General features: G+C 40.2%; 2 protein-coding genes and 2 long non-coding RNA genes across 6 annotated transcripts; 1 reads left to right on the forward strand and 3 right to left on the reverse strand.

Annotated features, from left to right (window-relative positions):
- Nucleotides 1-5,186: 5,186 nt before the first annotated feature.
- On the forward strand, nucleotides 5,187-23,583 carry LOC109422943 (pterin-4-alpha-carbinolamine dehydratase). 2 transcript variants are annotated; one of them, XM_062845342.1, is made up of 4 exons: nucleotides 5,187-5,345; nucleotides 5,415-5,592; nucleotides 5,839-6,003; nucleotides 23,175-23,583. In XM_062845342.1, exons 1-4 carry the CDS (start codon nucleotides 5,305-5,307, stop codon nucleotides 23,472-23,474), a joined length of 684 nt encoding a protein of 227 aa, XP_062701326.1. In that variant the 5' UTR covers nucleotides 5,187-5,304; the 3' UTR covers nucleotides 23,475-23,583. The 2 variants fall into 2 exon arrangements, with proteins under 2 accessions (XP_062701326.1, XP_062701327.1); XM_062845343.1 differs by having other exon boundaries at nucleotides 5,415-5,538.
- Nucleotides 23,503-24,502, reverse strand: LOC109422944 (N-alpha-acetyltransferase 40). Its single transcript, XM_019697840.3, has 2 exons — nucleotides 23,800-24,502; nucleotides 23,503-23,682 (listed from the first exon to the last, which is right to left on the reverse strand). The coding sequence occupies exons 1-2, from the start codon at nucleotides 24,351-24,353 to the stop codon at nucleotides 23,607-23,609; spliced, it is 630 nt and encodes a 209-aa protein (XP_019553385.3). The 5' UTR covers nucleotides 24,354-24,502; the 3' UTR covers nucleotides 23,503-23,606.
- A 14,496-nt stretch (nucleotides 24,503-38,998) lies between these two features.
- LOC134285155 (uncharacterized) lies at nucleotides 38,999-40,091 on the reverse strand. The gene is made up of 2 exons (XR_009996179.1): nucleotides 39,625-40,091; nucleotides 38,999-39,486 (listed from the first exon to the last, which is right to left on the reverse strand). It is a non-coding gene; the product is annotated as an uncharacterized LOC134285155 (long non-coding RNA).
- Nucleotides 40,092-52,566: 12,475 nt separating this feature from the next.
- On the reverse strand, nucleotides 52,567-54,341 carry LOC109419849 (uncharacterized). 2 transcript variants are annotated; one of them, XR_002132448.3, is made up of 3 exons: nucleotides 53,448-54,341; nucleotides 53,269-53,381; nucleotides 52,567-53,204 (listed from the first exon to the last, which is right to left on the reverse strand). It is a non-coding gene; the product is annotated as an uncharacterized LOC109419849 (long non-coding RNA). The 2 variants fall into 2 exon arrangements; XR_009996509.1 differs by having other exon boundaries at nucleotides 52,567-53,381.
- Between the last annotated feature and the right edge of the window lie 17,748 nt (nucleotides 54,342-72,089).

Genomic DNA, 72,089 nt, shown 5'->3' on the forward strand with positions numbered 1-72,089 from the left:
CAAAACTCTGCAAACAGTTCTCCGTTTTCGCTCATTTCTCCGAGACCATGGCGTCCCATGACGTGCTCATAGTCCGAGTTGCCGGAACCAACCTTCGCGTTGAAGTCGCCCATGAGGATCTTGATAGAACCTTTCGGAATCTTGTCCACGACAGCATTCAGTTGACTGTAAAAGTTCTCTTTGTCTTGCAATTCAGCAGCATCGGTTGGCGCGTAACATTGGGTCATGGTAAGGCTTCGAACCCGTGTTCCGAATCTGGCTACAATTATTATCTGATTAATAGATTCCCACTTCATGAGCCCTACGTGGGCGTGGCGTGAGCGCTGAGCAGAAAACCAACTCCACGGTGACGAGGAGCGTGTTCACCTGGTAGGCCAAAGTGTAGCAGAATTTGACCTGACGCCAACCTGTGTTCTGCGAAGTTCGGCCAACGGACTTCACTCAGTCCTAGGATCTCAAGCTTCTTACGGCATGTCTCATTGGATAGTTTTGCCAGTTTATACCCTGCTGGGCTAGGGTTAATACATGGCGCGTAACATTGGGTCATGGTAAGGCTTCGAACCCGTGTTCCGAATCTGGCTACAATTATTATCTGATTAATAGATTCCCACTTCATGAGCCCTACGTGGGCGTGGCGTGAGCGCTGAGCAGGAAACCTGAGACGAGACTCGCGAAGACGGTCTTCTTTTTCTCCACTCTGTTATTTTTTTCTTCTTCCTATCTGTGTTGACATTATGTTTTGGGCTGGTGGTTCAAACACGTACGTGACCGCATCACCTCACATGCAGTGTGACTGAATCCTATTCACGCACAAAATCATGTTGAGGTGAAATTTTGCATGGCCAACAATCGCCAAGCAAAGAAATCATTGGAATATTTTATTTTCAATTTATTTTTGACTGTACAGAAGAAGAAAATGCAGCTTGGAGTGAATTTTGTCTTCAGAATTTATCTCGGATAGCAATACTTTCCTCGTTTTAAGTAACGTAATCAAACGAGCTACAACTGACAGCTCAGTTGAGCTACACTTGACGTTGCTTTTTTTCCTCTTCGCGAGTCTCGTCTCAGCAGGAAACCAACTCCACGGTGACGAGGAGCGTGTTCACCTGGTAGGCCAAAGTGTAGCAGAATTTGACCTGACGCCAACCTGTGTTCTCCGAAGTTCGGCCAACGGACTTCACTCAGTCCTAGGATCTCAAGCTTCTTACGGCATACCTCATTGGATAGTTTTGCCAGTTTATACCCTGCTGGGCTAGGGTCAATACATTCCAAGTTCCAATTCTTGTCCGTTGTTTCGCGCAAAAAGTCGTTACCGTTGAATCAATTCGTAATCTTTCCTTTTTGGTTTCCCAAGTAACTATTTCATTGCTGATTGGTTTTGTTTGTTATTTTATTAGGGTTTTATTACAGCAATAATGAAAACTTACAGTTTTATGATTACTTTTATGAAAACCATTGATGAAATGTTTTATAGTATCCACTTATCCGCGAGCGGTAATGGCGGCGGCGAGTGCAAATAACCGATTCGAGTTTTGACGTTTCTTGGGGATCGCAATCGGTTGCGCACCACCAAACGGTGGGTGCGGGGGCGAGGAGGAGAATGAAACTGTTTTGACTTTCCCCCAAGAAACGTCAAAATCCGAACCGGTTGATTATGCCCGCCGCCGCCATTACCGATCGCGGATAAGTGGATACTTGAAGATATCCATAAAGCCAGATTTCAAGAGTAAACAAAACTGTCCGATATGTAAACCTTCTGGCATTCATTATTACCACAATAAAACTGTTCACACTCTCAACAGATGGCGATCCGTTCGATTAGTAGGTAACGATATCTGTTGGCGGAAAAGCAGAAACTTCGACACTGCTTGGTTTATTGCGGTTATCATAAAAGTAAACTTGCTTTCGTTTTATTTTCGCTAATTATGGTCGTCGCCATTTTAAAGAATTAGCTAACGTGAATGAAAAATAGTTCATTTTGCTCAAATTAGCAATGAACTGATAGTTTGCCGCCATTTCTATAACATGTTCACATAAATGAACTCACTAGGCTGAGTTTTCTTGTGATTCGAGGTAGTTTTACTAAATTAAAATATTGATTTATTTCATTCCAAGATAAACATATTCACCATTTTCGAAACGCATCAATTATATGATTCTGCAACACCAATATTCACGGTAAAATTGAATGCGCATAAGCCTATCAACACAATAACTACTAAAATGTTACTTTGAAATGATCCCTTTCTACTTACGAATGTATCCTCCTGAACTTTACGTGCCATCGAAAAAGTTTCTCTGCATCTTGAGCTGTCATAGTTTTTATTGAGAAAAAAAACAACAACAATCTTCATAACCTCATTTCAAGAATGGAATATTTTTCAACTAGGTTTGAAAACGGTTTTATTGCTACTCTTAATGCGGTTTGCAAAACTTCTCCGAGAGTGGTCCACTTAGCCGGAAGATGCTCTTAAAGAGGTTATCAAGAGGTTTTGATGTGTAAATCAGTTTTATTGCATGTTTTATAAAATTGCTCAGGAAGATCTCTTATAGATCCGAACAAAACTTAAAATGTTACTTGGGTTCTGTAACAGTTTTTGGGTTTCGGAAACAGTAGGTTGTTGGCCAAAGGCCCCCTATCCACCATGATGGAGCTGCCACCTTAGGTATAGCTTCCGGTTGCTTTGCTTGCTTTGCTTGCTTTGCTTGCTTTGCTTTGCTTTGCTTTGCTTTGCTTTGCTTTGCTTTGCTTTGCTTTGCTTTGCTTTGCTTTGCTTTGCTTTGCTTTGCTTTGCTTTGCTTTGCTTTGCTTTGCTTTGCTTTGCTTTGCTTTGCTTTGCTTTGCTTTGCTTTGCTTTGCTTTGCTTTGCTTTGCTTTGCTTTGCTTTGCTTTGCTTTGCTTTGCTTTGCTTTGCTTTGCTTTGCTTTGCTTTGCTTTGCTTTGCTTTGCTTTGCTTTGCTTTGCTTTGCTTTGCTTTGCTTTGCTTTGCTTTGCTTTGCTTTGCTTTGCTTTGCTTTGCTTTGCTTTGCTTTGCTTTGCTTTGCTTTGCTTTGCTTTGCTTTGCTTTGCTTTGCTTTGCTTTGCTTTGCTTTGCTTTGCTTTGCTTTGCTTTGCTTTGCTTTGCTTTGCTTTGCTTTGCTTTGCTTTGCTTTGCTTTGCTTTGCTTTGCTTTGCTTTGCTTTGCTTTGCTTTGCTTTGCTTTGCTTTGCTTTGCTTTGCTTTGCTTTGCTTTGCTTTGCTTTGCTTTGCTTTGCTTTGCTTTGCTTTGCTTTGCTTTGCTTTGCTTTGCTTTGCTTTGCTTTGCTTTGCTTTGCTTTGCTTTGCTTTGCTTTGCTTTGCTTTGCTTTGCTTTGCTTTGCTTTGCTTTGCTTTGCTTTGCTTTGCTTTGCTTTGCTTTGCTTTGCTTTGCTTTGCTTTGCTTTGCTTTGCTTTGCTTTGCTTTGCTTTGCTTTGCTTTGCTTTGCTTTGCTTTGCTTTGCTTTGCTTTGCTTTGCTTTGCTTTGCTTTGCTTTGCTTTGCTTTGCTTTGCTTTGCTTTGCTTTGCTTTGCTTTGCTTTGCTTTGCTTTGCTTTGCTTTGCTTTGCTTTGCTTTGCTTTGCTTTGCTTTGCTTTGCTTTGCTTTGCTTTGCTTTGCTTTGCTTTGCTTTGCTTTGCTTTGCTTTGCTTTGCTTTGCTTTGCTTTGCTTTGCTTTGCTTTGCTTTGCTTTGCTTTGCTTTGCTTTGCTTTGCTTTGCTTTGCTTTGCTTTGCTTTGCTTTGCTTTGCTTTGCTTTGCTTTGCTTTGCTTTGCTTTGCTTTGCTTTGCTTTGCTTTGCTTTGCTTTGCTTTGCTTTGCTTTGCTTTGCTTTGCTTTGCTTTGCTTTGCTTTGCTTTGCTTTGCTTTGCTTTGCTTTGCTTTGCTTTGCTTTGCTTTGCTTTGCTTTGCTTTGCTTTGCTTTGCTTTGCTTTGCTTTGCTTTGCTTTGCTTTGCTTTGCTTTGCTTTGCTTTGCTTTGCTTTGCTTTGCTTTGCTTTGCTTTGCTTTGCTTTGCTTTGCTTTGCTTTGCTTTGCTTTGCTTTGCTTTGCTTTGCTTTGCTTTGCTTTGCTTTGCTTTGCTTTGCTTTGCTTTGCTTTGCTTTGCTTGCTTTGCTTGCTTTGCTTGCTTTGCTTGCTTTGCTTGCTTTGCTTGCTGTGCTTGCTGTGCTTGCTGTGCTTGTTTTGCTTGCTTTGCTAATCACTCTCATTCAAATAGCAAAAAAAAAACAATCAAAAAAGTTGAAATCTCTAGAGGATTCGTTCAAATAATACGTAACGCTAAGGGGGGGGAATATAGCGCTCTGTTACGCTTCATACAAAATTTCAAAATCTTCTATACAACAGTTGTTATTGAATGAACCTTAATGAAAAGGCATGTTGGATTTACTCCGTTAGATGACAGGCTTACCCCATGAGGCCATTTTTTTATACCTCATGGGGGTAACTCAAGGAATTGGCATCCCTATCCCGCCAAATCAATGTTTTCGTAGCCAGCATAACAGCGGCTCAAGCGTAGGGCTCAAGCTGACAACCTATCTTTCAACACATCAGCATAATTTTAATGCGGGGTAAGAAAACAAGAAGACCATAACAGTCCCCTGGGGTAACTGTCTAACCTGCACTGCATTGATTAGGAGCTTCAATATTTTCAATGTTTATGTTATGTACATATGTTGTTCGTCAGAATAAACATATTGTCGAACAAATCTTATAAAAAAAACACAAACAATGATTCTACGTAGTGAAAATATAAATTTAGGTCTTGCATTAATTTAAAACTATCCTAATGCCTATAACCCTTACGCCGCTGATGCCGTAACCTCGCTGGTCTCGAACAAATTTGTTATGCTCGGTTTTGTAAGCCTCGGAGTGTGGATTCGATTCCCGCTTCAGTCGGTGAAAACTTTTCTTCAAATGGAAAATTCTCCACTGGACCACTAGGTGTTTCATTTGTTGTCCGTTGTCTTATGTTTGTGATCAGACTGAACGTTGAATTTATATGCAGATGCAATTTCGCTTATCATTTTCCATTTTTTGTTCTCTTTAAAACATATTCAATAACACACCAATTTTTCTAAAAGTTTCCTCAATTTGGGGTTTGAGCTGATAAATTTTATTTTAGAAACATTTAGTTTTTTTTTTTTAATAAAAGTCCGGTAGGCTCACCGTGTGAAATGCAGCGATGCAAAAATATAAACTGTGGTAATTGATTTGTTTTGGTTCGGCACTTGCCGCATCGATGCATTTAAACCGATTTCTCTTGAAATTAGTCTCATTATTAAAACAATAATGTTACTTTCAAGCATTGTAACATCTCAGATTTGTTCAAGGTAGGTTTTTGTTTTACAAATGTATGAAACAAAATGAATTTAGCAATAAGATGCCATACTTCGCTTCAGATGCACTCGTCTAGCAAAGACAACAACCAGATACCTCTCCAGTCAACTGTGGTCCGATGCTCCATCGCCGCTGCGGCATCGATGGTGGGTTGCTGAGGGGAGCTCGCAACAGTCGCCGCATCAGGTAAGTACGTCGTGTCGTGGTGGAGCTGTGGCGGGTGGCACTTGGAAACGGATTGTAAGCGCAACACTTACACCATCAAATGAACTTTCAGAAGAATAATAAAATCACCGCATTATCTCTTGCTCTCAGGTTTTGCTAGAGTCCCTATAATTAGAGTCTGGCGGACTGTCACTTTCTTCCGGAGCCAATCGAGCATGACGTCATAGTGTCCTCACCGATAAATGCTACACCGTGACGTCATGCTCGATTGGCTCCGATCGAAAGTGACAGTCCGCCAGACTCTAACTAGACTGACTCTAGGTTTTGCCTCAGTTGTGCTTCAATAGCAATCTCCAGCAACGATCGTACGCGGCGGCGATCTTGGAAACACGTCGTCAACCACTGCACAGTAGTAGTGCCAGTGCCATTGGATCGCCACAATCAGTTTCACCGGTTCCGCCAGCATCAGCCAAGAAGCGAAAAATGGTAAGCGCAACAAGTGGTTTGGGGGCAGGCGATTATTGATTTTCATATCATTTTGTGATGTGCATAGTGTACATATAAGGATATGGGATGCTGTGATATGAACTTAAGGCCAACATAATACAAACCTATGGTATCTAGTCTTGTCGATTTTAAACTAAAATGGAACCAATTTGATTTAGAAAGTTGTTTCGTGTTCCAGACAGCCTTGAATTGAATACGTTGAGCGAAAACTGCCTAAGACAATGTCTTTTGTACATTGGTTCTCATTCAGTATAATATACATGTAGGTACCTACAACCTGCACAATGTCTATTCTATCATGTTTCAAATTTTCCTAACAGGTCAATGATAGTATTTTATAGCCGTTTCTTCAATCTTCTTATCGCTTGAAGCTAGGTTTACGAATATTTCTATTCGTCATAATTTTCATATTACATACAACATCAGTCCTGGTAGTGAGTCATTTTTAGTGACTTGATTACTACAAAGACCATATCTTCAACGCCCATCCAAAAGTAAAGTGATAGGACGTCCTGGATTATGCGCATAGTTTCGTTTTCGAGCGCATTACTTATGTTTTGTTCATATTGATTTCGTTGGGTGACCAGTATGCATATTTTAAGTTGAGTTCACTGGAAAACTATTCAGTCTCATTAACCCTCCTAAGTCTGGGGTCTCCAGTTAGCCTAGTGGTCAAAGCTATTAGATCACCAACCCGGAGACGGCGGGTTCGATTACCGTTCCGGTTGGAAAAAGTTTCTTGACTCCCTTGGGCATAGTATATCATTGTACTTGTCACACAATGTACAAATTCATTCAATGGCAGCCAAAGAAAGCCCTTCAATTAATAACTGTGGAAGTGCTCAAAGATCACTAAATTGGAGCGAGGCAGGCTGAGTTCCAGTGGGGACGTCGAGCCATAAAAAAGAATAAGGAAAAGAACGAACTAACACGAATTTAAAATCTGAACCCACTAATGGAAAGCTGAAGATTTCATGGCACCACAAATCATATCGTTTATCTAGCGTTTGATGGTTGAGCCACAGACAAACAGACGTAACACCTTGAACGATTTTCATGGAAATTCATCGCCCAGTTCACACTACCACCACCTGGTAGAAAAGTTGCACGAATCACTGTGTTGTGCAATATCGCCAACAAAAGGCGCTAGTGTGAAACGTCAAACGCATAGAAAAACTATGTGTGCGCCTCTGGTTGTGAAAGCCACAACTATGAAAATTTAAAATGTTCGTTGAAAGCGTAGTCGATGGAAATTTCGCAAGTGTTACGTCTGTTTGTCTGTGGTTGAGCCTAGCACTCTCAAAAAAAGGCGCAATCTTGAATTTTGAGCTTTGAACGGAATAAGATGGTTATGATGCAATAGCTAGAATATGATTGTAATTTCATTAGGTAAACCCAACTGCCAACTACTTGATTCAATAGTGAAACTATGGATAATCAAATACTATTGATTTACAACTAAATTTGTTTTAATTGATTTCGAAAAATTTGGCCAATTTGCAATACTTGCTGTTCCAGCACGTTTTTCGTAACGCCTTCTTGGCATAGAAATCGTCGTTCAAAGCCGTGGGAAGGAAAGGGTTACCGTCGTGCGGGGCTTCTTTTTACACTTTTTCATGGTTTTTCAACTTCATGACATTATAACTCCCAGAGTAGTGAATGGATTTCCACAACTTTTACACATAATAATCGTGAGTATGTATGTAGGATGTATGCAAAATTTGAACTAAATCCACAGACAAACAGACGTAACACTTGCGAAATTTCCATCGACTACGCTTTCAACGAACATTTTAAATTTTCATAGTTGTGGCTTTCACAACCAGAGGCGCACACATAGTTTTTCTATGCGTTTGACGTTTCACACTAGCGCCTTTTGTTGGCGATATTGCACAACACAGTGATTCGTGCAACTTTTCTACCAGCAACTTTTCTACCAGGTGGTGGTAGTGTGAACTGGGCGATGGATTTCCATGAAAATTGTTCAAGGTGTTACGTCTGTTTGTCTGTGCTAAATCTATCAATAAACAAAAAAGTTTTTCATACACCAATCGGACACATGCCATATAGATCCGGATGGGGGCTATATTGGACATTTTCAACTATAACAAAACTTCATTTAAAATTCCAGGGTTATTATGAAAACTACTTTATACCAATACTGTAGTATGTATTGACCGTCCAGTTCCAAACTGTTCACGACCGTTCGAAACAGTCGGCGTTTCAAACGGTCGGTGAAACAGTCGGTGACGGATTTGACAGCAGAAATGAGCGAGAAAGATTTCGCGCGCAAACGCGTTTTCAAAAACATTCAAGTGGTGGAACAAGGACAGCTAACCGGTCGTCCTGATCAGCTGTTGCCGGCAGCCAAGCCGCCAGCTTTTTGGCGCGGAAGTCGGGGGGTGTTCAGATGCAATGTTTATCACTCAACAAACTTATGGAAATATTTTTTTCGCAATAAACGTTTTAAATGTTTTAAAGTGAGGTTTCATAAATGCAATTTATATTATTTCCAGGATAATTGCCCATGTTTGTTATTCTGAAGACCTATACGTTTGAAATAATGATGTACTTGAACAAAGTTGCTGATTAATTGGTTTCTGTTGAATACATCGAGAATCCCCTCGATATTCGACGACTGTTCTGAACAGTTTCACAAACAGTCGGGATAATCCAACCTTGAACTGAATACACAATATCACGGAGAAAAAATCCGTTTAAAACAACAAAAATGTTTGTTGTTCCATTTGACAGCTCTGAAAACGATCACCAATATTAGTTGTTTCAAACCAAAAATGTGTCGGTTGAAATTACTGGAATACAGTTCAAATTAAACGGAGTTTATTTATTTATATCTCACTGGGAACGATCACAAACAATACCACAAATTAGGGAAGATTCATTTATTACGTCCATCGTTTTTCGGGATTTCTAGATCCCCCTCCCCCCTCTGTCACGCTATTTTCCTATACCTAATACACGTACTGTCACACTTTCATAGACCCCCCCCTCCCCCCAAATTGTTGGACGTAATTTTTGAACGTTCCCTTACCGGAGATGAGATTCCGAATTCTATGACAGTGCCTGCAGGGTTCCGATGGAAGTCGAACAAGAAGATTCGGAAGTAGTAGCGGGACCGATGCCACTATGCATCCGGTCGAAACATTAATGTTACTAGATTTCGCCTTACGAATTCCGGGACCGATAAAACGTCCTTCTTCTCGTGAAACGAGAAATTCTTCGTTGTGGGAAAGACATCAACGCTCACCTCCGCCATGATGTTTTTTTATGCTGGTGGGAAGAAAACTACCCAGGTAACCACTAAGGGAAGATTCAAATATTACGTCCATCAATTTTTGGGATTTCTAGACCCCCCCTCTCCCCTCTGTCACGCATTTTCCCTATACCTAATACACGTAGTGTCACACTTTTGTAGACCCCCCCCCTCCCCCAAATGTTGGACGTAATTTTTGAACGTTCCCTAAGCACTGTTCTGAGCATTATAACGGCCATTAAACAGCTTTTCAGTGCTAAGTAGCTCTATATAAGCATTCCTAATGCTTATAGGCACTATAACCAGTAAGAACTAAATTAAGCCCTGTAAGCCTATATAAAGCCTACAAGCTGTAAAGAAGTTTGTCAGTGCTGTCACGGGGCTTGGAGCACATGACGTTTATATCAATCAAAATAGATTTCGACCAAAACAGACTCGAGTCGGTCATGATCAATACATTTTAAACATCCATGTCGGACGGGATTGACGAAACGGGATTATTTTTGTTGTTGATGTTGCAATGTTGGCACACCCCTCGATTCTACTACTACACACATACGCTTGAGACGAGACTGAGTGAATTCAGAATGGAGTAGTCCGTCGCGTGGTTAAGTTCGCTTCGAATAAATCTCTTTTATAAATGTTTAATCGAGTGTTTTATTAGTATCGATAATAAGAGAACATGGTGTCAGAAGTGCGCGAAAACGGACATCACGTTATTTCGGCGTCATTTATCTGAAATCGCAAAAAACGGGAGTGAAAAAGACTTTTTAACGCGTGTTGTGCGGGCATCGGAAGCCATTTTGTTTTACCGCGTTCGGTGGAGCAAATGTTTCGTGGCGATCGGCGGATCGACGATCGGAAGCCATATTGAATTGGTAGTGCTCAGCGAAAATATCGGGATCCTCATCGATATGGATCAATCACAGTTTCAGCAGCTCCTGGAACACCAGACTCATCTATTCGCGAGGCTGATGAAGGAAGTAACAGCCAAACAAGCACCGTCGGGAGCCCCAGCAATCCCCGTTCCGCAGCCGTCTCCCTTGGTGGTGGAGGGGGACATGGAAGAAAATCTGAATTTCTTCGAAAGATGCTGGAACGAGTATTCGAGTGCTACTGGAATGGACCAGTGGCCGATTTCTGAGAACGCGAAGAAGGTGAGCATTCTTCTTTCGGTGATCGGAGAAGCAGCCAGAAGAAAATATTTCAACTTTGAGCTGACGCCGGCCCAGCAAACTGATCCGGTTACGACGCTGGCGGCCATCAGAGCAAAAATTGTGGCGAAACGGAACGTCATTATTGATCGGCTCGATTTCTTTTCGGCTGGTCAATTTTCGCATGAATCCGTGGACGATTATGTGACACGTCTCAAGACTCTTGCCAAAGTAGCAAAGCTTGGCAATCTTGAGGACGAACTAGTCACCTTCAAGGTCGTGACGGCCAATCGATGGCCACAGATGAGGACGAAAATGTTATCCATTGCTGACATCACTCTTGCGAAGGCCGTGGATATGTGCCGAGCTGAAGAAATCGCAGCAAAGCGGTCGCTGGATTTATCGATTCCACCCTCGAAACCAGCTGATGTCAACAAAGTGAGTAAAGGTAAGGCGGCGGCAAGAGCACTACGTTGCAAATTCTGCGGAGATCGTCACGAGTTTTCCAAAGGAAGCTGTCCTGCTTTGGGGAAACGCTGCCATAAATGCAACGGAAAGAACCACTTTGGAATAGTATGCAAGGCCAAGACAAAATCGAAGCAACACAGATCTCGTCGAGTAAAGGAGGTGAAGGACAACACGAGCGAGTCCGGCGACGAAACAACATCGAACGACAGTTCATCGGAGACATCGGAAGAAGAATACGAGATCGGGAAAATCTTTGACAACTCGAATGACGGCGGAAGTGTCCTGGCTGTATTGGATCTCAAATTCGGCGAAGTTTGGAAACCAGTTACTTGTGAAGTGGATACAGGAGCGAATACGAGCCTAATTGGGATATCCAGTCTGGTGAAGCTGTGTGGAGTCGATCCTCCTCTGCTACCCTCCAAACTGCGCCTCCAAAGTTTCGGAGGCAATCCGATCAAAGTATTGGGACAGATCAAGGTTCCATGTCGTCGCCGAGGAAAGAAATACCGCCTTGTGCTCCAGGTAGTGGACGTAGACCACCGTCCACTCCTCTCCGCCAAAGCTTCTCGAGAACTTGGTTTCGTGAAGTTTTGCAAAGCGGTAGTGTTTGGAAAACCGAATGCTCAAGACGCACCAGAGAATTTGCTGAACATATACCGGATCAAGGCGCAGGAGATCATCAACAAACATCACGATCTGTTCACCGGATATGGGAAGTTTGCCGGCACAGTATCGCTGGAAATCGACGACAGCATCGTACCGTCAAATCAACCTCCCAGGCGGGTTCCGATAGCGATGAGAGAAAAGTTGAAGAAGGAACTCGAACAGCTTGAAAGGGACGGCTTGATTGTGAAGGAGGCATCGCACACAGACTGGGTAAGTAATTTAGTCATCGTGCAGCGGCCAGGGTCGGATGGTATTCGAGTCTGCTTGGATCCCGTTCCACTGAACAAAGCCCTGAAACGTCCAAACCTGCAATTCGTCACACTTGATGAAATTCTGCCGGAGCTCGGAAAGGCCAGGGTATTTTCAACTGTCGACGCTAAGAAGGGATTCTGGCACGTGGTACTAGATGAAGCCAGTAGCAAATTGACCACATTCTGGACACCTTTCGGGCGCTTTCGTTGGACACGCTTGCCTTTCGGTATAGCTTCTGCTCCAGAAATTTTCCAGCTGAAATTGCAGGAAGCCATCGAAGGTCTGGAAGGCGTCGAATGCATAGCAGACGACGTGTTGGTGTATGGAATCGGTGACACGTTCCACGAGGCGTTGGTGAACCACAACAAGTGCTTGGAGGCACTCTTGGTAAGGCTGGAAGAGAAGAACGTGAAGCTGAATTTAGCAAAACTCAAACTTTGCCAAACTTCAGTGAAGTTTTACGGACATGTACTCACCGATCATGGTCTGAAGCCTGACGAGACAAAAGTAGCAGCTATTCGGGACTTTCCAACTCCAACTAACCGAAAAGAGGTACATCGTTTCGTGGGAATGGTGAATTATTTGAGCCGTTTCATCAGGAACCTTAGCGTAAACCTCACCAATCTGCGAAGGTTGATCTCCGAAGAAGTTCCGTGGCAGTGGACGAGTATCGAAGAGGATGAGTTCAGCAAGGTGAAATCGCTGTTTTCCAACATCGGGACGCTGCGTTACTACGATCCCAACCTTCCATTGACAATAGAGTGTGATGCAAGCTGCTACGGATTAGGCGCTGCAGTCTTTCAGGAGGACGGAGTTGTTGGTTTTGCATCTAGGACGCTAACAGCAGCAGAAAAGAACTACGCGCAGATTGAGAAGGAGTTATTGGCGATCCTGTTTGCTTGTGTAAGATTTGACCAGCTCATTGTTGGGAACCCGAAGGCAGTTGTCAAGACCGACCATAGACCGCTCATCAACATCTTTCAGAAACCGCTTTTGTCGGCACCCCGCCGGCTGCAACACATGCTACTGAACCTGCAGCGGTACTCTTTGTCAATCGTTTTTGTAACCGGGAAGGACAACGTAGTCGCTGACACTCTTTCTCGAGCGCCGGTGATCATCAGCGAACCAGAGGACGAATATAGGAAGTTGAGTATCTTCAAGGTGCTCAAAGAAGTCGAGGATTGCAAGCCCACCAGCTATTTGAGCATCTCTGACCAGCGTTTGAGTGAGATTATACAGGAAACGAAGAAGGATTCATCGATGCAGCTTATTGTCGACTACATCCGTCATGGCTGGCCAACGACCATCGACAAGGTACCCGATAGCGTTAGAATTTACTACAACTACAGAAACGAATTGAGCACCGTTGACGGTTTGGTCCTGCGAAACGACCAGATCGTGGTTCCATATGCACTGCGACGAAAGCTGATCAAATGCTGCCACGCTAACCATGGCGGTATGGAGTCTACTTTGAAACTAGCAAGGGCCAATCTCTTTTGGCCCGGCATGAGTTCCCAGATAAAGGACGTCGTGAAGGAGTGTGCTGTCTGTGCCAAGTACGCTGCTTCTCAACCAAACCCTCCAATGATGAGCCACAACATTCCGGTATTTCCCTTTCAAATGGTAAGCATGGATGTGTTTCTCGCAGAATATCGTGGTCGTAAGAGGAACTTCCTGATTTCGGTCGACCACTACTCCGACTTTTTCGAGGTCGATCTTCTGGAGGACATGACGCCGGATTCCGTCATTCGCATATGCAAGAAAAATTTCGCCCGTCACGGAGTCCCTCAAACAGTGCTAACGGACAACGGCACTAATTTTGTTAATCGCAAAATGGTTGTGTTCGCAAGGGACTGGGATTTTGAACACATCACGTCGGCACCACATCACCAGCAGGCAAACGGGAAAGCGGAGGCTGCTGTTAAAATCGCCAAGCGGATGATGAAAAAATGTGAGGAGACAGGTGAAGATTTTTGGTTCGCTCTACTCCATTGGCGTAATGTGCCCAACAAAATTGGGTCCAGTCCAGTGGCTCGCCTCTTCTCGCGATCGACGAGGTGCAGCGTTCCATCATCTGTAACGAATTTGCTTCCCAAAGTGGTGGAGGATGTACCTGAAACAATTGAAAAGCAACGTAAACGTTCCAAATTCCACTACGATGCCAAGTCTCGCAACTTACCTGACTTACAGGTGGGTTCCCCCGTGTACGCTCAGTTGAATCCGCAAGAAACCAAAATATGGACACCGGGGGTAGTAACGAACCAGCTAAGTGACCGATCGTACATGGTGAATGTTAATGGCAGTGAATACCGACGAAGCCTGGTCCACTTGAAGCCACGGTATGGAAATGGGGGAGCCGATGCCAGCTGCGAATCAGCACCACATTTGGGCCAGCCGATCGCATCGGATCCAGCTCCGATTATTTGTGCACCTTCTTCAACGCCGACAATGTTTTCTGCGACTCCACAACCAAACGAAAATCTTCGAGCCAGCTGCCGTGTTGATGAAAATATTACGCCTCCTGCGATCCAGTCGTTTTCGTCGTCCACAACACCAGTGACAGCACCGAAAGGCACAACGACAGCGCGTGATGATGAGGTGCAGCAACGCGTCGAGAAGCAAACCACACAACAAGTGACTCACGGTTCAACATGCACCCGGCCCAGACGTGAAACGCGCATGCCGCGCAAGTTCAAAGATTATGATTTGAGTTTTGATTAAATGTTTCTTTCTTTTAATGTGGGGAGGATGTTGCAATGTTGGCACACCCCTCGATTCTACTACTACACACATACGCTTGAGACGAGACTGAGTGAATTCAGAATGGAGTAGTCCGTCGCGTGGTTAAGTTCGCTTCGAATAAATCTCTTTTATAAATGTTTAATCGAGTGTTTTATTAGTATCGATAATAAGAGAACAGTTGGCATGTTTATCGGAATGGTGTTGTTGAATAGATAATGGAATTTGATTATCTTGATTATTCCATTTTTTTTTCAATCAAGACAAACTCCAGCTCGTTTCCCTCTTCTTGTGAAACGTTTCCCGACCATTTATATAAACATTGCTTCTCCTGCATCAATTCCTGCGTTCATCACTGTACGATCGGTTATTACTATACGCATATGATGATATAATCAAGATATTTGTAGAATCATACATCGCAGTAGCCCTGAAATATACGGTCTCTTGTTTTGGTTTCAATTCGCATAAACACACGTGTTTTCTGTCTGTACTCCGATACTACATTTTTGGCAACGAGGTGTAAATTGAAATTTTTTTTTGCGTGCAGTGAAAAGTGAGTTACAATTTCGTTTTTACAGTTGGTGGAAGAATAAAGGTGTTGACCTAGGTGTTGACGATCTTATTGAAAAAGTGGTATTTAGTGTTCTTGAAGTGGACATCCGGACGAAGGTATGTTGTAGTAGTAAGACGCTGGAAAAGGCGGTGGTAAATGACTGATTGACGACAACATATGTGTTAAACACTTCTGATCCCCTTGCAACTCTCTAGAGGCATGGAACCCAGGTTTACCGCAAAAGACGCAGCTCTGAAACTCTGATTGAGTAAGAGCGGATGATTGTAATTTTAATCAATGATGTATCATTCCCAAACTATTGCCGTAGTTTTGCCAACGCAGTGACGTTTGAGCTATCCCGGCTATTGCATTTTTATTCGTTATTAGACTTTCGAACATGGAATTTAGCAGCTGAAAGAACCAATAAGCAGCTGAAAGAACCCCAATAAGTTCCGAATCATTTTTGCCAGTAACAAAAATCACAGATACAGCAGACGAATGAAGTCATTAGCATTTTCTTTGTATGTTTTCATCTAGCGATTTTAATATTACATTCTAATTTGTATCGTAACATTATGTACCCACCTAAAAAAAAAGTGTTGACAAACACGTTCTGAGTGAACATTACGACGAGTCTAGTTGCTTGGAAGCCATGTCGCATTGTTATTGCTATGATTGATGCTGAATTATCTGCTATGTTTTGTGAAAAGTCGATTTCATAGTTCATTGTTCTTGATTTTTGATTATTTTATTTGTTTCATTTTATGGAGATTGTCAAATACATATGTATCTGCCTATGTGAGATGGGACTGTGCAACTAAAAATTGCTGCCATGCTTGGCATGTTAAAAGTTGAATAGCATTGAAATGCAACATAACGTAAAAAAATTGAATTGATAACGTGCCAACTTTGATGACAACCGTAAAAAAACTATCTGAAATGTTCACATTTCTTCATTTCGAAAGGTAATCATGTAATTTTTACTGAAGCAGTATCTTGTTGGATATAAGCAAAGGAATTAAAATGCAGTTGTTTACCGATAGTTAGTTGCAACATTAATTTGTGAGTGCTATACCATCTGCAGAGCTAGTGATCATTTTGCTGTTTGGATAGTCAATGTAGGACTTGGGAAACTGATTAGTGAGTCCACCTTATTTAGCTACAGTGAAACTGCAAAGTTTAGACTAGTTTCAGTTGTCTTCGTCGAAGGGTGTTGTATTCATTTGTGCATTGGAAGGGTGTAAGGTTGAAATACGGCTTGATGAAATGCTGAATGGAAATTTGGATCAACGCGTGAGATTTACTGCCATAGTGACTATAATTGTTCGATTGAGTTCGATTCATTATAATTTATTCTCATGTTATACGTGATAGGAAGGTTCTTGATTTAATAGAAATCTATCACTAATAAAAGTTGATCCCGTAACACAATCAGTATCTTCTAGATTGAATTTGAGCTCCATAGCTAAATGCAAATGAGTTCGATAATGGTTGGATTACATATATGTAATGTTGGTCATATTTTTATCAATAAAGTTGATAATTCGCCAATGTTCTCTTATTACGTGAGAATGTTAACTGAAAAAAAGCGAAATATCGACCCATGCGTTGTCTATAATTGTGTGGTATTTATTATTCGGATAATGTGTACCATGAGAGCAACTATATGCTCTTCATTGATGTGTACCACAAGAACAGATGTGTGATGTATATTGGTCGGCAACTGTGTGCCTTGAGAGCAACTGTGTGCTATTTATTGATCGGCAACTGTGTGCCTTGAGAGCAACTGTGTGCTATTTATTGATCGGCAACTGTGTGCCATGAGAGCAACTGTGTGCTATTTATTGATCGGCAACTGTGTGCCTTGAGAGCAACTGTGTGCTATTTATTGATCGGCAACTGTGTGCCATGAGAGCAACTGTGTGCTATTTATTGATCGGCAACTGTGTGCCTTGAGAGCAACTGTGTGCTATTTATTGATCGGCAACTGTGTGCCATGAGAGCAACTGTGTGCTATTTATTGATCGGCAACTGTGTGCCTTGAGAGCAACTGTGTGCTATTTATTTTTTGACAACTGTGTGCCACGGGAGCAACTATGCATTATTTGTTAGTAGGTAACTGCGTGCCATTAGAGCATCTGAAAAACAATTGTGTCATGAGTACAACCGTTTACTATTTTACTGTTTTGCAATTTCGTGTCATGAAAATCAACTTTGTTCTATGTTCGATATACAATAAAAGCATTTGTGTTCTAGCTATTGATCGGCAACCGTGTGAGCAGAGGCAACTAATTGCCATTTATTTTTGACATGCAGCTGTGTTAATAGAAGAGCAATGTTGTATCTTCGCTGAGAGAAGCTTAACATGTATGATACATGTTTGGCTATGTCCAGGTCTGTGATAAGGAAGTATGTTAAAAGAGCAAGTGGTTGTTTCAGTTATAATCAGAAAAAGTATCGTGTTGAAATATGATAAACATATGCCTGCTATTATATGAATGGCTACTGTGTACCAAAAAGACCATAAATAAGACATTTGGTTGATTATATCAGTAAAATTGGTTATTAACTGCTATTCATTAAAATGCAAGTGTGAATCACGAAGCACTATTGTGAAACATATCGAAGGGCTATGTACAAAATAAATGAATTTTGTGGCGCTGTTGTTGAGTTTGCTTGAATGCCAATAAGAGCAACTGCATGAAGATAGTTACATGACATCTATGAGGAATAGAATAAACAGCATTTATTGTATGAATGGTAACAATGATGAACTTTGTTGTAGTTGAATTGTGAGATTGTTAGTAATACAGAATTATGTTTTGATGATTGCTTACACTGTTAATTTTTGCTGAAAAGTGCAAAAGTACTTGGTGTACTTTTTGCTAAGTGTAAACAATATTTTTTTTTAAAAGACCAACGTGATATCTCAGCAGGGCTAAATATTTGCTTATTGTCTAATCCACTAACAGTCAAATGTTTGCCTTTCTCTCTCTCTCCTTGGCGTAACGTCCTCACTGGGACAAAGCCTGCTTCTCAGATCCAGTTTTTAACTGAGAGCTTCCTCTGCCAATGACCATTTTGCATGTGTATATCGTGTGGCAGGCACGAAACACTATGCCCAAGGAAGTCAAGGAAATTTCCTTTACGAAAAGATCCTGGACCGACCGGGAATCGAACCCGTCACCCTCAGCATGGTCATGCTGAATACCCGTGCGTTTACCGCCTCGGCTATATGGGCCCTTAAATGTTTGCCTTTGTGAACCTTAATTCACTTACAATCACGTAAACTTTGCGTGTGTGCCCGTGGAGACTAAGGTTATATCCCAGATAAAAAGCGTTTAAATATGTTTTATATTTTATATCACAGTATCTCAATAGTTGAAAATCTTGCGCGAGTTAAAATAAGAAACAATAAAGAATGTTTTGCTTGAAAGTAAAAATAATTCAGATCCGATTCCATGTATGCGGCATATTATTTTAAATCAATCGTTATCAATGTAATCGAAAACTATTGAAAAATCGTTTATGAGGTTTCCAAGCAAAGAATATGTTGTGCAACCTTACTAAAAAAATATCATGGTGATCAAAATAAAATCTACTGGGGCGACTACTTTTGCCACAGTCAGAGATAAGCGCGAGGTATTTATCAGCCGAATAATTCGCCAAAAGTGGCTTTTGAGCAGCTCTATAAGAGGATATAGAACCAATTAGCTCTGTTAGCCAGGTTCTACATTCGACTATAGAGCCGACTTAATGCCATTTTTACGGCTTAATGGTTACTTGGGTAGTTTGAAATGAACGGAATATCTGGTTGTTTTATCTCCAAACTACAGTTTAGTTCATTTCAACCGGCAGGATTTGTTGGTTCAATCCAGCATGTTGGTTTGTTTCTTCGATTTCTAACTGAAAAGGGACAACCCAAATTCCGGTAAAAACAAACCAAACTGATGTTGGAAAACAACAAATGTATTGGTTTGAAATCACCGTTCTTGAGAAAACAGTGATTAGTAAAAACAACTAAATTCGTAGTTTATTTCGAACCAATCCAAATGGTTTGAGTCAAGGAATTGGCACCCCTATCCCATCAATGCAATGTTTTCGTAGCCAGCATAACAGCGGCTCAAGCATAGGGCTCAAGCTGACAACCTATCTTTCAACACAGCAGCATAATTTTAATGCGGGGTAAGAAAACAAGAAGACCATAACAGTCCCCTGGTTTGAGTCAGCAAAATTTAGTTTGTTTACAACTGATTTTCTGGTTTGTAAATCAACTAACGTGTATGTTGTTTCAAACTAAACTGATTTTTCTCTGTGATGTTAAATGTTAAGCACCACCGGGCAATCTTTACGTTAATCATTTTTTCACAGTGTCGGATCACTTTGCGGTCTTCGGCAAAGTTTTTCGGCATATCCTAGGCTATACTTCAACGTCATTAGTAAGATCGTTTTAGACAAAAACTTCAATTTATGAGTAAAATGCAAAAAAGCACGTTTTCCCATACTAAATTCCATACAAATTTCAATCGCAATGCGGAATACGGGGAAGCAACGAATCGCCCCCAAATTTTGCACAATTGTTTGTGATGTTAAAAAAAAATCGTAAAAGCATTGTTCCAAAAAATCGACTTTGTTGACCCATAGCCTAGTACAAAGTGAAAAAATCTCGCGTTTAGTATCATACAGGCGTATCTACAATGATCGATTTCTCTTCGTCGATTTTCTCTTTGGATTAGGGAAGATTCAAATATTACGTCCATCGTTTTTCGGGATTTCTAGAATTTTTGAACGTTCACTTGTTCCGGAAAATACGACCAATATTCGGATGATCTCTCGGTGTGTTTCGTTGAAGGAGGACTAGGACTAGCATCTAAAACAACAAAAACAACCAAAAATGATTTACAGGCAAAGTTATTAGCCGAAGAGAAAATCGATGAAGAGAAATCGATCATTGTAGATACGCCCGTATGATACTGAGCGCGAGAAATGTTCCTAATATACGGCCCACATTTAATTTGTAAAATCGTTATTTATTAATCGTTGTAAACAAATGTACAAGTTCAAAATAGCGTCTTTGATCGTTGCATCAAATGTTCAGTTATCGAAAAGTCAATTCGAAATGTCCCAGAATCATTCCATTTATGATCATGTGTAGGTATAGACTACCCACTAAGCCGAAGAATCATGGCGTCTACAAAAGCTGAACAAAGTGACATGTTCATTAGCCTGGTACACGGTTTATATGGGAAAATACAAAATAAAATGGAAACACTCAAGCTCCTGTATTCTTTTTGAGTTCCTCTCTGGTACCATATCAACTGTGCAAAATTTCAGGTGGATCGGAAAAACTATGTTTTGGCGCCCGCCATTCTTAGTTTTTCATACGATTTACTATGGGGAAATTTTACTCCTGCAAAGAAAAATCAGTAGGAGTCACCCCTAGATCCCTAAAAATAAGTCGATGAATGATTTCTGTAGAAAACTTCAATAAGAATCAGATCTCCGAAGACAGCAAACCGATGCGACGTTCGTGGAAAAAGTTATTAGGCCTCACCCGATCGATAAAATGACGAGATTTTATTATTTATTGTTATTCCTTACATGTTAAACCGCGTTTGCATAACATTCGGTTTCCAGTCAATAACTTTTTCCACATGCCTTAGATCACTTTGCGATCTTCGGAGGGTTGGTTCCTTGTAAAATTTCCAACAGAAATCATTCATCGATTTATTTTTAGGGGTTAAGGGGCAACCTGTGGCGATTTTTCTTTGAAAAAGTGATTTTCCCCATACTAATTCGTATGAAAACTTAGAATGGCTGGCGCTAAAATATAGTTTTTCCGATCGATCTGAAATTTTGCACACGTAATAAGGGACCAAAATGGAACTGAAAAAGTGTACAGGAGTAAAATGTCTTTTGTTGTCCCACGCTAAGTTGATCCTACCACACACTCGAGACAATGCATGTTTCACCACTTGGAAGTAAACTAACGAAAATATTCAAGAACTTGCTTAATTACGATGCGATGGTTTGCAATGTTGGTCTATGGTACACAAATTGGCATATTACTGGATAGAACGTTGGCCTATTGCTTTCCGAGCGCTAGAACCACTCCTCTCATTTTTTCAATATTTCTGCTGAAGTATTATGCAAACAGTCATAACAGTCATCAATCTTACTTTCAAATTTCATTTTCGGAGCCAAATGTTCAAGTTCGTTCTTTCTGGTTCATACGCAAGCAATGTTTTTGACGTCACTTTACTAATGAGCCAAGATTTGGGTACATAGTAGAGTGGGTCAACGTTGCATGGAGAAAATTTAAAATTGATCGCATCAACCCGGAACAAAGCTTTTTTTAATCTATATTAGCGTCCAAAACAACTGTGCAAAATTTGGAAGCGATTGGTTGCGTTCCCGTATTCCGCATGCGAGTGAAATTCGTATGGAAAAACGTACTTTTTTGCATTTAACCCATAAGTTGAATTCCTTTGTCTAATATCATGTAAATAATGACGTTAAAGTACAGCCTAGGATATGCCGAAAAACTTTGCCGAAGACCGCAAAGTGATCCGACGCTTGAGAAAAATGTTATTCGCATGGTAACTTAGGCCAAAAATTGATATTTATTATTGATGTTATTCTTTTACATGTTAAATGTTAAGCACCACCGGGCAAACTATACTGAATTACTTTTTTCACAAATGTCGGATCACTTTGCGGTCTTCGGCAAAGTTTTTCGGCATATCCTAGGCTATACTTCAACGTCATTAGTAAGATCGTTTTAGACAAAAACTTCAATTTATGAGTAAAATGCAAAAAAGCACGTTTTCTCATACTAAATTCTATACAAATTTCAATCGCAATGCGGAATCGTTGTAAACAAATGTACAAGTTCAAAATAGCGTCTTTGATCGTTGCATCAAATGTTCAGTTATTGAAAAGTCAATTCGAAATGTCCCAGAATCATTCCATTTTTGATCATGTGTAAAGACTACCCACTAAGCCGAAGAATCACGGCGTCTACAAAAGTTAAACAAAGTGATATGTTCATTCCATGTTAATGCTCTAAAGTGCTAAAACCGAAACGAAATGCGTGTTTGTTTGAGTTTTTGTTTTACGTTAAGATAGGCCAAACGAGGGACTATGCCAACGAAGCATCCCGATACCGTAATTTCGGGTGAAATTGATCACTATTCGAAGTTTTTGGCAAATAATTTTGACATACTTATCGATATGGATGAATTTAATGTTTTGAAACAAGTACGACCATGGTTTTCGTCAGTCAACGAGGTTAAAAATTCTACTGCAAATCATATTATTACAAAAAAATATCATTTGAAATAAAAAATAAAATAAAAAATCGGGTTGAAATTGATCAGTCAATAAAATGTTTTTGTAAGTACTGAAAATATTTTTTCCTCCTACAAAAAAACACCTTGAAATGCGAAAAGCTATGCGAAATTTTCACAAGTTTACTAAATTTTTAATTATTTATGTTTGAAGTTTAATAAATCTTAAGAAAACGCCTGAATGTATGCAATTCCCATACTATATACGATATAACTTCTGGAAAAGTACAATTTTATGCATAATTTTCAATATTTAAAGAACTTTTGATGACGAAATCGGATTAAGCGAATACTTGACAGCTAGAAACATTTTTTCGAATATTCATTACATTTGCGACACAGGTACGGTAAAAAAAAAGTTTGAAAGTGTCTTTGAAGTTCGCCCGACAGGCAGTTTCGGAAAATATTTAATTTTATACAGAAATATGTGACTAATTAACTGTAAAACATGCAAACTCATCATTCAATAACCCTTAAGCCAGGTGATGATCATTTTTTACAAATTGTTTAAAGTTTAAAGCGTTATTTTTAACAAATAAAAATGGCCCTCTCGTCGATCAATTTCACCCGAAATAACGGTACCCTATGTTGAATTTAAAAAATATTCAAAAGTTTCCAAAGTAGCCCCACATTTCAAAAGTAGCCCCGCACGACGGTAACGATCTTTTTTTGCTCCTATCCCCAAAACGCAGGTCGTAAAACTAACCGAAGAGCAGCGCAAGGAGCAGCTGCAGCCACTGTTTGACGCCGGCTGGACCATGGTCACCGGGCGGGATGCCATCTACAAGGAGTATCTGTTCAAGAACTTTAACGAAGCGTTCGGCTTCATGACCCGCGTGGCTCTACTGGCCGACAAGATGGACCACCACCCGGAGTGGTTCAACGTGTACAACAAGGTGCAGGTCACTCTGGCTACCCACGATTGCGGCGGGTTGAGCGAACGGGACGTCAAGTTGGCCAAGTTCCTGGAGGAAGCCGCTAGCAAATATTGAGAGTGGATCGAGAGTGAAACGCAACACATGTTATACAGTTGTTGTAGTTGTATTTTAACCTTAAGATGTTAATCAGTCACGATGAATATAAAACAATTTTCCTGCTGAATGATGTCCTAAAGCCTTGCTAGCCTAAAGCATAGATTTACTCATTATTTCATACGCTTCGTTGTCAGACTTGTCCGGGGAGGTCTCATCTACGTCGTATCTGAGAAAGGATGAAAAAGTTATGATTATGTATTATTTTCATTATTTTGAAGAGATTACGATTAACCGTTATTGCAGAAAACAAGTTAATGTTAGCTACACATTTCACATAACTCACCCCAACTTCCGGTAGAACCGCATACCGTCCTCGTTGTTCTTCAACACCGTTAGCACCAACCGCTCCATACCGTAGTGCCGAACCATCGCCTCAAGCGCTTGCATCATGAAGGCTCCCAGTCCCTTCCGTTGATACTCCGAATCCACCTGCATTTCGTAGCAATACAGCACACTCCGACCATAGTCCAAGTCGAAGCGGAACATCGTGTAGCCAGCGGGTTTCTTAGTCTTCCGGTCAAGGGCCACCAAATACCGGGCCCACGCTTTGTTCAAGTCCGATTGTTTGACCTTCGGTTGCCACCCGAGGCTGCAGGCTTTGTACTGTGGTCCAACGTTTTTCTCCGCCAGCTTAAAAGCCCACTTGAGCGTCTTGGAGTCCATGTCGGCCTTCCGCCGGCAGTACAAATCCAGCTCGCATCCGTTCTGGTCGTACTTGAGGAAGTCTGGGAAATCTACCATGGGATTTACCTGCCGATTAGCCTTCTCAATGGACTTCTGCTGGGCAGTTGCCGACGCGGCAGAATTGCTGTTGGTTATTTCCTCCAATGCGGACATGTTATGGGTGATTTTGGACACTAAAATTACACTTTAAACAAACTATACTTTTCTAGACCCTGGCCTTTTGATGCGCTATGCTGCCGAGCAAAACATTCAGAAGCATGAAGGATGAGCGCGAAATCGGTCGGTGGGAGGCTGACTGCTTGGAAGTAGTAGATTTTGACCCAGTTTAAAAGCGTCAAGCTCGCCAGTCGATACTGAAGCCAAATTGTGCTAGTACCTCAACTGAAATTCGAGCAGTATCTGATGAGAGCTTGCACACTGACAAAATTGTCCTTCTCTTTCTTTCCTTTGGCGTCGGTCCATAAAGCCGTCTTTGAGGGCAATGTTTACAAATCGTGTGAGAATAGGGTCCTAAAATTAAAGACGAAATCTCGCTTATATTAAATAATACGATCAAGCATGGTATTCTAATCGGAATTGTACTTTACTCGAACTTGAAAAACAAAGGAATAATGAGAAAATTCAAAATAAGTAAAATGGTAAATAGTTCTACTTTGACATTTGAGGACAACCTTGTGTGACTGAGCTCGACATTTTTCGCACTGGGATTTCAAAAATGTTCCTATCTGACATACACAGTGAAAAAAATCACTCAAAGTATGTGTTATAAGCTAGGGACGAGACAAAAGGCTAAAAAAATAAAAATTATATATTTTTAACTACGGTTAATAAAAACGTCAAAAAATGAGTTAATATGTACTCTTTAACCATATATTGTGGTTTAAAACAAGAATACCGATAGGACTTTAGGAGCCTATTCGATGAGGTTAGGTTTTTACTGCAAGCCTCCATATGCGCAGCCTGGCCCGATGTGGTTTAGGCTGCATGAGACCACAAACTTATTTGTTGTTTGTGATGAGACCAGGCCCCTGACACGGCCTATATCAATGCATTGGAATCATGGTAGACAGGATGTCCTGGGCGCTAATAAATAGTGCCCACCGTCAAATGCGAAAACATCAACAATTTTTTGTTTACCGTTTATTTTGGTTTGTTGATCAGTTTTTGGAATCACTCGCTTTAATATTAATGTACGGTAAGAGGAGCATGCGATTAGTTGAATAAAACAACCCAACAAACACGCATTGTGAATGTGATTTCGTGTGTGGCTCACAACATCAAACAAAAGCTGCGTTTGTTGATTACACGCTACTTTCAATTTGCACGAATATGATGTCGTTTTCGTTTTTGCGGCGGTGCTACACCGCTTCGTGCTACACTTTCCACCACAAAAACGAACATTTTCGGCGCAGTTGCATTGGTGTGTGTGAATAAAAACCAAAATATTTACAATTTTGCGAACGCTGATTGGTTGACGCGGTGTACACCTGCTACACTCCCGATTTTCTGAGTGCTGCACTATCTTGAGCGGTGCAGAAAAAGTGCTACACCGGTGCAGCACGAAAATCAAAAACGAACATTTTCGGTGCAAAAGTGCTGCACCGGTGTAGCACCACCGCAAAAACGAAAACGACATGAGTATAAAGCAGTTAGATGTTGGCTATGATAAATTTCATTGATGCCAGGGGCCTGGATGAGACTCTCAGCCAGGGTTTCTGATTTCCACTTTGCGTCTTCTTTCACATTCGAAGGTAGTCAGCAGCGAAAAGTTGTCGCATTATACGGTACGGTAAGAATCGTTACTGGTGAACGGTAAATACGATTTCCGAGTGTACCGAGATAAATCTGCTGTTGAAAACTCAGTAAAAAGATGGAAAAAATATTGACGGTTTCCCCCCTTATCGAACGTGACGATTTGAATCCGTCGCGGATGAAACCGTCGCCAGAGTCGTCGCAGCCAATCAGCAGACAGGAGTCTGGCGTTTCTTCGATCTCACTAGCACAAACAGCAGCAGAGGTGGTGCTTGATTCAGAAATGCCAACTAGAAGTTGGCAGCGCGTTTTGCTATGAAAGCAACATACAATACTGAACTCAGTGAAAAAATTACTGAGCTGGAACATCTGAATCTTATGTCGTTTTCGTTTTTGTGACGGTGCTACACCGCTTCGTGCTACACTTTTCACTTCAAAAACGAACATTTTCGGTGCAGTTGCCTTGGTGTGCGTGAATAAAAACCAAAATATTTACATCTTTGCAAACGTTGATTGGTGGACACGGTGTACACCCGCTACACCAAATATACTATATTAACAATATAGGTCACTCTTACGATTTTTTGGCGACACCTTTTAAGTGAATGTGGCGCCACCAAGCGTCAGAAGAGGTACTACTACACACTAAATGCATGCGCTAACCGAATGACGTTTATTCTGTCGAACTGTCATTGCATGATGGGGATGCCCATTTCTTCTGAAATAATCGATTAAGATTAATCGATTTTTTTCAACTATACTCAAATTAGAACAAATTTAATTCTCTCTTCTTAAACAATTTTTGGCGTATATTATCGTTGCAGCACCAAATCGAAGTCGCGACTCGCGACATGCGAAATAACTTTAACCCTTTTTAAGGCAGCGGCAACTATATTGCCACCTTATACACATATTTTTTTCTGTTCGTTTAGAAAAATTTTACAACTTCTGTTTTAACTGATGGACACATTAGGCCTTTAGAGGCTCCATTAGAGCCATAACAAGTATGAATGGGCTTTTTTAGAACAAAATGTCTGCCCAAAAACTTCCATTTTTGGGTGCATAAAGGTTTTTAAGCTCGAACTTCTGTTGTGGTCAGCAAATTGAAAATCAAATGATGGGGAATAAAAGGCCCATGTTCCTTATACTTGTGGACAACATTTCAACTTGATTGCTTCATTACTTTTAGGAACTCAGCCATTTGAAAAAATGTACTATTATAAATGGGCACGTACTAAAATTTCCTTATCGTCCAAAATGGTTGACCAATCGACTTCAAATCCACACATGTAACTCATGAATATTGGGGCAATAACTTATCAAAAAACCAGCATGATTGATAAACGCATCACAAAATAACAACATTTTAAACTTTGTTGACAAAAAGTTGAAATTTAGACCAATTTTTTTCATACAAAATCGACCATCGATTTTTTTGAAAATAAAATCGTATTTGATCATTACACCACATGTGCTTTATATTCCAATGTAGAACGAGTTGATTCCGTGCCTGGTTTTCTCGGCCTTATAAAGGGTTTAACTGATAAACGTACATAACAGACTAAAACACAGAAGACCCTAAACGAGGTTTCCGTTAGCGAGTTATGAACGGTATTTTCTCCGGAAATTACACAAGAATTTTCTTGTGGGATCCCTTTAAGAATTGCACCCTGGATTGTTTTTCTCCAAGATTCCTACAAAAGCTCTTGGGGGATTCCTCCTAGAAATAATTCTGGAATTATTTTAGGAGCTCCTTTCGGGATTGCTTAGGGAGAGCGTTCCAGCGTTCCTCCTCCATCCTCCAACATTTTTTCTTATCAAATTTCTCCAGCAGTTTTGAAAAAAATCCTCCAGATATTCGTTCTGGTTTTTTTTTTCAAAAGTTCCTTCTGGGATTACATATCTCCATGAATAAAACACAATCAGTGAAGTACTAGATTTGTAGTAATAAGTTGAATTTTTGTATAATGAGAAAGTAACTTCTCCGTTACTGCAATAAAATGGTAACTGCAATAATGGTAATAAAAAAGCAAGGGTTTTATGACTGCTAGGCTGATTTGATGTTGTTTGAGCAAAACTTTGGGTAACTGTGTTGTTGTATTCTCATTTATTGCAACTTCAATAACATAGTTCCCCAAAGTTTTGCTGAGGCAGCATCACCGTTTCAATGCAGTAACGGAGAGTTTAGCATCTCACCATACAAAAAACCAACTCATTACTACAAATCTAGTATTCACTTATTCCTTCTGGGAATCCCCGATAAAGTGCTTCTGAAGACATTCCAAATTTATAGAAATCTCGGAAGGAATCACAAAAATAATTCTTGGAGGATTTTTGATACTTCAAAGAGAAGACTTCTGAAGGAATCCTGGAAAGATCCCTCGAAAAATATTAATTAAATTGTTCATATAAAATCGCGTTGGAGATTTACAGAGTCACTCCATCCCAGAAGACCTTGTGGAAATCCTTAAAGGACGGAGTGAATTCCAGAAGGAACTTTTGGAGGAATACTGGTATAAATCCCGGTTGAAATTCCCAGAAGGAGGAATTTTTGAAGGAACTCTTGGATAAATCACTGAAACAACTTTGGAGGAATTCAAGAAGGAACTCCGGGAGGTATTCGTAAAAAAAACTCCTGAGGGAATCGTTGAAGGAGCTTCTGCAGGAATCCAAGAAAGACTCCAAGAAACTCCTATAAGGAAATCTTGTAAGGAACTTCTTAACGAATCCATGAAGAGAATTCTTGAGGATTTTTAGAATTAATTCTTGAAGGAACATCAGAAGAAATTGCTGTAGTAATTTCAGTAGGAACTCCTGGGGGTCCCTCGAAGAACCTCTGGAGAAATTTCAGAAAAAAAACTTTAAATCAATCTCTGAAGGCACTCTTGGATGAATTTCAAAAAGAACTCCTGAATGAATCTCTGAAAAAAAAACTCTAGGAGAGATCAAGGGGAATGACATATCCTTTTTCTAATTGGAAAATCCGCATTTATCCGTTCCTAACCGTCGCTAACCGCTGCTAACTGAGCCGCAGGCGCAAGGAAACCGATTAGTCCGGAATAAAACTATCAGTATTCGAATAAACTCACAGTTCACTTCGGAAGAACAACGAAATTAATCGAATTTAAATATTTTCATTCTCAGGTCCGGTCCCGGAGCTTATTTTTTGTAAGCACGGAATGGATGCAATGTCTTGCACTCTGCCACAAGAAATTTGACGTGCCCTTCTCGCGCTTTGTATCATACGGGCGTATCTACAATGATCGATTTCTTTTCACCGACTTTCTCTTTGGTTAATAAATTGACCAGCAAATCATTTTCGGCTGTTTTTGTTGTTTTAGATGCTAGTTCTAGTAGTCCTTTACTGAAACACGCCCAGAGATCATCCGAATATTGGTCGTATTTCCCGGAATAATCCGAAGGGAAAATCGATGAAGAGAAATCGATCATTGTAGATACACCTGTATGATACTAAACGCGAGAGTTGGTTGGTGATCTTCCGGATTTTTTGTAAGCTTTCCAATCCGATGTATGTATGTCAGCGTGGACATTAAGAAAGATGATATTAAAAGCCATTGTCAAAGGAAAATAGCAACCACCAGGGCAAAATATAAGCTAATTTTGTTGGAGTAAAGTAGTAACAGCCCCCTTGTACTAGAATTATAATAACGATGAATGATGATGACTGATGAGATCTGTCTGAGTGTGTATGTGTACAAGTATCGACGAAGCATATTGCTGAATAATTGTGTTGATTGTTTTGTTTTTATCATTAGTCCGTACTAGCCCGTTGGCAAATAAACAAATGTAAAAACGCACTCTGAGAGTTAATCCATTTCTTCTTGCACACTCAATCCTGAACGAACACGATTCGCTAATCGGGGCGCAGTCGTGACCTAACCAGCGAATCCGGACTGTATAACCGTGTCCACTACGAGGCCAAGTTCAACAAATTTTGAGGGTGAAAATTTAAAATTTCTAAGTTAAACGATTTCGGTGACATTACAATGAGGGAGCATTCAAATTCTTCTACAGATATTGAGTATTTTACAGATAAGTAGACTATTTATATTCGTAGATGTCATCTAATGAAATATTATTTTGTTTGTGTACCTATATTGTAAATCGATTATTTATTAATCGATTATTTGGGAACAAAAAACTTCGACACCCCTAACATCTTTTTTTCGAGAAATGTCACCTTGCACGGTAAACTAAAATTGATCAAAATTCAATTATTGACTTTTTCTGACAACAGGTGGTGCTGTAATCATTCGTAAACGGCGTCTCCATGTCGTTGTATGTGAAAACACGAAGTGACCTATATTGTTAATATAGTATATTTGGTTGCTTTGGAGATTCGTCAAAATTTTACTCTTGAAATATGGGAGTTTCTCCATTTCTTTTAAATTTTCTACGGGAATTCTACCAAGATTGCTTTCAGAAATCCCTCCAGAATTTTTTTCTGATATTTCTCCAGGAGTTCTTTCTAGGGTTTCTCCAATACTTCTTTCTGGGATTCCTTCTACAGTTTTTTTTATAATTTCATCAGAAGTTATATCTTGGATTCTTTAAAGATTTTCTTATGATATTTATTGCCTTTGTTTTGGTATTTATGTGCAGTAGAAACATCTACACCGACTGGAACTTTTATCACAGAGAAACAGACGTCACACTCTCATCGCTTCCCATCGATCACCTTTTTAACGGTTGATTCAAATATTCAGTAGTAGATCGATTGACCACTCGCGGCACTGGTATCGGTTTTGCTCCTGTTTGACGTTCGCTCACTACTGCCATCTAGTGGCGGCCCAGCCAAACACAGTACATTTAGCATTGGGCGATTACGTTTTCGTGACGATGTTTTTAATGAAATTTGTTCTAAGTGTTACGTCTGTTTCTCTGTGCTTTTATTATAAATAGTTCCATGAGGTTTTCCAAGAGGATTCTATCTTTCATCTTTGTTATTTCCCCATGATTACTAGATGAACCAGCCTTGGGCTAAAAATCTCGTTAATAAAGATAATATAACAATAATAACTGTCCCCGATTTCTTACTGCCTTTCTTGGGAATCTCCCAGAAGTTTAGTCTAGTAATCTTTCAGGAATTCTTTCCTCAAATCCTCCAGAAGTTTCTTTAGTGAGTCCTCCTGATGTTCTGTATAGAAATCTCCGGGGAGTTATTTCTGAGAATCCTCCAGAAGTTCCTTGTGGGAATCCTTGAGAAAATCCTCCTAGGAATCCTGTATAAGTTCGTTCAAAAAATCATCCAATTATTCGTCGAGGGATACTTTCAGAATTGATGGGATTTCTGTAGGTTATTCTGGGTATCTTTAGATTCTTCTTGGAATCCTTCAGGAGTTACTGGAGAAATCCCCAGATCGTTTTCCAAGATCCTATGCTCCTCCTTCTTAGAGAAACTTATTTCTGAAAGACTTAACTCCTGATTCACCAAAAGGAACTGCTGAATTGTTTCCTGATGATTTCTCAAAAGAAATCCATTAAGGAATCTAGAGGAAATCGCTAGTAGGAATGACTGAAGAAAACCAAGATTGCATTTTTGGAGCAAACAAAGGATGAAATCTCGGATTAAATTCTATACACTGAGAAAAATATCATAGTATGTACAACGATGCCATCATTTTTATTTTTACCATGCCGAAAAATAGTCGAATTTACTATTTATTCGGTTGAGTGTACCAAAAAATAGCAGAGTTTACCATGGTTTGATATTGAGCAAAATAGTTACCTACACAATACAAATTAGTCAGATTAAAAAGTCGTTTTTTGTTTGATTTTACTATAACTATGGTTTCTCGAACTACGTTTGTAGTAAAACAAAACATAAGCATTGTCAACAATTTCACCGACTCCAGTTTTTATCAGCGTCTTTAATAAATATCAACCTCAATCTTTTGAAAGTTCTAGAATTTTCAGTAAGATTTGTCCGAGCATTTTTTCCACATAAAATATCGAATGGACATTCCGAATACATAACGTTGTTTTCTCCGTAGTAAGTCTTGCGCGTGATAGTTAAGTTGGAACCGAAGAGACTAAAGTTGGCCACTATCAACTTGTTTGTTGTAGGGATTGAAGATCCGGAAGATTTGCAAGAAAACAGGAGTGCTGAGTTTCCAGAACTCTAAGGGGTTGAAAGAGGTGAGTGTACTTCCGTATACGGAATATTGATTGATCGCTTTGCTTCACAGATTGAGCTTCTCTTGCAGGTCTCGTCAAGTTGAGAGCGTATGATAAGTTCCGTAGAATTCGCACTATCACACCGCTGATGGTCAGAAGAACCGCCGAAGCCGAAGTGTGTACACCAAGACGATTCTGATGATTTTCCACACCCGACGGGTGTGTTAGTTATGATGCCTCCGGAATCTCGAAGCCTGGTACGACTGCAAGCCCATCCCGTTTTAACAAGCACAATAACGAACGTGATTCGGCCACAACAGCTCAACTCAGATATTCACATCCAGCCGAAGAAATCCCGATGTTTCCCGGTAGTTTTGTGTTCAAGCGAGAGGTCATTCCCCCGGACTGTCTGGCCAGCATCCGCAAGAGAAGCATCCCGCCGCCAGAAAAGCAAAAAGCATATTACCTAATTTGAGGAGCAATAAGGCGTTCGTTTCGGAAGGCTGGCTCCTCATACTGGAGGAAGAGAAAGGAGAATAGGTGCGAAATCCATTGGAAGTGGGCTTGGAGCGGAATGACGTTGGTTAAAAGTAATTTATTTATAATACGTTTCTGTTCTGTTTCTGTTCTGTTTTATTATAAGTAAACCTCGAAATAAACTAAAAGATAGAACTACATTTCTATTTTTTTACTTTTAAAATATAAAAAAACTCGAAACTAGCACTACCTGCATGCAACTATGCGAATAGTAAAATATACCAATCCATGGTTGCATGTACTATGCCATTCAACAATGCGCATAGTAAAAGAATCTAAAAAATATGGTTGAAAACAACCGTCAAACGTAAACATAAACGGGCATGGTAAAGTGAACCTCTGCCATGGTAGTTTCAAATACAAATCATGGTCTACCAAAATCAAGTAGTAAAAGTGTTTTAATTTGACCCTCGATACAGTCAGAATTACCATGTCCCTTTTTTCAGTGTAGGAATCTCCAGTTAATATACACTCCCGATCAAAAGTTTGGGGTCACCCCCTCAAAAACATGTCATTTTTTTAAGTCCATATCTCCGCCAATTTGCGTCCGATTTCAAAACCCTAGGTTTCATTCAAAAGATAATAAGTCAAAGAAACTTTGAACACGATTTAAAAGAAACTTTTTCAAAAAAATTGTATGTTTATCGTTAAATATGTCAAGTTAAAGACATCAAACGTAAATTTAGTTAATTATCTTTGAAATGAGCCAAAAAGAATTAAAATTGAACTATAGATGACGAAGATTTCAACAAATCACTTTTCCACGTTTTACGATAGTGACCCCAAACTTTTAGCTGATACATCATATTGAGGAGTGACCCCAAACTTTCGGTCAATGACATGAAGAGTTAATTTACTTAATAACTTTTCTCCTTGATTTTTTAGCCAAGTTCGGTAAAAAGCAGTTGAAAGCTAATAGAAAATAGGTTATATTACCGCTCTCATCTTAAAATTTGGTCCACCCAATTTCCAGCGACACTGCCGTAAGTTCATATTCATTTTTTTTTTAAATTTGGCAACTTTGGGTTAAGTTTACATACAATTTTTTTTTTGAAAAAGTTTCTTTTAAATCATGTTCAAAGTTTCTTTGACTTATTATCTTCTGAATGAAACCTAGTGTTTTGAAATCGGACGCAAATTGGCGGAGATATGGGCCTAAAAAATGACACATGTTTTTGAGGGGGTGACCCCAAACTTTTGATCGGGAGTGTACACTGAGAAAAAAAGTATAGTAATGCGAACCACGGCATCGTGCTTAATTTTACCATTCCCAAATATTGTAAACCCAACCAAAAATTTCTTTACACCTACCACAAACCAGTGAGAATTACCATGCCACATGGTAGCGGCAACATGGTAAGATTCATAATATACATGTTCAGCAGTACTATTCAAATTTTACCATTCGTCGAGTAGACATAGTAAAAATGACTCAAACAATGTTAGCCCAAACTTTAAAAATTTTCATGTTTACAACGCATCAAGGTTGTTGCAAATATGCAGATGTTTTTGTAATTCTTTAGTTCGTTGTTCAGTATGATGTATGTCATTCGCGTTCGCCATGTTTATTGGACTAAAGACCAGATTTATCAAAGCAAAGTTGGTAAGTTACTCATTGAAGCATAATTTGATTTTTAATCGTGAATGAACGACGGCAACTAGAAAATATTGTAATTATAAATTCCCTCATTTTTTAATAGTTTGGCCGTCTCAGGTCACCTAACCGCTTAAACCATAGTAGGCTTTGCCACCCCACTTGCTATGCGGCGGCCCGAAGGAGACCTACTACAAAACGAGCAGATGGAACCACGAACCACTATGACCGCTACTGCCTCGGATCTGGTCACAGAAGTCCATGGAGGAATGGGTGAAAAAATAACAAAGATCCGGGAGCCGCTGGAGGAAACGGTGCAGGAAATGATGGTGAGAAAGGCGATTGACATAAGCAGCGATGAATGTGATGAAGTTGCGAATTCCCGCGACTAGGAAAACCAGTTACAATGATCAGGATCAACAGCATGAGGCTCATTGAAACACAAATTACTAGCTTCAACCAACACTTGACAACAACAGTGGCGAAGGTGACTCGCTCGCACCGATAAACCGAGGTCCGGCGCGGTCGATTCCTTATCCCGTGGGTCAACCACAGATTTGTGAGGTAAGCTAAAGCGCGAATCCACTGTTGCCTCAGCCGACGCCTCCAGTCAATCGGCATCCGGAAGTTTAATGCTATTTGTTTCTCTCTTCTACCACAGGTTTGGTTTTTGCATGGTCCTCCCGGTTCTGGAAAGGCGTTGATTGATGATGCCATCACTGGGCAACTGAAAATCGGCAACTGAAGCGGTCCTATCGCCGTGCAAAAAGAATCGATGTCATGTGGAGGGCGGTAATGGTGTACTGGTTGGTTGAGCCACAAATCGGCCGGATGTTCTGACCCTGAAACCAAGGACATATCTCTGGAAAACCACACATAAGCCTCAGCTGAGAAACCACAACAAACAGAACCTGAGCCCGTTGCTTGAAGATGACATCACATTCGTTTATGAGTTTATGTTTATGTTTATAATAAAATATAAAAGTAATAAACATGTATTTTGATGCAAAATTTAGAAATGTAAACAGAAGAGGTGGTACTGCTCGTTGAACTATGCGCATGGTAATCTGAACCAAATTACGAGGGTCAATCGTACTATGCTGTTTATGTCGCGCATGGTAAAATGGACAATAAATATGGTTCAAAATACCATATTACGTAAACATACTGCAACATGGTAAAGCAAACCATGCATATAGTAATTTCAAATATAAATCATGGTCTACCAAAATCAAGTGGTAAAAATGTTTTAGTTTGACCCTTGGTTTGGTCAAAATTACTATGTCCTTTTTTTCAGTGTAGCTGTTTCGGTGTGGAAAATTTGGTTAGGGTATCAAGGATGACAAGAGAGATCTCTGGTAGAAATTTGAGCCTCGTCGGAAAGAAATAGCGACCAGGAGAGAAGAATTTAGCACATCGCATAAGCTCAAGAAAAAGATTGTAGTGTAAAAATTCAGGTGAGGACAGGCAAAGAAAGCTCTTAACTGTTCAAGTTCTTGAAGAACACTTGAAGAAGCAGGCCAAGTTCGAGTTGTTACGTAGAGCCGTAAAGAAGAAGAAGAAAGGATAAGAAGGATCTTCAGAAGGAAGTTCTTGGAGGAATACCCAGATGGACATCATGGAGCAATCACCGACGAACCGACGTGCTTGCTAGTGCAAAGGTTCATGAAATTTTCGTCCAAAGATTTAAAATTAAAACCGTTGAGAACTAGCGCCATCTGTTGGTTTTGGTTCAGAACTATTTTTGTCGAAATACTTTGAGCACTCTCAAATAATGCCACGCATAGTTGTGTTGGAATGACCAGAATTTTTTAGGATTGGATAGTGCTGTTTATTTTATAGACATTACCAAAATTCCTCATGATTCACTAAAAAAAGATAAATTCACGAATTCTGTTCAAAGCAAATCATTTTGGGAACGTAAAAGACTCAATAATCTCACAGAATTTCATACTTTGATTGGTTCAAATGTAGAGTGCATGTTTGTGTTCCGTGGCGTCGCCGTCGTCGGTGGTCATGCCTTCGCCGTGCTGCAGCCAGCAGGAGCAGCAACATTGTCACGACGCTTGCTCAATCCGATGGGAATATAAGTGTGCAGATGGTAACATTGGTGGCTGTTCGTATTTATTTATTTTCAGGTTGAGGCACTTTTAAATCGATCCTTATTACTTCCTAAAATGTTTTAATAACCCATAATGTTTCATTCAGAGGCAACGCGAAGCCACATATTGATAATAATGGCCATCACGGGTTTTTGTTTACAAAGCGTTTGATCAAGGCGCCGCGACGTCGGCTGCATTAGATGTCATGACGGGCCAAACGTCACTTTTAATTTGACATTTGCGATCACTGCTATTTGAATTTATCGTGTAATGTTTTCGGTCATGTTCTAGAATCGAGTGGCACGTCGGTTTAGTCGGTGGAGCAATCTCTGGAAAGGACACCAATTGTGCCCTAACACAATAGGCTAATGAAATAAAAAAATGTTCGATTATCACTGGTGAATTTTTCCTATTGCCGGATAACCGAATCCGTCCTTTGATGGCTTTATATGTACATCCCATCTATTGTTGGTCTATCATAATTAGCTACTTATGTTACACTTGGAAAATAATTGTGCCATTTTACAAAACGATAAAATTGTTGATGATGACATTGATATTCACGTGTTACCTCCTGCCACCTCCTGTCAGATTTTCATTAATTAAATTGGCTAGGTTTCATTTTTCTATTGAACCATTGGTTTAATTTTTCTCATGTTCAAATAAGAAGTTAAATTATGCGTGAGAGAAAGCATTAATTAACATTATTTACAGCTGAATTTGAAATGTGTTGAAAGCTACTGTGGCGTATACGTCTTCTATGTCATCATTGGTAGTTGTTTCAAATTCATTCATGGATGTATTGTCTCAAGATTAATGTTAAACTATAAATAACTCGTGTTTGAGGGAACAAATTTGACAAAAATTTTAGTGTTGACAAAAACGGAATGAAATGTTGACGAAATCGGATAGTGACAAAAACGGATAGTGATAAAAACGAATAGTGACAAAAACGGAACATACCTGTACTCTGTATAATGTATTATCAAATATACTATATTAATAATATAACTCACTTCCAGCTATTTCTGGCGACCCTTTATCCTGTGCTTGTGACGCCGCTTGTGACGAACGTGGCAACTATTACACTCTAAAAACGTATGCCCTTCAGAAATACACACGTTGTCAACATCAATGAACTAGGGATGTCAATAATCTCTTCAGTTATCGATAAATAATATCAAAATGTTTAGGGTTTAAATAAACAAATCATATTCTTTGCGTAATAGTTTTCGCACACAATATACTTAAAGTCAAAATGAATCAACAAGTATCCCCATTAGCTATAGCAATTTGACCAAAATATTTCACTTATCGGTACTTCCAACAAATATGTTCCTGGAAAAAAATGATAATTGCGAAACGTCAAATTGTGCATGTTCCATCACTGATATATGACAGTTACAAAATATAAACTTAATATTTGCTTTGTCCAATATCATAATTTTGTTTGTGCAAATTTAATCTTGTACATCCCTAAATATGATTGACGACCATAGTGGTTTCGCAGCGCGGTGTCACAAACACTAATGCAAATCTACTGGTTGAAAATATGCCCATTTGATTTTGCTGGGAACAGCTGATCTTTGTTTACTATTTTCAACCAGTAACTCAGGTGGTGTTCGTGTAATGCACCGTGTATGTACACGCAACACCACTAAAAGCAGAAACCACTATAACAAAAGGAAATGTCATGGAGACACGGTTAAACATATTTATCAAATATGTGGTTTAATTTAGGGTTGATTGCCACGTTTGACGCTAGATGGTGCTGTAAGCTGTTCGCCATTTCAATGTATGGGGAACGCGGAAGTGAATCATATTGTTTATATAATATATTTGGTATTATATTAAGTACAAAAAAAGATCTTCGGCTCCGCAAAGCGTTATACGCGATTGAGCCCCAAATAAATGAACTAGATAAACAAAAATAAATTCGTGCTGTTTTCAGTCAATGACTATGAACATTTTGCACCCTGGCTAAAGTTGCTCCGGATTTCACAGTGTCTTGCCCCTAAGTTTATGTTTAACATTAATTTTATATCAAAGCTACAATATGGAGCGTGGAGACTTGTGAAGACATTTGAAAATTTCACCTGGCATCCCTTGTCCAGTGGTTTCAGTGTGAGGGCCGCAGTGCATAGGTACTCTGGTCCGCCGTCGTCGTGTCACGGATCGGCGATGCAGTCGGGATGATCATCATCAGCTGAAGTCGTGCGAAAATGTGCGGATGTTTGAGCTAACTTTGCTCGATTCGGTTTATTGGCGATAGGCCACTTCGATGAACTTTGATATTATGCATTTGCTAGAAAATGCATCGAGCAAAGTTGTGCGAAAACGCCAATAGACATGCGCGGTCAATCCCTAGCTGATTTCCGTACTTATTGTAAAAGATACGGACATGATATGATGTACTGGCGGCCATCTTTGAGCGATTTCGTACACTTTTGCGCGATAATCTACGGCGGAACGCGCAATATCGTGTCCGTGGTTTGGCATTCCAATCCAATGTAAATAAAATATAAAACGTATTTAAATGTTCTTGATAATAGGGGGAAAGGGGGGCAAACATGTCCTCCTATCGATAGGTGTCGCTCAATAGATGGCAGCATTTAGGCATTATTGGGGTTGGGGCTACAAACGGTTATCAGCTGAGCACCTCGAGCTGGTTTCAATTTGATGCTGCTTACTACTGCTGGTTGTTGTTGTTTTTTTTTTTTTTGACATGGGAACTGCAACACTCACTCAAGCTATACAGGAAAAAATCGGAGAAATTCAATTACAATAGCGGAATAAAAAAAAAACGGAAGAATCGCTCTGTGTGGGACGGTAATAAAACAGATATTAATGGTGTTGACATGTTACAATCAGTACCCTTGGTGATCCGGTTGCCAGGTGGCTACTTTGTTCTCGTTTCGTTCGGATCCGGCAGCCCGATCGGACGTGGTTGTTGTGATGTGTGAACGGCGTACATAGAGATTTCGGTACGGCAGCAGCATCGTCAGTTGTTGTTGAGGGCCGTGACTTTCCACGACCACGGCATTGACTGGGTTGAGTATCTTGCTGACAGCCACGTGGTCCTCACACGCACGAAACCAAAACGGAATGCAGCAAAATAACGATCGGAAGCACAGCTAGCGGCGATTACATTCTTTCATAGGTGCTGTGCAAGACGGGAGAAACAAGATGGCATGTGAGGGTTAGTTTCTCCAGGACTTGTCGTAAGCTCCAGTCAACACTAACGATTCATCATGAACTGTCAAATTCACATTTTGTTATGTGGTACATATACCCGACATACCATGCACTGACATTCGGCAAAGGTCACTCGATCGGGCGATTTTCGTCACACTGTATGCGCGCCTGTACATATGTACATAGGTATAATATAGGCGGATTGGGGAAAAGTTCGACACGCAGTCTCAAAACCTAGGGAAAGACAGAGAGTAAGAGAGACAGAGCTGCGGAAAGGGAGAGAGAGAGAGAGAATAACGGTTTTATGGAGTCAGATTGGACTGCTAGAGTTTAATCGGATGCATTTGATAAGAATGAAAATCGGCGCGCGTTCTGTGGGCTGCGGGACATTACACGGTTTGTGAAGCACAAGCTCGACTAATTATAGACGCACGTTTCTCCGACGACCGGCAAACCGACGACGAGAGCGCTGAGCAACCCAAAGGTTTCGTAACCCCACTGCACTATAGCGACACACACGTACACGCAACGTGTCTTTATGACCTATTTATTTTTTTCGGGTTTTAAAATTGCTGCACCATACAGGGGATAGACAAAATGATCGGGACAGGCCAAATTTTCCCTTCTAAAAAAAATTTCAAGTAGGGAATCGCGCTATTTGGGCGGTGGCTTCTATATTCGTCTGTTTTCCACTATAACTCAGTCAATCTTGAACCAATTGACACAATTCTTGGAACACGGAGAGAAATCAAACTAGTTTGAAGCAACCAAAATTTTGGTTGACGTTCAAACTTTGAATTTGGTTGTTCAGAGGTAAACAATTATTTGTTTTAATGTTGAGGTTTTGATCGAAATAAATTATTTTTCCAAGTACTTTTTGCCTACATGATTTGGTTCTTCCAAAGTAATACTCACTTAGATGCAAACCATGATTACAATTTTTATCAGTCGCTGGCTTGTTTGTTTTTACCAAATATTAGGTTGATGAATGTAGTTCATGACTGACAAATACAAAGTAGATCTTAGATTGAATGAACCTAATAAGAGCAATAAAAATAACCTAAAAAATTGGTTGGGCGAAATCCAATCTGAAAACAGGTTCGAAGCAAACTATAATATTAGTTTGTCCACACCACCGTTAGCTGCATCGCGTCAGCCGCACTCTGCCATTTCATTATTGTTGTCATCGTGTCACGGAATTTCCATTGGCGAGCTGGTCGAATGTGTGCGGCCATTTCAGGATTGCCGTATCTCCGGAAAACGACCTCAGAACCATCATCAGCGTACGGGTAAGTTTTATTATTAGTTCATCTGTTTTTTTTTTTTTCTAATTTGCGATGTACTTCCTCCAGAATGGTGCGAGGTGTGACAAGACGCATGCAACCCATGACCGAAGAATCACGGTTCCGGCCGGCTTTTCCATACTACGGTATAATTTAGGAAATCCGACGGCTTTCATCGGCTGAAGACTATGATCCTCCCTGACGAAAGTTTAAGTAGTGGAAATATGTGAAATGCAATGTGAAATGTGAACAAAATAGAGTAAGTAATGCCTATTGTTTTCCTGAAAATAAACGAAATGTCGACCGAAATTCATTGTTTTATTTTTACATTATTTTCAATAAGAAACACGGATTAGATGGAAGAAGGGGGGGGAGAGGAAAGGTAAACAAAGTAATGTCAACAATCTTTTTGTTTAATTTGAGGTGCAGTGTTTGCTTGTTTCAAATTGATTCTTGTTAGGTAGAAACTAAATTATTTGGCTGACATAACCAATGTTTTAGTTTGTTTCGGGAGCTGTCAAAATATAACTACCAACATAATGGTAAATTCAAACAAAATTTAGTTGAATTAACGTATTGAACCCTTAAAACAGTTACATAATAATATAGTTTGCTTTAACCAACGCCGCCATTTGAAGGAAGCAAGATTTTATTTGTGCAAATATCAACCTTGAAATTTGGTTGAATCTTGTTAAATTTTGGTTGCGTTTACCAAATATTTTTCTCCGTGAATGAGGTGAGATAGGTATAGTATCTACCCGTGTACAAAATTTCAAGTCAATCGGTTCAAAATTGACCGAGTTACAGTGGAAAACAGACGAAAATAACAGACGAAGAAAACCACCGCCCAAGTAGCGCGATACCCTAGCTGTGACTTTTAGAAAAGTGCATCAAATATTCTCAAATTTTCACTGTAAGTTGATCAATTAGTTGTATATCAGTGGACAAAATTTGGAAAAGATCAAGCTTTTCTGCACGAAGTTATAAAGATTCTAGAAAAAGATATAATTATCCGATAGCCAACTTTGAGCTGTTATATCCCCGGATTCCGTGAACCGAATGCAATGAAATTTTGACCATTCATGACTTATATAATGAGCTTTGAAAAACTTTTGCACCGATCAGTATGACTCTTGCACAGTTCGATCCGTGTTCATGGTGGCTGTGTTTATAAGTAGAAAAAGTTACGAAAATCAACTAGAAAAGTAAGAAAATTGATAAAGTACTGATTTTTCATGAGCTGGGAAGGAACACACTCGAAATGAAACCAATCTGGAGTGCGGTGATGTTATGAGCACAGTTGTCAAAATACCATAGCTTGGCAAGACAACCTTTGCCGGGACAGCTAGTTTTTCTAATAAAACACCAAATTTTCTAAAACTTCAACATCGTTTCAAAATTCAAGATGCTAATTATAGTTCATTTAAATTCTGTCTAATTGTCTTGAATATAAATATGTTTTGAAGGAAAGTAACAACATACTCGGCAATTATTTGAAAAAGTAATGGGATGCATATTAAGAATAGACCAATTTACTAAAAAATCACAAAATAAATGAAATCGCTATAACTTATTCTCTTGTTAATTATTTCAAGCTGAATCAAACGTTTTTTCATAAATGGTCAAATTTTCATTGCATTCGGTTCATTGAATCCGGAGATATACCTAACAGCTCAAAGTTGACTATCCGATATTTATACCTTTTTCTACACTGAAAAAAGGGACATGGTAATTCTGACTGTATCGAGGGTCAAATTAAAACACTTTTACTACTTGATTTTGGTAGACCATGATTTGTATTTGAAACTACCATGGCAGAGGTTCACTTTACCATGCCCGTTTATGTTTACGTTTGACGGTTGTTTTCAACCATATTTTTTAGATTCTTTTACTATGCGCATTGTTGAATGGCATAGTACATGCAACCATGGATTGGTATATTTTACTATTCGCATAGTTGCATGCAGGTAGTGCTAGTTTCGAGTTTTTTTATATTTTAAAAGTAAAAAAATAGAAATGTAGTTCTATCTTTTAGTTTATTTCGAGGTTTACTTATAATAAAACAGAACAGAAACAGAACAGAAACGTATTATAAATAAATTACTTTTAACCAACGTCATTCCGCTCCAAGCCCACTTCCAATGGATTTCGCACCTATTCTCCTTTCTCTTCCTCCAGTATGAGGAGCCAGCCTTCCGAAACGAACGCCTTATTGCTCCTCAAATTAGGTAATATGCTTTTTGCTTTTCTGGCGGCGGGATGCTTCTCTTGCGGATGCTGGCCAGACAGTCCGGGGGAATGACCTCTCGCTTGAACACAAAACTACCGGGAAACATCGGGATTTCTTCGGCTGGATGTGAATATCTGAGTTGAGCTGTTGTGGCCGAATCACGTTCGTTATTGTGCTTGTTAAAACGGGATGGGCTTGCAGTCGTACCAGGCTTCGAGATTCCGGAGGCATCATAACTAACACACCCGTCGGGTGTGGAAAATCATCAGAATCGTCTTGGTGTACACACTTCGGCTTCGGCGGTTCTTCTGACCATCAGCGGTGTGATAGTGCGAATTCTACGGAACTTATCATACGCTCTCAACTTGACGAGACCTGCAAGAGAAGCTCAATCTGTGAAGCAAAGCGATCAATCAATATTCCGTATACGGAAGTACACTCACCTCTTTCAACCCCTTAGAGTTCTGGAAACTCAGCACTCCTGTTTTCTTGCAAATCTTCCGGATCTTCAATCCCTACAACAAACAAGTTGATAGTGGCCAACTTTAGTCTCTTCGGTTCCAACTTAACTATCACGCGCAAGACTTACTACGGAGAAAACAACGTTATGTATTCGGAATGTCCATTCGATATTTTATGTGGAAAAAATGCTCGGACAAATCTTACTGAAAATTCTAGAACTTTCAAAAGATTGAGGTTGATATTTATTAAAGACGCTGATAAAAACTGGAGTCGGTGAAATTGTTGACAATGCTTATGTTTTGTTTTACTACAAACGTAGTTCGAGAAACCATAGTTATAGTAAAATCAAACAAAAAACGACTTTTTAATCTGACTAATTTGTATTGTGTAGGTAACTATTTTGCTCAATATCAAACCATGGTAAACTCTGCTATTTTTTGGTACACTCAACCGAATAAATAGTAAATTCGACTATTTTTCGGCATGGTAAAAATAAAAATGATGGCATCGTTGTACATACTATGATATTTTTCTCAGTGTAGAATCTTTATTGTCGGGCCGCCACCAAACCGGACTTCGCACAATCAAGTCGCGACGCGACCCAACTCGCGACGTTTTTTAATCATGTAAAAAGTAGTGCGCATCCTTCCCGTTGTTGTCAGCAACACAGCGCACTAGATGCGAAACAGTTGCGACACTTGTAGACTAAGAAAATGGCAATTTTTGATTGAATGTTGGTCTTGATTCCAACCGGATAGACAATATAACTTCGTGCAGAATAGCCCGATCTTTTCCAAATGTTGACCACTGATACATAATTGATTGATTTACTTACAGTGAAAATTTGAGAATATTTGATGCGCTTTTCGAAAAGTTACAGGTAGATGCACATTTTTTGAAAAGTAAAAATTTGTCCTGTCCCGATCATTTTGTCTATCCCCTGTAGAACTGTGAGGCAACGGCGGCAGCAGCAGAGCAGCCATACTAGCGCAGAAAGCCTATACATAGCTAACGCAAGGATTCCCAACCGGTGGTACGCGGCCCCTGCACAGTGGTACACCCCACCCAAGTAAATTTTTCTGAATTTCACTGTGCTGAATGTTTCTGTAACCAACAGGTTCCAATTAATAATTTGCTGGCTCCTCCACAAATCAAATGTTAATTTTTTTCGTATACACCCGAATTGAAACTCACCATATGAGTGAGTATATTCTGTCACTTTCTCGCATTGAGTGTATGACAGACAGGAGGCACTCACGAGTCCCATTACCAGCCCGTTCCACACGGAACGAAAACCCCCGCCGTACAGAGAATGATTTCTCATTCAATACGATATAGATCCGCAGAATGGATATGTTGAACGATTTTACAGCAAAACGAGTTAACTGCGTTCTCTTGAATGAAAATCATCCTGCTATAAAATTAGAAAAAGACACAATTTTCAAATGACTTTTTACTTCGGGTTTGTTGTGATTGATTATCATTACAAAACCAGCTGAAATCATTTCCCTCTTGCTTCATACGGAAAATCATTTAAACATAGAACGAAAATCCCCACCACTCAAAGAATGATTTCTCATTCAATCGTGTGCTCAATCGATCATTTCTGAGCCACCATCGAATGATTTTCGGCACAATTTTGTCGGATTTTTGTTCACTTTTTGTATTATTATTTTCTGCATGTTGTCTGACAATTTTGAAAGGGAAGAATGTGCAAATGAACATACTTCAGAAACAAGCTGAATATATATCATCACAGCCCCATTCAGAAAATCATTCTATTTTAGTTTGGCTTTTCATTCCATTATTGGCGTACCAGTTCAATACAGAAAAACAAATATGGCGGTTGAAGCGGAGTGAAAAGTTTTTCAAGTTGTCGGCAAGAAAGTATTTCAGTTTGATGCTAGTGAATTGTGAGGTGTTTAAAATAGTAGTGGGTTAGAGTCTAGCCCGTCTAGTGACAATTATATAAGGATTATAAACATACATATTGTGTGAAGAATTTTAAATTAAGTGTTTTTCTACGACATACCCAACAAACATTTTTGCTGTACAAGAGTGGAACAAACTACTCTTAAGCAAACTTTGGCTTAAGAAACTGTTGTTCAGCTAGTTCTGTTTCTTGGGTAGTTGGGTCTATTATTATTTTCTAATATTCTAGGAGAAATAATTTCATTACCTTTCCAACTAGTATGAGAGAAATCTGCTTCATTGAATGAATGCCGTTGTGAATGTGATGTGTTCAGGGGGCCAGCGAAAAGCAAAACCCCCGTAGCTCACAACAAAAACACGTTCAAAATTGTTTGTGCTGAAAATTGATGCATTAAAAATTTCTTACTGATTTATTTGCTATCTTCGCGTTGTCGTGTAATTTCGAACGATTGCACGTTAAAATTTGGATAACCCTCTGCTAGTTTTACACGTTTTACTTAGGTAATAACCCAAGCAACACACATGTTATATAGCAGTTAAGCCTGGAGCACATAGCGTCCGTTCCGTCGAGGTTTGCGTTTTTTTGACAGTTTCCCCATGGGAAATGTGTCAAACTACTGTCACGCACACGCAAACGTATGCATTGTGTGGGGCACTTTACGGCAGCGCAAGTTTTGGTTGTATAGAAGTTTATTTTACGTAATTCTAACACAATGTTGAAATAACGTCGAATTAGCTTCTATATAAGCAAAACTTGCGCTGTCGTAACTGTTATATAACATGTGTGTTGCTTGGGAACTTATGGTAATGACTAGTTCGCAAATGTCGTGCACATCCCAGATCTGTCAGAGTGCCCAAAAGTGTCAATTTCCCAAACATGTAAAATTCATGTGGACTACGGCCAAATATAGTATATTAACAATATAGGTCACTTCGTGTTTTCACATACAACGACATGGAGACGCCGTTTACGAATGATTACAGCACCACCTGTTGTCAGAAAAAGTCAATAATTGAATTTTGATCAATTTTAGTTTACCGTGCAAGGTGACATTTCTCGAAAAAAAGATGTTAGGGGTGTCGAAGTTTTTTGTTCCCAAATAATCGATTAATAAATAATCGATTTACAATATAGGTACACAAACAAAATAATATTTCATTAGATGACATCTACGAATATAAATAGTCTACTTATCTGTAAAATACTCAATATCTGTAGAAGAATTTGAATGCTCCCTCATTGTAATGTCACCGAAATCGTTTAACTTCGAAATTTGAAATTTTCACCCTCAGAATTTGTTGAACTTGGCCTCGTAGTGGACACGGTTATACAGTCCGGATTCGCTGGTTAGGTCACGACTATAGATAGTAGAGTAAACATAGATCCGCGGACATCGCTGAGTGAAATGTTTCAAGCGTGTGAATAGTATTTTTCAAGAGTGCGACGGTTGAATATGACGTCATGCGCCCCATTGGTGTTGTTGGAATCATGACGTCATGCTCGTTTGGATACAGATTTTGACAGTTCGTTTGGATACAACGGATTCATCATCACGGATCTATGTTTACTCTACTATCTATAGTCACGACTGCGCCCCGATTAGCGAATCGTGTTCGTTCAGGATTGAGTGTGCAAGAAGAAATGGATTAACTCTCAGAGTGCGTTTTTACATTTGTTTATTTGCCAACGGGCTAGTACGGACTAATGATAAAAACAAAACAATCAACACAATTATTCAGCAATATGCTTCGTCGATACTTGTACACATACACACTCAGACAGATCTCATCAGTCATCATCATTCATCGTTATTATAATTCTAGTACAAGGGGGCTGTTACTACTTTACTCCAACAAAATTTGCTTATATTTTGCCCTGGTGGTTGCTATTTTCCTTTGAAAATGGCTTTTAATGTCATCTTTCTTAATGTCCACGCTGACATACATACATCGGATTGGATAGCTTACAAAAAATCCGGAAGATCACCAACCAACTCTCGCGTTTAGTATCATACAGGTGTATCTACAATGATCGATTTCTCTTCATCGATTTTCCCCTCGGATTATTCCGGGAAATACGACCAATATTCGGATGATCTCTGGGCGTGTTTCAGTAAAGGACTACTAGAACTAGCATCTAAAACAACAAAAACAGCCGAAAATGATTTGCTGGTCAATTTATTAACCAAAGAGAAAGTCGGTGAAAATAAATCGATCATTGTAGATACGCCCGTATGATACAAAGCGCGAGAAGGGCACGTCAAATTTCTTGTGGCAGAGTGCAAGACATTGCATCCATTCCGTGCTTACAAAAAATAAGCTCCGGGACCGGACCTGAGAATGAAAATATTTAAATTCGATTAATTTCGTTGTTCTTCCGAAGTGAACTGTGAGTTTATTCGAATACTGATAGTTTTATTCCGGACTAAGCGGTTTCCTTGCGCCTGCGGCTCAGTTAGCAGCGGTTAGCGACGGTTAGGAACGGATAAATGCGGATTTTCCAATTAGAAAAAGGATATGTCATTCCCCTTGATCTCTCCTAGAGTTTTTTTTTCAGAGATTCATTCAGGAGTTCTTTTTGAAATTCATCCAAGAGTGCCTTCAGAGATTGATTTAAAGTTTTTTTTTTCTGAAATTTCTCCAGAGGTTCTTCGAGGGACCCCCAGGAGTTCCTACTGAAATTACTACAGCAATTTCTTCTGATGTTCCTTCAAGAATTAATTCTAAAAATCCTCAAGAATTCTCTTCATGGATTCGTTAAGAAGTTCCTTACAGGATTTCCTTATAGGAGTTTCTTGGAGTCTTTCTTGGATTCCTGCAGAAGCTCCTTCAACGATTCCCTCAGGAGTTTTTTTTACGAATACCTCCCGGAGTTCCTTCTTGAATTCCTCCAAAGTTGTTTCAGTGATTTATCCAAGAGTTCCTTCAAAAATTCCTCCTTCTGGGAATTTCAACCGGGATTTATACCAGTATTCCTCCAAAAGTTCCTGTTGGAATTCACTCCGTCCTTTAAGGATTTCCACAAGGTCTTCTGGGATGGAGTGACTCTGTAAATCTCCAACGCGATTTTATATGAACAATTTAATTAATATTTTTCGAGGGATCTTTCCAGGATTCCTTCAGAAGTCTTCTCTTTGAAGTATCAAAAATCCTCCAAGAATTATTTTTGTGATTCCTTCCGAGATTTCTATAAATTTGGAATGTCTTCAGAAGTACTTTATCGGGGATTCCCAGAAGGAATAAGTGAATACTAGATTTGTAGTAATGAGTTGGTTTTTTGTATGGTGAGATGCTAAACTCTCCGTTACTGCATTGAAACGGCGATGCTGCCTCAGCAAAACTTTGGGGAACTATGTTATTGAAGTTGCAATAAATGAGAATACAACAACACAGTTACCCAAAGTTTTGCTCAAACAACATCAAATCAGTCTAGCAGTCATAAACCCTTGCTTTTTTATTACCATTATTGCAGTTACCATTTTATCGCAGTAACGGAGAATTTACTTTGTCATTATACAAAAATTCGGCTTATTACTACAAATCTAGTACTTCACTGATTGCGTTTTGTTCATGGAGATATGTAATCCCAGAAGGAACTTTTGAAAAAAAAAACAGAACGAATATCTGGAGGATTTTTTTCAAAACTGCTGGAGAAATTTGATAAGAAAAAATGTTGGAGGATGGAGGAGGTATCTGGAACACTTTCCCTAAGCAATCCCGAAAGGAGTTCTTAAAATAATTCCAGAATTATTTCTACGAAGAATCCCCCAAGAGCTTCTGAAGGAGTCTTGGAGAAAAAATCCAGGGTGCAATTCTTAAAGGGATCCCACAAGGAAATTCTTGTGTAATTTCCGGAGAACTCGCTAATGGCAAGTTCAATTTGGGTCGTCTGGGTTTTAGTCTGTTATGAACGTTTATCAGTTCAAATTTACTTCGCATGTCGCGCGAGTCGCGACTTCGATTTGGTGCTGCGACAATAATATACGCCAAAAATTGTTTAAGAAGAGAGAATTAAATTTGTTCTAATTTGAGTAGTTGAAAAAAATCGATTAATGTTAATGGGCATCCCCAGCATGCAATGACAGTTCGACAGAATAAACGTCATTCGGATAGCGCATGCATTTAGTGTGTAGTAATACCTCTTCTGACGCTTGGTGGCGCCACATTCACTAAAAATCGCCAAAAAATCGTAAGAGTGACCTATATTGTTAATATAGTATTTGATATTACGCCTCCGTCATGGCGCAGCATAGGTAGTGAACTTTTCTTACTTTTTATCGAGTTCTACTCCATACAGAAAAGTAAACTCTCTTCCAGATGCATCTAGAAAAAAAATTACACCGGGGGGAGCGACACTAGTTTTGCCAAGCCGAAAAACCCCAAAAAGCCGAAAAAGTTAAAAAAAAACGGTGAAACCCGCAAAACATTTGCGGATTTTAGCGACTTTTTTGGGCTTTTTTTTAACTTTACTTTGAGGTTTTTTAGCTTCGAAAAGCTAGTGTCGCTCCCCCTGAATTACACGATTAAATTGAGGAGCTTTTGCTATGCCTCTGGTTGGTGATCTTCCGATTTTTTGTAAGCTATTCAATCCGATATCAGCGTGGGCATCAAGAATGATGATATTAAAAACCATTGCATTGTCAAAGGAAAATAGCAATAAGCTATTTTACGAGACGTTCTACCGGTGGGCCGCTCATTGTTATTGTTTACATTTGATGTTTTTGTTTTCGCGAAAAGTGGCATAACATGTGGTGAGCGCTGATCAGATTTTTGCTGGCAGAGATGTTTCGGTTTCTAATGCGACATGTATCAATCCAATCCCCCGAGCTGTATGATGTCACTAGCAGATGAAAAAACATCCCCACGGTTCACGGATATTAATTATAGTGGGCGGATTGACGCATTTTTGCAGATAAATGAACCCCGTTTATATGGGCCCGTATCACATGTTATGCTAGCGAAAATGTAAATAAATGGGCCCACCGGTTGGGCTTCAAAACTGGTAAACATTCAAAAAACAGCTGATTTGAAACGTCTCATAAAATGCCTTATCACCAGGGCAAAATATAAGTTAGTTTTGAGGGTGAAAAAATAAAATTTTGATGTTAAACGATTTCGGGGACGTCACATTCAGGATGCATTCAAATTCTTGTATAGATGTATTCGAAGCTGTCATTTAATGAAATATCATTTAGTTTGCGTATACTGTAAATCAATTATTTATTGATCGATTATTTGGGAACAAAAAACTTCGACACCCCTAACATCATTTTCGAGAAATGTCGCATTACACGGTAAATTAAAATGGATCAAAATACAATTATTGTCTTTTTCTGACAACAGGTGCTGTAAGGGAAGATTAAATTATTACGTCCATCGTTTTTCAGGATTTCTGGACCCCCCCTCCCCCCTCTGTCACGCACTTTTCCTATACCCAATACACGTACTGTCACACTTTTCTAGACCCCCCCCCCCCTCCCCCAAATGTTGGACGTAATTTTTGAACGTTCCCTAATCATTCGTCAACGGTGTCTCCATGTCGTTGTATGTGAAATCGTGAAGTGACCTATATTGTTAATATATAGGGTGCGGGCACCGGTTTTGGCCAGTCTAAGGGAAATCATTTTTTTTAAAATAATCAATAATCCAATGAAAACTACCAATGTGTTAAATGGAAGGTTTCGATCTATACTTTATTAGAAAAATGCAGAAATCAAGCTAATACTTGATTTTTGTATTAAAAGTGCCACTGGCCAAAATAGAAGCATTGCCGCAGTTTTAGCCATATTCTCAGTTTTGGTTTCTATTTTGGCCAATCACGTGTATTTCTTATGGGAGTGGCCAAATTAGAAGCACCCTGGCCAAAATAGATATATGGGAGCTGATTTTTTAAGGAAAATTATTTTTTTCTTCCAGTTTTTAATGAAAATGGATGGTTTTCACAGCTGTAATCATCATATTATATTAGAACCTACTAGTAAAAAATAAATTTATGCCGATTTAGATCGTAACAGGCTGAATACCGCACTATGGCCAAAACTCCGGGCTGGCCAAAACTGAAGCTTCTACCCTAGTATATTTGCTAAATACCATCTGGATGTGTGATGTTTGCATGGATAAGTTCCGAAAGAAGAGAGACAGCATTTGGCACGAACCTGCTATCGATGCGAAGACAATCGAAGATGACGTGAAAGAGCTGAAAAGTACTGTCACAGGCATATTGGATTCTCTTTCGAAAATTATGACAACAACGACTTCTACGGACGGTGCTAAACTATTATGCCTCTCAAGAAAAATCAGATTATCTGCCTCTGGCTTCTGATTTTAGCGCGACAGTCACTAATCATAACAGCGTCACCAGATATAAAAGTATATAATTCCATTATATGGGGTTTGATAGCAAGAACACTCATTCCACTGAGCCACTCTTGCCGTTCGTCACAAATACATTCAAAAACATCTGTCACTTCGCGAAATCCACGTGCTTTTGTTTTTGGCGGGAACACTTTTTCTTTTGTTTTGCCTTCCCGCATAACCATGAACAATACTAGTACTGTTCACCATACTGTTAGCAACTATTTACTACAGTACCTCAACAGTATCGTATAACATCCAGAGTAACAATAACTCAACCGTACCATGAACGTTTTCAACAGTTTCACAGACGGTTCTCGGGCAAATTACAATATGGGGAATAGGCGGTTAAGTTATGTTACCATAAAAAAACGCCGATTTTCTCGAACAAAATTTTTCGTAAACAGTTTGTCAGAAGGTCAGTGTACTATCCATTTTTTCATCCCTTTCACTGTAAACCAATCAGTTTATGCACAGTTTAACATTAAACTTGCAATAAAAACGAACGATGTATGTGTTATTGTTGATTAATGGTTTTTCAGGGTATTTTAACCTTATGTCATATTGTTCCATTGTATTTGAACCACTTAAAAAGAAATAATAAATTAATTAAATCAAAGGGAATGATGGTTCCGATTCTAAGTAAAAAAATCCAAAAAGGCAGCATAACCGTCACAATGTTAAGGTTGTAGTGGTTATATTGATTCATAACACACATATTTGGATTTTTTTTTTACATAGAAACGGAACTATCATTCTCTTAATAAAAAACAAACTATCAATTAAATTTGGATGCTCATCTAATTAGTCGTTTTATTAGTTATTTAGTAGTTTATCCAGCTTCACTTGCACCATCGGCATCTCCATGTTGTTCGGCGTTGGAGTTTGGCGTTTCCAAGAGCATTTTGTACGCGAGCCGGTGAGTTCTTAAAACCTTAAAACCATACGTTCATTGACCGCACGTCTGAACACCGGCATAGTTGTTGAACCGACACTTATCAGTCCTTGCCATATTTTCCTCTTGTCGGCTGGTTCCTCTTCGCGTCGGAATCCGAAGAATCTATGTCGGACGATTCCAGATTTTTCTTTGAAGAATGTCTTCATTTTGCCGGTGGTTTTACTTATTTCGCCTCACTAGAATCTCCACTTGTCTTTCTTCTTGGCTGAAGCTGGTTGCTGGCAGCCGCGACAGCAACGGTTAATTAGAGCAGGACACTTGGAGATTCACCAAGGTTTCACTGGTGGAACTTCTTCGATACAGCTGTAGATTTCGCTGGTGCTGACCTGGATTCTTCCTCGCGGTCGTCTGAACTATCCTCTGATGGCTCTTCCTCTTTTGCTGGCACCGTCGTTGCAGTGAGAGTAGCCTAGATGCTACAATCGGTTGACCAAATCCGAGCGGGTTATCCGGCCTGTGAGCAATTCCTACAAATAGGATGAAAACATCAAAATTTGAACAAATAATGAAATGTTTGGAGAAAAACCTTACCTCCTCATAACGCTGTTCCAAGTAGTCACGGATGTTGTCGGATCTGATTCGAATCAGGTCAGTTTGCCTATTCTCGGCCTATTCGGCACCGATCTTCCGACGATTTTCTGCGACTGGAAATGACACAAAGGGTATTTTGATTAAAGTTTATTATCCGATCCACAAAAAGTTCATCTCACCAATAAGATCCTGTTCCTTCCGAGGTTCCTTCTAGGTGGAAGCTGCATCGTTATTTTATTAGTGGACTAGTGAAATTTGTTTCTCGGATTTACGTTTTTCCGCGACGATGGTTATTTATTTTCACTGTTGTTATTCGAATCTCGCGTAACATTTGAGAAGGTCCTAACTTATAATACGCTCAATGTAATCAAAATCTTGATTTTTTTTTAATTTTCATTCAAAGTTAAGCTGCAATCAACTGAATTAAACTATTATAGAGCTTACGAATAGAAAACAATATTGTAAAAATATTTGGCTTTGCAATTACAAGTGTTAAAGTTATTTTGCAAAAATAAATAAAAATATACAATTGGAAAGAGATAATATATATATATATATATATAAACAATTAATAATACAATTAATAAATACAATTGAAAAGAGAAAAAGTAATACTCGTGTACAATTTTCATTAAGTTTGCGATTTTTAGATAACAGACCTTTGTGAAACATTTGACGAGAAATAAAGAAACAACCACGATGCATGTTCAATAAAGTCGATCACAATTACAGACACGTGCAACTCTTTGCCATACTGTTTAACAAAAGTAATGTATAGTGAAATGTTCTGGTGTGAGTGTGCTGCGCAAGCATAAGAACCAACCGTATGATATAATGTGATTTCATATTGCCACCGTTTAATTCGAGCTCACATTTGCATATCATTTGACAATGTATGCACACTATGGTATATTGTTAATGCTTGGTATAGGTTATCTTATCTGTTATTTATGGTGTCTGGCTTTTAGTTTCATATTGTTTAACCTAAGAACAACAATCTGTGATACATCCACCATACTATTTAAAACATGTTTACTGTTTGGAATGTATGGCAGATTGTATTTCTCTATGCGGGTTGCGACTGTCATGCGGCGGTATGCCTTGTGAGCGTACGACCGCCGCAGGACTCTAATAAAAGATAAGCGCGACAATAGTGCATTCAACACCGAACTCGTCATACAGACCCTCCGATGGACCGATCGGATGTGTAACCAACGAAGAGTGCGTGCAACGATTGCGAGATACTACAAACGGCGATACCTTCTCTTTGTTTTTGTCGAACATCGATGCATGCGTTACCGAATGGGATATTCATCGAATGGTATCCCGTGCTCTTGGCGCTCACGAATCCGAACGCTGGGATGTAATAAAATTAACAAAGTATTGGAGCTCCATGAGAACTTTAGACTTCGTCTCATTTAAAGTGACAATGAACGTAAAATGGAAAAATCGAGCACTTGATCAATCAACGTGGCCCGTAAATATAAGGTTCAGAGAGTTCGTAAATAAGCACAATGACACTTGGCGACCGACTTGTTGAATACCGTCTACCCTCGTTGGTTTGACCGCATCTAATCTGAACACTTTTTAATTTAACCCCCTCTAATCTGCACATCGTTCAAACTAAAAATGGTTCAAACGTCATTTTGCTCATGGAACGGGGTGAAACGGAACGCAGAACCAAAACAAAACAGCAAAAAGGGTAACCATCAGTGTGATTTTGGATGCCCACAGGGTTACTAGAAGTTCAAATTAAAAATGAACCCCGTTGGTTTGCATGTGGTGTCGTTCAAACCAACGGGGGTAGACGGTATGTAACAATACATTGTATTGTCGGGCCGCCACCAAACCGGACGTCGCACAATCGAGTCGCGACGCGACCCAACTCGCGCCGTTTTGGAATCATGTCAAAAGTAGTGCGCATCCTTCCCGTTGTTGTCAGCAACACAGCGCACTAGATGCGAAACGGTTGCGACACTTGTGGACCAAGAAAATTACAATTTTTGATTGAATGTCTGTCTTGATTCCAACCGGATAGACAATACTGTTTTTCTTACGTTTGAACCCCGGTTTGAACCATTCTACATTTCCAGAATATTTTTTTCCGTGCATTTTAAGATGTTTTCAATTTTAGATTTTTTCCGTGCGTTGTTTTGTTCATGTCCGTGAAAATTTCCAGCGAAGGAAAAGCAAGAGAAGTTTAAAACCAACTAAAATTACATAACTTCGTAATATGATTGATAGTGACAAACATTTACCAAGAGAACTGCTGATTGGATTCTGGTTAACGACAACCTAAGATGTTCCAAGAGCGAAGGCTGTACGGACTAGGTAGGTGCAGTGAGAGAAAAGCTATGCAAATGTAGGTGATCCGGAAAGATACTTGGGTTGACCATGATCGTTTCAATTGCAATTGATGTATTTAATTTAACTTGACATAGAGCCATCATTAGCGTACGAACTGAACACTGAAAGACCATTTTATATGTGTTCGTCTTCGAGTTCGTTCTGTAAGACTAGAACACAGGTTATATTATCATCAGCACCAAAACGAAGTCGCGACTCGCGCGACATGCGAAGTTACAGATGCGAAGTAAATTTGAACCGATTATTGGCATTGCGCATCATTGAGCTAATTAATTAGCTACAATATGCACTCAGCAAAATCGAATGGCGACACGTAAAAGTGGGTAAAAACTCAATTTTCGTACCCCAGGTTACTTCGGATTTCTACCATAAGCATAATATTGGAGTCGAACCTTTTAGTTTTCCTTTAAGTCATGAGTCATTTTCTGAGCCAACTATATAATTCGACGCAAACCTTTATTATGTATCCCAAGCGCAAACGTTTATTATGTCAAACGGGTGCCTCAAATGTTGCAATAACAGATAAGCACGCTGTAATGTTACTTGAGTACCTCATCACCCACTTCACGCAACTACATTAGTGGTCTAGTAACACTTAGCGCGCTCGGCAAAGTTCCATCATACCGCTCAGAGTGTTGCCACAAGTAATGCTTAGTTTGCTAAACCCAGTTATCTGGCTGATGGGGCATGGGAGCCTAAGCTTAACGGTTAAGCCTTAAACTGTAAATGCAATTACAGATTACCCAGACTTTGACGTGGATGAACCTTCATAGCTTCTAGGTAGTCCGAACGCTCAAAGATTGTTCTATTTCACTTCTTTATCAATCTCGTTTCGCTGGCAGGCCTTAGATGCCATTAGCAGGAAATGGAGAAAACAACAACACTGTTACCCATAATTTTGCTCAAACAGCATCAAATTAGACAAGAAAACATAATACCCACGCTTTTTGTACCATTTCATTGCAAAAACGGACATAACGAGTGTATCACCCCTAAATAGTATCTCAAATGCAAGTTCAAAAGTCACACTAAATAAAAATGATGGAACGAGAAATAAATTAAACTGATGCATGAAACTACTGAAACAACTTCTTTTGTTTTTGACTGGATCGCAGTTTAGCGTTGAAAATTCTTCAAGGGGGTCGCCATCTCGAAAAAAAAAAAGTTTGAGAACCACAGAGCTAACGGGTCGCAGATGGCGATGCGGTGTGGCTGCACCCGGCATAGCAGGCTTGGCAGCCAGCAGGTATGCGTTCGTTTGTCAGCCACTAGACCGACAAACCAAGCAACCGGGCAGTGTGCATCGATTAATGGCGCGTTTGTTTTTGGAGCAGGTTTCTCTGGGGCAACTTGTTTGCCTACAAGGTCCCAGCCAGATGAACGTTGCTTAAGTTGTTAGGAGTTAGGACACGGGGTCAATAATATTTGAGCAAATACAAACCAATGCTCAAATACCTGGTGTGACTCGATCGAATTTTCATTACTGTCAAACTGATGTTGTTTATTGAGTTCTTTCCTTGTCAAATAGTTGACCTAGAGTGACTGGAAGGGAGAGTGGCGTCAATGTCAAAATTGGAACAGCGATCATCTGTCATCTCCATACAAATTCCCGTTCCAAACGAGCAGGAGACCTGTCAAAATTGGAACATGACGCCACTCTCCCTTCCAGTCACTCTAAGTTGACCCTGTGTACTACTAGCCTTACTCATTAGTTCATTCCCTGTCAAATATTTGGCCCCGTAAACTCAGTGAAGTATACAGTACACTCAGCCAAATAACCTTAACATTTCCATAAGGCCCAACTTATGAAACGGCCTTTGAATAATTCATAATGATTCGGATGAATTTCATAAGGTCACTCTATCGTCTCACAGCTTGGCTTTTATTCATGTTTAGCAACTTGGTATTCTCAAGCGTCGGTAGTCGTGTGGATAAAACACGGGCTCGGTGATCCCGACGTTCATGGATCGAATCCAGTCTGCTTCATTTTAAGATTTTTTTGTTTTTTTTTTTTTCATAAGTCTATCTTATGAAATTTGTCATAGCAAGCACGATCAATTTTCATAAGGTATTCTTATGCCATCCATAAGAATTAGTTATAGCAAATTTTCATAAGGTATTTCGATGAATTTCGCTAGTTTTTTTCGCTGAGTGTAGGATGCTGCAAGATGACGCCACAAAGCCGTGCACTGACAGTTCAGCGAGTTTGTTTACATGGACTTATGTCGTTTTCGGATTTGAACCTGGGTTAGAGCCGACCCTGACTCGCAATAAACGAACGAAAACGGATCCAGATTCGACCCCAATCGAGTCAACATGTAAACATTGTGAAAATGAGTCAAACTGTCAGTTGCGCATTTTCATTAAATTACTCTTTTCAGCGCACAATTGAATGCTAAAACGTTATTTGGGGCACTAATTTAATAATGCAAATACCATCAATGAAAGTTTTCAACCTTTTATTTGCTCAAAAAGATAGCAATTTTGATTTTCTCGTTTCTGTTTTGTTGGTTTGTTTACATCCATTTTGACAGATGGACCCCGCTCGGGATGGATCGGAAAAAATCGGCAGAGCGAACCTAGCGCTGTTTGGGTCGGATCTGGGGCGGATCCAGATCCGACTCGATTGAATAACTGAATGTTTTGAGGGTGGCCAGATGGTTTTCTTCGATATCTGCAGAATTACTGAATATAAATCGGTAGTTATCGGTAGGCTTGAAAATTACCTTGATATGGAATTCTCAACAAAGTCAGACATATCGAGTTAAAACAGAATCAACCTGACGAATATTTAGAGGCACCTAGATACCCATAGAGCATTGGAAATATTGAACTAACATGATAGTGAGCACCTTGGTCAGCACCGAAATAATGCAGCTTATCCACTAGCGTGCGCAGGGTTCTTGCTTAGGGGGGGGGGGGCACTACAGTGATGGTGCAATTCTTCATTACACCAACGAAGCTAGCCATGAAAATGTTTGACAATTCACAAGTCATTTTGACAGACCACACACATGCACGAAAAAGACGGATAACATAATCTACTTTATCGATCTTGTTGCCGTCCTTTTTATGCTCATGTTACATCTGTCAAAATGACCTGAGATTTGTCAGTCATTTTGAGGTTAGGTTCGTTGGTGTAATGAAGAATATATGATCATGATCATGGTGCATAATGGAATCATGGTATTACGCGCAATATGAAATCCCAAGAAGCGGTTTCAACAAGCAGTGGTGCTTATATCGCCAAGTACTGGAGATGGTTTCGGATGGTGATGATTTCAAGGCAATGAGAAACTTTAATATGAAGTCATTATTTCGACTCTTATAAAATTTCATAAACGTATCACATACAATGGAAAAAAATCGAGAAAATTATCAATTATACAAAAAAAAATCAATCTTGGACAATTAGTGATGTTAGAATTAGAGAAAACTGCACAGATTGAGTCAGAATTCTTAAATAGAAAATTCTGATCGGAATCCTTTTTGCAATCTACAGAGATTCCTCCACGGATACGTGCATGAATTCCTCCAGGAATTCCACCAAAAACTCTTCAAGAAATTCTTGCCAGGATTTTTTTTTCCAGGAATTCCTTCTTTCAGAAAATGCTAAAGGAATTTCTCCCTGAACTCTTTCAGGAGTTCCACTAGGAATTTCTGCCATAATTCCTCCAGAGAATCCTAGAAGGATGTCTCCCAGAACTCTTCCAAGAATTCATCCAGGCATTCCTCGAGAAATTCTACGAGGAATTTCTCCAGGAAATCCTCCACGGATTCCTCCAAGGACTTCTCCAACATTTTTTCCAAGATTTTCTTGAGGAATTGCTCTATAGGGATTCATTAAAGAATTTCTTCAGAAATTCGTCAAAAAATTGCCTTAGAAATTCCTTCAGAAATTCTTCGAGGTGTTACTGCGGAAATTCCTCGAGGAGTTCCTTCAGACATTACTCCAGAAACTGCTCCAGGTAGCCTCATATAATTCTCCAGAAATTCCTCAAATAATTCCTCCAGTAAATACTCCAAGAATTTCTCCAGAGATTCCTCCTGAAATTTTGTCTAGGAAAAATATTTTAGGAATGCCTGCCAGAATTCCTTCAATATTTTCTCCATGGATTCCTCAAGGAATAGCTCCTCGGGTTCCTCCAGAAAATCCTAAAGGATTTTCTCACGGAGCTCTTCCAGGAATTCCGCGAGAAATTCCTTCAAGAATTTCTCCAGGAAATTCTCAAGGATTTTCTTCAGGAATTCTTTTAAGAATTCATTCACAAAATTCTACATAATTTCCTCAAAAATTTTTTTTTCAGACACTTCTCGAGGAAGAAAATCCTCCAGGAATTCCTCCAGAAATTCCTCCAGGGCTCCAGGAATCCCTCCAGAGATTCATTAATGAATTTCTTCAGAAATTTCTCAAAAAATTCCTCAAGAAATTCCTCTAAAATTCCTATACAAATTTCTCGAGGAGTTCCTTCAGACATTCCTCCAGAAATTCCTCCTATAACCCCCCTGAACTATGCTCAGCGGAAATCTCCAGGGTCGGTTGAAGTGAAATCGGTACAACAAACTCCTAAGCACACACAGAATTCACCTCCAGAAGGAACTCACTTTTAAGGTAAATCCAACAGCATAACAACGATCAACGGAACTCAATAACACTTTCTTATGATTTGAAAACTCAAAGGCAACACTACAAAAAGATTTCTAATTGGAACGCACAGGGGAGAAAGGCATGAAAAACCCCTTTGTGGGTTCGAAATTACGGAACAAAATAGAAACGTAGTAATTCTTCTTACACTTCATAATGAATTTGAACGAGCAAATATACATGCATAGCGATATATTAACTAAACAATTTTACCTAGGATTACAATTATACATACAATTTGGCCATGGCAATTACAAACAAATTATGTGACGTCACAATGTACTTGCGGTTTGGGTTTTGGGTTTTTGGTATTTTGGTCGGTGCGTGTCTCGTTGGTGGTAGTGCAGGACTGCGGCGGCGCCAGGGCGGGCCGGCGGTGAACAGCTTCCGGGTTGATGGAGGATTTCAGTGGCGATACCGGTTGTGGGCGACGGTGGGCAGCCTGGAAACGGTTGACGGAAATCTCAGCAGTGGCCGAGGGTCTCAACCAGGAGTCCAAGTGGCGAAGTTCCCGATTCCGGCCGGGGGCCTGAAGCACTATCGGCGAACTTCCCAAAGGTGGTCGGAGTGATAGCCAAGAGTATGGTAGGGGGATTGTCCATCCATGTGTCCGTTGGCTTCGGCTGTGGGTTTTGGCAGCTTGGCAAAATGGCTTCTCGCTGGACCCACGCTCGGGTTTCTGTCCGGGGTCCTTTGTTCGGGAATAGTGATGGCGTCCGAACAAAACTGGTCGAAAGACAAAAGAAAAAGGCCCTTTTGTGGACCTACCACAACCATTACCAAATTTGTCACGTTTTTCCGTTTTACCGCAAAACCACCCTTTTGTCATACAAATAGTAATAATTTGCTTATCAAATTTTACCTTTTTCGTTTTCGTGTCACTTTCACTACTATATAGTTATTTCGAGTGGGATGATAATATGTTCCACTACCCTAGTTTAACAAACAATAGAAAATTAGCTTTATATTGATTTTTTTTGACTAACCACTACTAACCACTTTGATTTGCTTAACTAACTCCTACTAATATCGTACTAATGTTTGAGGTTTTAAACATTTTTCACCGCACAAGACCATGAGCAGCTATACACGGCGCGCACTAACTGCTCCCTTGTACGTCCCGGACAGTAATAATTTGGTAGTGTAAGAATGCCGAGCACGGGCCTTAAAACTATTCATAAGAATCCGAGCAATCCCGAAATTGCCGAATATCATTCGTATTTTATGAGTTCCTTCGTACCTTGCTTTGCCTATGGATCTACTTCGAATCTCGGCTGAGTATCTTTTGCCGGTGCTCAAACCGCTGTTAATAAATTCTCCGGGCTAGGGTGAGTGCTACCGCATAAAGGTGTGGGTAAGTGGGAGAGTGAGAGCGCGAGAGAATTCTCGCATCTCGGTTTGAGCATAGCTCAGGGTCGCATCTAGGAATAATTATTTATTATTATTGTGATGGAGTCACAATTTCAAAATTATGGAACCATCGGTTACACTCCAAGATTCCTCCTGGGATTGCTTCCAGGAATTCCTCCACGGATTGCTCCAGAAAATCCTAAAGGAATTTCTCCCGGAACTCTTCCAGGAATTCCTCGAGGAATATCTCCAGGATTTTTTCCAGAAATTACTGCATTAATGAATTTATTCAGAAATTCTTCAAAAAATCCTCCAGAAATTCCTCCAGCTATTCCTTCAGAAATTCCTCCACAAAATTTTTCCAGGAAGCCTAAAATATTTTTCCAAAAATTTCAAAAAACTCCTCCAGTAAATACTCCAACAATTCCTCCAGAGATTCCTCCTGAAATTTCTTCTAGAAAAAATATTTCATGTCCTCCGGAATCCCTCCAATATTTGCTCCACGGATTCCTCCAGAAAATCCTGAAGGAATTTCTAGTGGAACTCTTCCAGGAATTTCTCAAGAAATCCATCCAAGGATTCCTCCATGAAATGCTCCAGGGAATTCTCCAAGAAATTCTCAAGGAATTTCTTCAGGAATTCCTCCTGTATTTTTTTCATAATTTTCTCGAGGAAGAAGTCCAGTAAATCCTCCAGGAATTCCTCCAAAAATTCCTGCAGAAAATCGTCTATGATTTTCTGCCAGAATTCCTCCAGAGAATCCTAAAGGAATGTCTCCCGGAACTCATCCAAGAATTCCTCGGAAAATTCCTCCAAGGAATGCTTCACGGATTCCTCCAGGAATTTCTCCAGGATTTTTTTTCCAGAAATTTCTTCAGAAATTCCTCCAGGAATTCATTAATGAATCTCTTAAGAAATTAAAAAAAAATCCTCCAGAAATTCTTGCGACAATTCCTTCAGAGAGGTCCTTAAGACATTCCTCCAGGAATTTCTCCAGGAAGCCTCATATATTTCTCCAGTATTTCCTCAAATAATTCCTCCAGAAATTCCTCCAGTAAGCACTCAAGAATTCCTTCAATATTTCTTCCAGTGATTTCTCCAAGAATTTCTCCAAAGATTCTTCTCACGGAATTTCTTCAGGAATTCCTCCAGGGATTAATTCATCAATCACTCAAAAATTCTTCCAGAAATTCCTCCAGGAATTCCTCTAGGGATTTCTGCCAGAACTCCTGCAGAGACTCCTGAAGGAATGTCTCCCAGAACTCTTTCAGGAATTCCTCGGGGAATTCCGCGATGGATTTCCCCTAGGAATCCTCCATGAATTCCTCCAGGAATTTCTCCATGTTTTTTTCTAGTAAATTCTTCAGGAGTTCCTCCAGAAATTCATTAATGATTTTCTTCAGAAATTGCTAAAAAAATTCCAGGAATACCTTCAGAAATTCCTGGAGGAGTTCCTTTAGACATTCCTCCAGAAATTTCTCAGGGAAGCCTCACATATTTTTCCAGAAATTCCTCTAATAATTCCTCCAGGATTTCCTCAAATATATGCTCCAGGAATTCCTCCATGGATTCCTCCAGGTAATTCCCAAGGAATTTCTTCAGGAAAGGATGAATCCCTGATCCAGGATTTTTTTTCAGAAATTCCTCAAAAATCCCTCCAGAAATACCTCCAGGAATTCTTCCAGGGATTCCTCCTGAAAATCCTCTAGGAATTTCTATCAGAATTCCTTCAGAGAATCCTGAAGGAATGTCTCCCGGAACTCTTCCAAAAATTCCTCCAGAGATGCCGTCACGTATTCCTCCAGGAATTTCTCCAGGAATTCCTTCAGAAATCTCTCCATGGATTCTTCCAGGAATTTCTCCAAAGATTCCTCCGAGAATTTTTCCACGGATTCTTCCAGATATTCCTAAATCAATTTCTCACGGAACTCTTCTAGAAATTCTTCCAAGGATACCTTCATGAAAATCCTCCAGAAATACCTCCAGGAATTCTTCCAGAAAATTCTCTAGGAAGTTTTGCCAGTTCCTCCAATATTTTCTTTAGGGATTCTTCCAGAAATCCCTTCACGGATTCCTCCAGAAAATCTTAAGAAATTTCTCCTGAAACTTTTCCGGGAAATCCTCGAGGAATTCCTCCAGGGGTTCCCCCATGGATTCCTCCAGAAATTTATCCAGGAATTTCTTCGGGAATCCCTCCTGGGATTCATCTATGAGTTTCTTCAGAAATTCCCCAAAAAAAAAAACCTTTCAGAAATTCCTCGAGAAGTTCCTCTAGACATTCCTCCAGGGAACCATAAATATTGGTCCAGAAATTCCTTTAAAAATTCCTCCACGAATGCCTCTAGTTATCCCTCCAAGAATTTCTCTAAAAAAATCTTCAAGAATTTATCCGAAATACCTCTCGGAATGCAAACAGGAATTTCTTCAGGTGTTCCTCCAGAAAGTTCTCCTGGTATTTCTCCACGAATTTTTCCAGGAATTCATCCAGGAATTCCTCCAGGTAGCCTAATTTTTCTCCAAAAATACCTCAAAGAATTCCTTCGGGAATTCCTCCAAAAAATCCTTCTGCAATACTTCTAGGAATTTCTACAGAGATTTCTCCAGAAAATTCTGCAGGGATTCCTCCAAGAATTCCTTCTCAAATTTCTCCAGAAAATTCTGAAGAAATTTCTCCCGGAACACTTCCAGGAATTACTCCAGGAATTCCTCGAGAAGTTCCTCTAGGGATTCCTCCATTGATTTCTACAGGAATTTTTCAGGTTTTTTCTGGAATTTCTCCAGGAATTTCAGCAGAAATTTCTCCTAGGATAACTCCAGGAATTCTTCTAGGTATTCCTTCAGAAAACCCTCTACGATTTTCTCCAGGGATTCTTAAACGAATTTCTTTAGACAATTAAAAAAAATCTCCTGGAACTCTTCCAGAGGAATTCCTCCAGGGATTCATCAATGAATTTCTTCAGATATTCCTCAGAAATCCCTCCCGGAATTCTTCCAGGCATTCTTTCAGAAATTCCTCGAGGAGTTCCTTCAATTATTCCTCCAGCAATCAGCAAATATTTTTACAGAAATTCCACAAAGAGTTCATCCAGGATTTTCTCTAGAAATCCTCCAGAAATTCCTCCAGAAATTCCTCCAGGGAATAATCTTGGGCTGCAAAACGGTGAGAAATTTCTCTAGGATTTCATCAGAGATTTCTCCCGAAATATCTCCAGGGATATATCCTGAAATTCCTTCATGGATTCCTTCAGTAATTCCTCCTAGGATTACAGCAGGGATTTCTCCAGGAATTCACCAAAGCTTTCTACAGGGTTTCCAAGAATTCCTTCAGGAATGCCTCCAAGTATTCCTCCTGAAAATTATCCAGTAATTCATTCTAGAATGCCTCCACGGGTTGATCCAGAAATTTTTCCAAGAAGTCCTCCAGAAATTTCTCCATAAATTCGTCCAGGATTTTTTCCAGAAATTTGTCCAGGAATTTCTCCAGAAATTCTTTCAGGAATTTCTCCACGGACTCCTTCAGATATTCTTCCAATGGTTCTTTCAAGAATGACTCCAGGGATTCCTCCACAGAATATCTCCACGAATTCTACCAGGAATTCTTCCACGGAATTCCTGCAAGATTTTTTCTCATAATTCCTCCAAGGATTCCTCTAGAGATTTTTCCACGAATTTTTGCAGGTATTCGTCAACGAACTCCTCCAGGATATTTTTTTTATAAACTCCTCCAAATGTCCCTTAATCAATTTCTTCAGGGATTTCTCCAGAAATTCCTCCAGGCAGTCTTCCAGGAATTTCAACACGGAAAACTCCAGGCATTCTGCCAAGGATTCTTTAGAAATGTCTCCAGGGATTCCTCCAGAAATTATTCCAGGGATTCTTCCATGACTTTCTCCAGAGTTTACTTCAGGAATGCCTCCAGGGGTTCGTCAATGAATCCCACCTGGAATTCCGCCAGAATTTTCTCCTGGAATTTCTCAAAATATTTTTCCAGAAATTCCTCCATGAATTCTTCCAGGAATTCCTCTACAGACTTCTCCAGGAATTCCTCTACGAATTCCTCCGAGAATTACTCTACGGATTCCTCCAGGAAATTCTTGAAGAATTCCTTTAAGAATGCCTCCAGGGTTTCCTCGTGAAATTTCTCCAGGGAATTCTTTACAAATTTCTCCGGCAATCCCTTTAATAGTTTCTTCTGGAAATTCTACATGAATTACTTTAGACTCCTTCAGCAGTTTTTTGAGAGTTTTCTTCAAGAATTCTTTCAAGCACTACTTTAGTCATGCCTTCAGGGATTCCTCCAGAAATTGCTCCAGGGATTTCTCCTGGAATTCGTCGAGGTGGTAGAGTGATTCTCAAAATGATCCACGGAATGCTATCTTGATACGCTTATTACAAAATGGTTTAAAATTCAATTGTGGCGTATAAGATTCCTTAAGCAATTTCTGCTACTGAAGTGCCTGCAAGGATTTTTTAGCGAAGTTTACTGTTTACACATATTTAGTGTTACCACAATAGTTTTGTTAATACAATGACGATTTGTTTAGATTTGTTATTATTTTAGTACTAGTGGATTTTTCAAATAATGTTTTGGTGTAGTGTGAAGTGAAATTTATAAAAAAAAAAATCAAATAATAAAGTTCTTCATATATGCTTGGAATAGCTGTGAACAACTGTCAAGTTAGTGTACTGGAAAAAATTTTTGATGGTATGCTATGAGAAAATTTTCTAGTAATTCCCCAACAAATATCAAAATATATTCCCACAGACGTCTTCTTTTTTTTAAATAATAACTCTTAAACTTGTCCAGGGAATAGATGTAAAATATATTTGAAGAACTCATAAAGCAAGTTCTCGAGTTTCTCTAACGATGCCATTGATTGTACTCCAAGAAATTACTTAGAAACGTCATTGAGAATTAGACGATCTTCACTCTAAGAGCTATCACAGCTAGTTATTTGAAGCTGGTTCTGGAATGATGTCAGAAGCTTTATTTTAATTGCCTGCTGCTTCTATCAGAAGAATTAATTTTATCTCCCAATTTCAAAATGTTTCTGTACTATTAGTTAATGAGAAAGTTTATCAAAATTCTAGATTTTTTTTTATTTATCATTTTAAAATGTCATGCCTTCTGCCAAGGTGCTTTGAATACTTGTGTTCTACTTAACTTTCATTGAATACTTTTTTTTTGCGGAATGAGTAATATCCGAATTTTAATTAAGCTTAGTACTCAGATGGCAAGAAATGAGGTCAAGGAAAAAAAGGCATTTTTACCAAAGTAATTTTGACAATCGATCTTGGGATGAACAGAAGATGTATAAGAAGAAAATAATCGACGAAACTCTCGGACCAAAACAAACGCTGGGAAGTTTACAAACAATGATCGCTGCTTGGCATCGGCTTGTGAAGCAAATTTGCTTCGAGTGCAAAATAATTTTTAATTTAATAATTTTAAATTTTAATTTCTCGGGACCGGGTGCTGCCTGTGTTTCAGAAGAGGATGCGAGTTCCAGCTGGTGGTTCCCGGAGAAGCGCAACACTGCACACAACACACGGTCGGATACTTCGCTACAAATTCCGGAAGCAACTTTCTTCCAAAAACACAGTTAAATGCATCCAGGAGTTTTGTGAGATTTCTTCATGAGATCTTCTGGGATATTCCAGGAATCCTTTCTAGAATAGCCTCAAGGATTCTCCCAGCAGTTCCCTCTAGAATTGATCCTTAGCAAGTAATATTTTTTTGTGATTTGTTCCAGGAAGTCCTGCGATTTTAAATGTTCTTGATTTCAAACAGAGTTGTTCCGCGATTTATTCCTAGAATTCCCTCCGGGATCGCCCCGGAAATTTTCTTCTGCAGTTCTCCTGGAATTCCTTGCGGGATTCTTTCAGAAATTCATTCCCGAGTTTCACCAGGAATTCTTTCCGGGATTTCTCCAGAAAATTTCTCCGGTTCCGGGATTCCTTCAGGAATGCCTTCCGTTTTTTTCCAGGATTTCCTTTCGCGATTTCTCCAGAAATTCCTTCTGTGATTCATCCATAATTCCATCTATGATTCCTCCAGGAATTCCTTCTAAGATTTCTCCAGCCATTTTTTCTGGGGTTCCTCTGGAAATTGTTTCTTCAGGAATTCCCCGGGGATTTATCTAGGAGTTCTTTATTGAATTCCTGGTGAAAAACCTTTCGAGTCTTCAAGAATTCATTCTGTTATGGAATTCCCCCGGGGATTCAGACAGAAAATCCTCTAGGAGTTCCATATTGAATTCCTTGTAAAATACCTTCCGGGTCTTCAGGAACTCGTTCAGGAATTCCTCTAGGAGCTCCATCTTGAATCCCTGGTGAAATACCTTCCGGGTCTTCAAGAATTCATTCTGATATCTCTCGGAATTGCCCCGGGGATTCCTCCAGGAATTCCCCCGGGGATTCATTCCTCTAGGAGTTCCAAATAACATTTCTGGTGAAAAACCTTCCGGGTCGTCAAAAATTCATTCTGTTATTTTACAAGGAATTCCCTCTGGGTCCTCCAGGAATTCCCCCGGGGGTTTCTCCAAGAATTGCTTCAGGAATTCCTCCGGAAATTCCTCCAGGGATTCCTCCGGGGATTTCTCCAGGAATTCCTCCAGAAATTCCTCCGGGGATTCCTCCAGGAATTCCTCCGGGGATTCCTCCAGGAATTCCTCCAGGAATTCCTCAGGAAATTCCTCCGGGGATTCCCCTAGGAATTCCTCCAAGAATTCCTCCGGAAATTCCTCTAGGAATTCCTCCGGGGATTCCTCCAGGAATTCCTCCGAGGATTCCTCCAGGAATTCCTCCGGGGATTCCTCCAGGAATTCCTCCGAGGATTCCTCCAGGAATTCCTCCGAGGATTCCTCCAGGAATTCCTCCGGGGATTCCTCCAGAAATTCCTCCGGGGATTCCTCCAGGAATTCCTCCGGGGATTCCTCCAGGAATTCCTCCGGGGATTCCTCCAGGAATTCCTCCGGGGATTCCTCCAGGAATTCCTCCGGGGATTCATTCCTCTAGGAGTTCCAAATAACATTTCTGGTGAAAAACCTTCCGGGTCGTCAAAAATTCATTCTGTTATTTTACAAGGAATTCCCTCTGGGATTCCTCCAGGAATTCCTCCAAAAATTCCTCCGGGGATTCCTCCAAAAATTCCTCCGGGGATTCCTCCAGGAATTCCTCCGGGGATTCCTCCAGGAATTCCTCAGGAAATTCCTCCAGGGATTCCTCCGGAGATTCCTCTAGGAATTCCTCCAAGAATTCCTCCGGAAATTCCTCTAGGAATTCCTCCGGGGATTCCTCCAGGAATTCCTCCGGGGATTCCTCCAGGAATTCCTCTGGGGATTCCTCCAGCAATTCCTCTGGGGATTCCTCCAGGAATTCCTCCGGGGATTCCTCCAGGAATTCCTCCGGGGATTCCTCCAGGAATTCCTCCGGGGATTCCTCCAGGAATTCCTCCGGGGATTCCTCCAGGAATTCCTCCGGGGATTCCTCCAGGAATTCCTCCGGGGATTCCTCCAGGAATTCCTCCGGGGATTCCTCCAGGAATTCCTCCGGGGATTCCTCCAGGAATTTCTCCGGGGATTCCTCCAGGAATTCCTCCGGGGATTCCTCCAGGAATTCCTCCGGGGATTCCTCCAGGAATTCCTCCGGGGATTCCTCCAGGAATTCCTCCGGGGATTCCTCCAGGAATTCCTCCGGGGATTCCTCCAGGAATTCCTCCGGGGGTTCCTCCAAGAATTCCTCCGGGGATTCCTCCAGGAATTCCTCCGGGGATTCCTCCAGGAATTCCTCCGGGGATTCCTCCAGGAATTCCTCCGGGGATTCCTCCAGGAATTCCTCCGGGGATTCCTCCAGGAATTCCTCCAGGAATTCCTCCGGGGATTCCTCCAGGAATTCCTCCGGGAATTCCTCCAGGAATTCCTCCGGGAATTCCTCCAGGAATTCCTCCGGGGATTCCTCCAGGAATTCCTCCGGGGATTCCTCCAGGAATTCTCCGGGGATTCCTCCAAGAATTCCTCCGGGGATTCCTCCAGGAATTCCTCCGGGGATTCCTCCAGGAATTCCTCCGGGAATTCCTCCAGGAATTCCTCCGGGGATTGCTCCAGGAATTCCTCCGGGGATTCCTCCAGGAATTCCTCCGGGGATTCCTCCAGGAATTCCTCCGGGGATTCCTCCAGGAATTCCTCCGGGGATTCCTCCAGGAATTCCTCCGGGGATTCCACCAGGAATTCCTCCAGGAGTTCCTCCGGAAATTCCTCCGAGGATTCTTCCAGGAATTTCTCCGGGGATTTCTCCAGTAATTCCTCCAGGAATTCCTCCGGGGATTCCTTCAGTAATTCCTTTAGGGATTCCTCCAGTAATTCCTTTAGGGATTCCTCCAGGAATCACTTTAAGGATTCCTCCAGGAATTCCTTCAATGATCACTCCAGGAATTTCTTCAGGGATTTCTCCATGAATTGCTTTGGGGATTCCTCCAGGGATTTTTCCAGGAATTCTTCCAGGGATTCCTCCAAGAATTCTTTCGAAGATTTCTTCAGGAATTCCTAGAAAGAATTCCTGGAGGAATCCCCGAAGTAATTATTGGAGGAATTCCCGGAGTAATTCCTGGAGGAATACCCGGAATTTTTTTCTGGAATTTTCAAAGGAGTCCCTAAAAGAAGCCTCGAAGAAATTTCAGTTGAGGAATCCCCGGAAGAATCCCTGAATAATCGTAGGAATACCTAGAGGAATCCCCGGAGAAATCCCCTGAAGGAACTCATGGAGGAATTTATTTCCTTTGGTAATTCCTTAAGGAATCCCCGAAATAATTCCTGGAGGAATTCTTGGAGGAATCCCCGGAAGAAATCTTGGAGGAATCCCCGGAGGAATTACTGAAAGAATCCCCGGAGAGATTCCTGAAGAAATTCCCTGAGGAATTCCTGGAGAAATCCCCGGAGGAATTCCTGAAGAAATTCCTGGAGAAATCCCCGGGGGAATTCCTGGAGGAATTCTTGGAGGAATCCCCGGAAGAAATCTTGGAGGAATCCCCGGAGGAATTACTGAAAGAATCCCCGGAGGGATTCCTGAAGAAATTCCCGGAGGAATTCCTGGAGAAATCCCCGGGGAATTCCTGGAGGTTTCCTCGGAGTTATTCCTGGATGAATCTCCGAAAAATTCCAGGAGTAATCCTCGGAGTAATTCCTGGAAAAATCACCGGAGTAATTCCTGGAGGAATCCCCAGAGAAATTTTTTGAGGAATTCCTGGAGAGATCTTCGGAGGAATTCCCAGAATCCCCGGAGAAATTTCTGGAGGAACTCCTGGAGGAATTCCCGGAGGAATCCCCGGAGCAATTCCTGAAGAAATTCCCGGAGGAATTTCCGGAAAAAACCCCGGAGCAATTCCTGAAGAAATTCCCGGAAAAAACCCCGGAGAAATTCCTGGAGGAATCCCCGGAGAAATTTTTGGAGGAATGCTTGGAAGAATCCCCGGAAGCAATCCTGGAGGATTCCCCGGTGGAATTCCCTGAGGAATCTCCGGAGGAATTCCTGAAGAAATCCCCGGAGGAATTTCTGGAGAAATCCCCGAAAGGAATTCCTTGGGGAATACCCGGAGGAATTTCTAGAGGAATACCCGGAGGCATTCCTAGATGAATACCCGGAGGCATTCCCAGAGGAATCCCCGGAGGAATTTCTAAAGGGATCCCCGGAGGAATTCTTGACGGAATCCCCGGAGGAATTCCTGGAGGTATCCTCGGAGTTATTCCTGGAGGAATCCTCTGAGAAATTTATGGAGGAATTCCTTGAGAGATCTCCGGAAAAATCCTGAAGAAATCCCCGGAGGAATTCCTGGAATCCCCGGAAGAATTTCTGGAGGAATTCCCGGAGGAATTCCTGGAGGAATCCCCGGAGGAATTCCTGGAGTAATTCATGGAGGAATTCCCTGAGTTTTTTTTCTGGAGGAATTCCCGGAGGTATTCTTGGAGGAGTCCCCGGAAGAAATCCTGGAGTGAGCCCGCAGGAATTCCTGGAGGAATCCCGGAGGAAGTCCTGGAGGAATCCCCGAAGGAATTCCTTGAGGAATACTCGGATGAGTTCTAGTGGAATACCCGGAGTCTTTTCTGGAGGAATCCCCGGAGGAATTCCTAAAGGGATCCCTGGAGGAATTCTTGACGGAATCCCCGGAGGAATTCCTGGAGGTATCCTCGGAGTTATTCCTGGAGGAATCCTCTGAGAAATTTTTGGAGGAATTCCTGGAGAGATCTCCAGAGGAATTCCTGAAGAAATCCCTGGAGAAATTCCTGGAATCCCCGGAAGAATTCCTGGAAGAAACTCTGGAGTAATTCCTGGAGGAACTCCCAAAGTTTTTTCTGGAGGAATTCCCGGAGGAATTCTTGGAGGAATCCCCGGAAGAAATCCTGGAGGAATCCCCGGAGCAATTCCTGGAGGAATCTCCTAAGGAATTCCTGAAGAAATCCCCGGA

The sequence above is a fragment of the Aedes albopictus genome, chromosome 1, assembly GCF_035046485.1.
Source record: "Aedes albopictus strain Foshan chromosome 1, AalbF5, whole genome shotgun sequence".
NCBI classification, from domain to species: domain Eukaryota; kingdom Metazoa; phylum Arthropoda; class Insecta; order Diptera; family Culicidae; genus Aedes; species Aedes albopictus.

Bases quoted from the DNA above. Each gene is read 5' to 3' on its own strand.
- LOC109422944 (XM_019697840.3), bottom strand. From the start codon at position 24,353: ATGTCCGCATTGGAGGAAATAACCAACAGCAATTCTGCCGCGTCGGCA. The intron at 23,683-23,799 runs GTGAGTTATGTG...ATCCTTTCTCAG, and splicing joins CGGTTCTACCGGAAGTTGGG to ATACGACGTAGATGAGACCT.
- LOC109422943 (XM_062845342.1), top strand. From the start codon at position 5,305: ATGTTACTTTCAAGCATTGTAACATCTCAGATTTGTTCAAG. The intron at 5,593-5,838 runs GTAAGCGCAACA...GACTGACTCTAG, and splicing joins GTGGCACTTGGAAACGGATT to GTTTTGCCTCAGTTGTGCTT. The intron at 6,004-23,174 runs GTAAGCGCAACA...CCCAAAACGCAG, and splicing joins CAGCCAAGAAGCGAAAAATG to GTCGTAAAACTAACCGAAGA.